Genomic DNA, 72,089 nt, shown 5'->3' on the forward strand with positions numbered 1-72,089 from the left:
ACGTTTAGTGTCTATGTTTTGCGATCGCACCGCAAACTTACCGTTCGGAAAATATTCATTGACCTTGTTATTGAAGTCGCGAGCTATATTTGCTGGTTTCATCTCACGTATTTAATGCACTCCCGTCCAAAGTAGCGAACAGTAAACTGCCAGCCAGGGAACCTCGTTAGCAGGAATACTCCTCTTCCGTGCGCTCTTGTCGACTGACGTCGTGTGTTTCGATGTTTGTTTAGGTGTACCATCCTCATGCTACGGCGCAGTTACCTCGCATCGGACGGACGGACGGACAGATAATAATTGTCTGAAAATAAACTCTTCACCCGAGGGTAGACTTGAACCAAGGCCCTCTTGAACTGCAGCTGCTCACGCTAACCACGGGACCACGACGCTCCTAAGTTCACTTCATCCTTGATGTTGCCTATCTTGGAATACTCAGTTTGTATATTTTGCTATTTTTTTTCATAGTTCCACACAACTTCTTCCTGTTTTCTCGATTGATCTGCGTTCAGTTTTTCAAGGCCTACCCACTGTGCCAACTTATAACTAAATCTGAGGGGGGTGCGATGGGGAGGTTCCCTTGTAAGCTTTGACGAGGAAGTAACTTCTGTTAACGATCCGCCAACAGTACAAGCTGCTACCGAACGGCACCGTGAGGAAAAGGCAGGTAATTACCTGAAAGTAATTGAAGTCCACGAGGATTACACTAAATATGAAGTAACAGTAGATGTGAGTAAAGCTGATAATGAGGCCGTTTTGCCGAAAGAGGATATTGAGTTAAAATCAAAACCTGACGAAAATGCAGAGGAAAAACTTAGTGCCTGTCTCAGAAAAGCTTTTATGTTAGAACCTGAAAGCGATCCAGAATGGTCGGATTCTGACGATAGTTCAGATGACGAATATTTCGGTACTAGTAAAAATAATGGGGATACAGCTAATTGCGATATTGTACCTAATGATGACGAAGTTTCATAACAAAATCCAGATGCTGAGACTGAACAGAGAAAGAAAGAGCCACCTGACGACTCAGTATTTATTTTACAAAGGGTTCAAGTAAGCAAAGACTTTGAACTCCAGAAACCGAGAAAGCCACCAGATATAAAGGGTTCACAGGTCAGGAACGTATCTTGGGACAATGTCACAGTCGACTAAGATGCGTTGCGGAAAAAACAAGAAGGCGCATGATTTAGAGTCTGGGGCAGATTTATATCGGATTTTGAGAATGTCATGAACACATTACACCATGAATCTACTGGGTTCCCACCGGAAGAAATTTTGTTAGGCAGTAGAAGTAAAAGTTTAATTGAGGAAAAACTAGAGTTTCCACCTTGTACAAGCTTGGGGTTGAGTCAAAAGAAAGAATTAGTCAGAAAAAGGGCAAGGCAGAAAGCTGAATCTAGATCTAAAAGACATGATAAAAATCCGATAGTTTCAAAATTTAAAATTGGAGATTATGTTCTTTTAAAAACCCAGGAAAAATCTAGTGAACTGAACCACGAAATTTCCAAATTTAAATATATTTATAATGGACCGTATGTGATACAGAACATTCCACACGATAATGCTTACTACCTGATCTACCCAAAATCCAAAAAACCTTTAGGTGTAAGAAATGTTGTGGCCCTGAAACTGTATGTTCCTAGAAGTGAATGATCTAAGTACAATCAGAGACCAATTTGCAGTAAATATGCTGTATGTTATGCTGAAACTAATTTATGCCAAATGTAACAAATCTTTGTAAACATATGTAGACCAATATCAGTGTACTAATGTAATTATGTGAGTTTCAGATTACTAAATGTACTATAAATGTAAAGAGGTATGGAGAAAAGGGCTGAAGAGAAAGGATAAATGCTGTCAGCCAGATAAAAGATGGGCAGTATATGAGTCATAATATAAAGGACTGCCAAACACCAATGAGGGCAAATAAATAGTCAAAGGAGAATTGTAAGTGTGGTACAGGAGATGTGATAATATGATGTGAAAGGGACTGCCCAAATCTGAATAATAGGCAGCAAAAATGTGTAGTAATTTTATAAATATTATTGTGTGTTTATTAGTAAATAAGGAAATGAACTGCCATTCAATGCAAGCAGCAACAAATTGTTTTGTAGTGTATATAGATATTTGCATTTGCTTTCGTAGATAAGTGTTTGTGTTCCAAATTTTGGTTTTATTTGTCTGAGAAATTTAACAATGATGAGTAATTTTCTACTTAAATAATGTTGTGATAGGAGGTTGGACTGTGCCAAAGGCACTTAAGCAAACGATAGGTAAATATTCTTGATATGTTAAAAATTATAGACTTATGTAAAGTGAGTGAAAAGAAGTTTGTGGTATAAAAAAAAAACTTTTGATGGGACAATCACACAAAGATTCAGAACCACTGCATAAATATAAAAGCTCAGTGTTCCCATCAAATTTGCACTTAGTGAATTTTACTGGAAACAGGGCCATGTGTAACAACAACAACACTATGCTATTGTATTTATAATAAATTTTTTCTTCTGAATTTCGATAAATTAGTATAATCGATGTTCTGATTTCATTTCTTTTTTGTTTCATGCCATTATGTTAAAGAAACTGTAAACAATTTTCGATGTGAATTTTAATGTTTATGTCAAATTTCAAGTAATGTTGTAATCGAAGGGAAGTGGAACTAATGTTGAAACTATTGTAAGATGTGAAAGTTGTAATTGTACGCCTGGTCCATACGTAGGCAATGTATTAGGATAAGTAGAATGCAAAACCTTTGGTGAATACCCTGTCTGTAGGGGAGCAGGAAAAGGTGGAGGCAGGCGAGCGCGGGAAAATGCACACGGGCGCTGCACGTCACAACGGGCTCAGCAGCCGAGGTAGTCGGAGTTGGGCGTCGGTCTGAGAAACACGTACTGGATCGAGGAGGCTCTCCTGGAAAACGTGACTTCGTTGAGCCTCGGATGCGCTGTTTCCGACGCCTATACAGCTTGGCTATATTGCATAGGCACTAAATGAAAAAGCATTGCGACACTATGAAGAAGTAAAGTGCCGATATTTCATGAGCCATTGCTGTAATTGCATGGGTGCTTGGTGCCTCGCTATCTCGCCGCCTGCCGACCGCCGCATCGATACGAACAGGTTGAAACTTTTAGTACTGTATTCGTGTGGACCAGTGTTACTTTTGCTACATACTGTTCAATAACAACTTAAATTTTACCAGAACTGTCCTATCAATTAGTTATCCTCACAATTAACCTAGACAGGGTCCTTTCCACATGTTGTGCAATCCGAGTGTCCCTAGATGAAGATTTAAAGTTTATGTTAATAATAATTACCTGCAGCCTTATCTATGTTAGAATGATGTTTAAAGAACTTTGTTGTTAATGAATACATAGGTAAATAACATAGGTCTGACAAAGTCGGAAGTTAATGTTGAAATTGGTTTAGTAATGAAGATTAATTAATTTGAGACAAAAATAATAGTAGTTAATTGAGCAGGAAATAAGGCAAAAAGAGTAGTAACGCATATATTGGAAATCTTGAATGCTTAATGCTCTCAATAATCAAACTTTCACTACAGTGATCATAACAGTTTCAGGGTCCCCCCCCCCCCCCCCATTTTTCTTTCTTTTCTATTCACTTGAATTCTGAAGACTACTGAACTGAAGCTAAAGCTAAAGTTAAGATAAAACCAAAATTTATTAGTGTTTTACCTTTCTTAAAATTGACATTGTATGTGTGTTTCGAAAGTGCATTTCTAGGGTAACCTATGCCCGATTTCAATCAGATCAACATACAGTACGAAGTTTGTAGTAATCATTATAGTGTATTGTTGTGTATTTATGGCGTGTCCATATTAGTACAGGAAGTGAAATTATTAGTTCATTAGATTTTCTGGTCCTAAAATTTACCATATAATGCAGTGTTACGACGTGTTGTTGTGCTTGAACGTACTTCCTCTTGTACAGGGAAGAAACTCAGTTAATGCCTAATTAGGCTGGCGACCATACTATTAACAATTGGTAGCATTTGCCGTGTTGTTTCTTGTGCGTCCTAACGTGTAGTTACACTTCAGACTTGCTTGACGTATCATTGTGGTTACTGAGTGAGTGTAAGTCCGATTTTGCTTCTATTCAGGTACACGTGGTCAACATATTTACTAAAATCCTTTCTTATAAGGTGAAGCCCGTCAACTTATCATAGTACAGGCTTTAAAGAGTTAACGTACTCCCGAGCGTAGTCGTTACAAGCAGATGGCAGTTATAAGAGTCGAGGGACACGTAAAGGAAGCAGTGGTTGAGAATGGAGTGGGACAGGGTTGTAGCCTATCCCCGATGTTATTCAATCTGTATATTGAGCAAGCAGTAAAGGAAACAAAAGAAAAATTTGGAGTAGGAATTAAAATCCACGGAGAAGAAATAAAAACTTTGAGGTTCGCCGATGACATTGTAATTCTGTCAGAGACAGCAAAGGACCTGGTAGAGCAGTTGAACGGACTGGACAGTGTCTTGAAAGGACAATATAAGATGAACATCAACAAAAGCAAAACGAGGATAATGGAATGTAGTCGAATTAAGTCGTGTGATGCTCAGGGAATTAGATTAGGATATGAGACACTTAAAGTAGTAAAGGAGTTTTGCTATTTGGGGAGAAAAATAACTGATGATGGTCGAAGTAGAGAGAATATAAAATGTAGACTGGCAATGGCAAGGAAAGAGTTTCTTAAGAAGAAAAATTTGTTAACATCGAGTATAGATTTAAATGTCAGGAAGTCGTTACTGAAAGTATTTGTATGGATTGTAGCCATGTATGGAAGTGAAACGTGGACGATAAATAGTTTAGACAAGATGAGAATAGAAGCTTTCGAAATGTGATGCTACAGAAGAATGCTGAAGATTAGATGGGTAGATCACATAACTAATGAGGAGGTATTAATTTGGGAGAAGAGAAATTTATGGCACAACTTGATTAGAAGAAGGGATCGGTTGGTAGGACGTATTCTGAGGCATAAAGGGATCACCAATTCAGTATTGGAGGGCAGCGTGGAGGGTAAAAACCGTAGAGGGGGACCAAGAGATGAATGAATACACTAAGCAAATTCAGGAGGATGTAGGGTGCAGTAGGTGCTGGGAGATGAAGAAGCTTGCACAGGATAGAGTAGCATGGAGAGCTGAATGAAACCAGTCTCAGGGCTGAAGACCACAACAAAAACAACAACAACTGACATCGAAAGTGGACAAATTTGTTGGTTCTCTTAATGACAGGATGCTTCCGTAAACAAGGGAGCCGAAGCGTTCAGTGGTTCAAGACCACCGAATCAAAGGTTTATACCTTATACAGGACAAGGGGAAAACACCTTCCTCCAAGTTACAACGTGGGCTAAAGTGTGTGTTGAGTGATCGTGAAAAACGGTCATTGACGAGGGTTGTGGCGAAAATAAGCGGGCGATAGCTGCAAAAGTCACTGCAGGACTAAATGAAATATTTGTCAGTACTGTCAGCATCAAAACAACACGAATGGAGCTCCATAAGTAGCGAATTGGAGGGCGACCTGGAATTCAGAAACCACTCATCAGTGATGCAAATGCCCGAAACAGAAAAGTATGTTGCCGAAGCCGTAAAACGTAGACTACGGAGCTATGGAAGAATGCCATTCGGTTGGATGTGTTTTGTTTCACACTTATTCCAACTTCTGACAGAGTTTACGTCCCAAGAGTGAAAAATGGCGGGGGTTCTATGTTGATTTGGGTAGCCGTATCGAGATATTCCATAGCCTCGTGGTTACTTTGCATGGCCGGATGACTACCTGGGATAATGTGACAATTTTGACTGATCAAGTCCATTCCATGGTACAATGTTTTCTCTCCAATGGTGATAATGTTTCCCATGACGGGAGCCCTTGCCCACAAAGCTCGTATTGTCCAAAAATGGTTTTGTGAGCACGAGGATGAATTTTCACATCTCCTCTGGCCACTACAATCACCAGACCTCAATAATATTGAGCCTTTGTGGTCTAATTTCGTAAGATGGGGGCGTGTTCATTATCCACCTCCATAAAATTTGGCTGAAATTGCTGCTATTTAGTAGAAAGAATGGTATAAGATGCCCCTGAAAACCACACAGGACCTAAATTCATCGGTTACGAGACGACAGGAAGCTGCTTCGAATGCCAGCGGTGTTCCTGCACCTAAGTTCCCGTCCTGTGAACTGAAGCAGCTGACATAAGCGCAGTCGTGCTTGGGTAGTTCAGTTGGTAGAGCACTTGCCTGCGAAAGGCAAAGGTCTCGAGTTCGAGTCTCGGTCCGGCACACAGTTTTAATCTGCCAGTAAGTTTCATATCAGCGCACACTCCGCTGCAGAGTGAAAATCTCATTCTGGAATTATCCCCCAGGCTGTGGCTAAGCCATGTATCCGCAATATCCTTTCTTCCAGAAGTGCTAGATCTGCAAGGTTCGCAGAAGAGCTTCTGTGAAGTTTGTAAGGTAGGAGACGAGGTACTGGCAGAATTGAAGCTGTGAGGGCCGATCGTGAGTCGTGCTTGGGTAGCTCAGTTGGTAGAGAACTTTCCCGCAAAAGGCAAAGGTCCCGAGTTCGAGTCTCAGTCCGGCACACAGTTTTAATCTGCCAGAAAGTTTCATATCAGCGCACACGCCGCTGCAGAGTGAAAATCTCATTCTATAAGCGGAGTTGTTTTTCCGTGACTGAAGTGTAACAGTGTTGCAGCCAATAGTAGGAAATTCTTTCACCCAGAGCACCAATTGTCAGTCGTGGACCTTACCGCAGGTTTACCAGTTCACTCTCCATCTTGGTCATTTGGATGGGAATTATTAAAGTCTCCACATCGTTGTCTAAACCTTCCTTTCGAGCATTGTTGCAGATTCGTGAACTATGGAAATCTGTGTGAGGCTCTGAGCACTATGGGATTTAACATCTGAGGTCATCAGTCCCCTAGAACTTAGAACTACTTAAACCTAACTAACCTAAGGACATCATAAACAGCCATGCCCGAGGCTGGATTGGAACCTGCGACCGTAGCGGTCTCGCAGTTCCAGACTGAAGCGCCTAGAACCGCACGGCCACACCGGACGGCCCTATGGAAACCTCGTGGTGAAATTTAGCAGTTGTAGCTCCTTTTACACACGAAATTCGAATTACAGCGTACACTTCGCAACTGGAGGAAGCTACATCTACATCTATACTCCGCAACAGAATTTACTGTGTGCGGTGAATGGTCCTTTGGGCACCACTGTCTCTTTCCCCTATTCCGTTCCAATGGAAACTGGTGCGCGAGAAGAAAGATTGTTGGAAAGCCCCTGTGTGACGATCGAGTCACACGAAAAGACCTTCGTGGTCTTTTCGTGAGATACCCGTAGGAAGAAGCAATACGTTGTGTGACTCTTTCAGGAACGTATACCATCGAAATTTTAACAGTAAACCCTCCAGTGATTCACCGCGCCTCTCCTGTAGTGTCTGGCACTGTAGTTGAATGAGCATCTCTATGACTAAATGAGCATCTCAGTGACAAAACGTGCGGCTCTTCTTTGGATATTCTCTGTTTCCTCTATCAATCCTATCTGGTAAGGTTCACAGGCAGACGAGCAACAGTCGAGTACTGCTCGATTTAAGCCACCTCCTCCGCGTGTGGACTGCACTTGCCAAGAAATTCCTGTGTTCAGTATTATATAGTCGGTTCACCTTATTTGCTCACACGGTCACTCAAGATAATTAATGCATTTCAGTGCTCTTATTCATTGCTCGGCAGTCGAGTAATCACGCAGTAATGCCTGATCGCGTCTGTGTGTACTTAATACGTTATATATTTTTATGCTGTGGTCAACTGCCAATCCACGTGCCAAGGGTGGATCCTCAGCAGGTCTCCAGTGTGTTTTCGCTACAGTTTCCTAGCGTTGCGACTACTCCTATGCAACATAGTCGTCCTCTAACAACCTCATGAAACTTTATGACGTTCTCAAATAGGTCATTTGTACTTACTGAGAAATCTAACACTCTTTTGAGGTACCATCGAATTTACTTTTATTTCTGAAGATATCACACCTTTAAGTATGACGCTCTTTGTTGTGTTTGCCAGGAACTCTTCAACCCTCACTATAGTCAACGTATTCGTGTCGTGAGAGTCAGCAACTACACTGATACTTTCAGTCTCAGCTGCACATTAGATTACATGTTTCGATCACTCAGGATCATCTTCAGATTTACGTAGTTGCGTCAGCAACCCGTCCTATCTGCTCAGAACTACATATGCATTGTCAACTATAATCAGGATGAAATCGTTACCTTACGCAGTGCCATTAACTTGGGTATTTTAGTATAAGAATGCTGCCCTTCCAACGCATCCTTAACTTGCAGAAAAATAAATAAATTCAGTCAGAAAGGAAAAACAACTGAAATGAAGTATTGTTTTCCTCACGCTTACTATTTAACATAAAAGATATGAATACTTAGAAACTGAAAAATGATCAAAAATGAAAAACAAACACGAAACAAATGACGGTAACAGATGGTATTCACGGCTGGTCAAGTTAACATGACGCCTCCCACAAAATAATAACAACAGTGTGTCACTAATGTATGAACGTCTAGCTGGATGTTTAATAGAAGATATATTGGCTGAAATACCAGTGCCGCAGGTCAGACGGACTCGCTGCAGGGAAGAATACGCTCCTCAAAAAAAGATCTCTAATATGCATGGGCGACAGAAGTTGCTCATCAATGTACTGCTCAGACAGTGATGCGGAATCTACTCAAACGAGCGCTACTCCTGAGACCACGACCAGTGCAACCTTGCAACAAGGCGAATGGAGAATCACTGCTGGACTCCCCCGTCTAACCGGCACTGTAATCTCCGGCGGATATCCGTCGAATGCCTCGAAAAATGTTCTCTTTCGTCCCTTACCTGCATCATCGCTGCACGTAGAGCGTCGCCAGAGATTGTCGTTTCCAGTCGACAAGACACTCGCGCAATTATCACCAGAACTCCCTCCTAGACAAGGCATTTCCCAGTGGGAAAGCTTGCTATCGAAATTATGCACACCCCCACAACGGATTCTAGCGTCAACGGCGGTTCTGCAGCCGTGCCGCAATATCATTCAGAGCACGCGGTGATCGTACAGCGTCAGAAACGTTGTGGTAGTCCTTTGGCTCCTACGCTACGCTGGCGCTAGAGGAATATCTCTCCCGCGGCAAACAGTGCTCTTAAGCAGGCGTCAGACTATAGCACGTGACATTCTCAATTCGTAAAGGGACCAGCGCCGTCTCAGCCGGAGCGCATAGCGTAAGGCAAGGCACCGTACAATGCCCTGTGGCGTGCCGGTCGCTCATCTGGCCTCCTAGGGATCAGAATACATCAAAGGCGAGGATGCGGCTTGTGTCCACAATGAGGCACGGTCCTCGCTTTTGTGACAGGCCAGGCAAGCCTGCGTGTCTCCCGAGAACTGCTAATCCTGTAAGTAGGATGTTTAGGTTTTTATATTGGTACGCCACGTAGCGCTCTATATGAAAATCACTAGTTGTGCTGTGTGCAGTCTGTAGTTGGGTGGCATTGTTGTAATATTCGCTATTGTAGTGTTGGGCAGTTGGTTGTTAACAGCGCGTAGCGTTGCGCAGTTGGAGGTGAGCCGCCAGCAGTGTTGGATGTGGGGAGAGAGATGGCGGAGTTTTGAGAGCGGATGATCTGGACTTGCGTCCATCAGAGACAGTAAATTTGTAATACTGGATATCATGAAATGATATATATATATATATATATATATATATATATATATATATATATATATATATATATATATATATAATGACTTTTGAACACTATTAAGGTAGATACATTGTTTCAGGCACCAGTGCATTATTATTACAATTAATGCAACAAATGGGACAAAAGCTTCAAAAGATAGACACAGAGGAACAAAATCTTTAAAAGTTAGACACAATGGAACAAAATCAGAGGCAAACACAGCAAAAGTTAGACGCAATGGAACAAAATCAAAAACAGTCACAGCAACAGCTTCAAAAGTTAGACACCATGCTTGAACAAACACGTGAAGGTTTAATTGCTGAGTTACTTAAAATCGAATATAAATGTCAAAAAGTCTGTAATGACGTAAAAACACAAATTTGTGAGCATTTTCAACCTATTTTTTCGCGTCATGAAAATGCATTACAGAATCACGAAGCAGCCATAAAAGAACTGCAAACTATTGTTCTTGAAAATCACGACACCTTGCAAGCTAAAATTGACTCAGTTGCATCTACTGATTCGGTTACGCAACTTGCAAAAACTCAGGAAAACTTAAAGGACACAGTAGATACGATTTCAACACAAATGGACGCTCTGAAACTTGGTTCAGAAAAACACACTGAAGAAATCAGTTCACTATCGGAGAAAGTAGCCAAACTTTCGGATCAGTTCACTAACTTATCTACGAAGGTAGATGATACTCTGAATGACACAAGACCGGTAGTCTTTAATGACACAGAAGAGTATGAACAAATTAGAAAATTCAAACAAAATCAGAATGAAGTCAATACACAGTACAAAAGAGAAATCCAGGAAGTAAAAGATCATTTGGCACAAGTAATACAAGAATTACATATTTCAGAGGACACTCGTGCTCCAAGACGGGAAGAGGGACTTAGAAATACGGAAAAGCTACAAAATAATAACACATGGCATTTCGGAAAGTATGAAAGAAATTGGCAAGGTGCACCGAATTTTGAGATGGAACCGCCCACACGACGTAACAATGACCGATATGCGAGTTGGCGACACGATGATTTTGACTATAAGCTGTTCATTACTACACGTAAATCCAAAACATTTAAGAATTCTGGCAATGACATTCATCCACAAGCAGGCTCCATCAATTCTCTCATTGTTTTCCTCCCAACTGGTCATTGGAGCACAGATTAGAATTTATGTGTGGCTACTTAGAGAATGAACCAGCTGTAAGAATGCAATCGGTCATTCACGATTGTCACAGTGAAGGAGAATTTTATCATGCCTTCCTCTCAGCGTATTGGTTTCAAGCTACACAAGACCGAGTAAAACATAGCATCATAATGATGAAACATTTCGCACAATCTGAATTTTCCAGTCTTGTGAAATATTTTGAAGACATGTTGTACAAGAATCAGTACCTGTCAAACCCATACAGCCCCTCATAACTCATCCGTATTTGCTTAATCAAATTGCCTGAACATTTATGACACATTATTTTGGCGGGACGTTGCAAAGACGACATTGAAGCTTTTCAGGGACTGTTAAAAGAATTGGAAATTGACACTGACAATCGCGGAACGCGAAAACAGGAGCACAACAATTACAGGTCACATCTGTCACAATTCCGCAATGACAGAAACAGTAGCTGGACACGACAAGGCTATTCTTACAATGTAAATCGTGATCAAAACAGACTCCACCGGTATGACAACCGTTGGCACAGTAGTAAGAATTACAGGGAAAGATCACCTCTCCGCGGTAATGACTATCACTGAGACAATCAGAGAAACAGACAATATGGGAACCAAAATAATTATTATCGAGGGAGACAGAATAAATTCAGACGCAACGGTCCACCATGCAGTTACGATTCTGGGAGAAATTCTCCACCACATGACCGACAAAAAAGGTACTATGTAAACTACCGACAAAACGACAGTCCTGAATTTCATCAGAACTGGCGGTTTCATCAGAACTGGCGGGATTCAAACAGGGTAGGGCCCTCTCGACAAGGTGAATTTGTAGAAGTTAGGTCTCCTAATCCTAATAACGACGCGCTCCAACAAAGAGACAGACAAGGACTCGCACCGCAGGCAGCTACGTGCGCCGGCTGGCTCAGAGAAAAATAACATGGACGCTAAGCTTGAGAAAAATTCCAGTATTCTTTACCGACGAATACCGCATGATAATTTCGTTCAAGTTGAAACTCTGAGTACTATGAAGAGTAAAGGATTGCACCACATTTCACATGTAAATCCGTTTATTGAGAGATAATCTGTTTTTTTAACTTAGTCTTTGCTATAAAATTTTTCACTTCAAGTTACTAGTACCCTTTGTCACACTTAGAAACTGTTAACATGCAACTATGTTTTAAAGTTAACTATCCAGTCTAGAACCTAGGGAACATATTTAGACAGTAATTACGAATTCATTGTTATAGTGAACAGACAACACAGTGTTATTGTGTGTGTAAATTCTTGCTTGTTAGTTGCACGATTACGTAACGACTATAAGGCTTACATACTTAGAACACATACCAGTACTGCTAATGAGATTTTACTGCAACATTTTGCTTTACTTGAAAATACATTATGGATTTAAAGTACTTTCTGTGAGATACCAGATGACACAGTGGTTAGTTTATTTGACAGCTACATGACTATATGACGACGCTACTAATGTGTGACACAATTTACATTGTTGCTTTTGCGGTTTATCTGTTTTATATCTGTACAGTTTTTCCGAATTCTTCTGGAAAGGAAAACATGTTTTAGTAGTAACTTTTGTGGTATAGCTACAATGAGACAGCCTTTTCTGTAGCACCACAATACGTTACAGTACAGTACTTACTTCATCACAGCAATAAGCATAACAACTATGATATCTATACACATAGCAATTCACTTTGTTTATTATGAGGTAAGTACATTGACCTCTACAGAACTTTGCTTACGGACGACGATAATTACGACACTTGGCACATTTTTTACCTTTAAGTAATGACAGAGATTGTCTTACAACAAGACGTACAGTTTAGCGCTACAGTACACGTATTTGAGTGATTGATTTTGTACTTAAAAAAATTTATGTTTAAAGATTTTTGAATTACAATGATACAAAGGCTTTCTGTGATACATTTCATTCCATTGCTGTAATCTGTAACACCTGAGGGTATAATTACATTAATCCTAAGGGGGGCACACGCTTACTTTGTGTACCACGTGTCTGGCAAGCACAAGGAGCCCTAGCTAATATGGTATTTGCTTATACAACTTTACTCATCGGTACCATATTTCTCCAACACATAATTACACAGCTATCTGATCATTTAACTGAGAGACACAAACACTTTTTTTTACTACATCAGTGACAGATGTTTATGCAATTACACAGTTGGATAATTTCACACTTATGAAATGGTATTTTGTCTGTACTTCGTGAACTGTTCATATTTTTTTGGAACCATTGTGATACTATGAGAGCTTTGAATGATGTATTTGATATGGGATCATGATTTTGAAAGTATGTTTGAGGTAGATGACACTATTGAAATGAGCAGAGAAATTTTTTTTGGTTTTGACATTACTGCAGAAAGCTACGACGTTTTTCAGATTTGACTGAGGTGTTATGATGTTGAGGTATGTTTATGATCAATAAGCTGATTCTATATGAGGAATTTGATTATGCCACATATTTATAATGATGAAATATTGAAGAATGTCGACGAATATGTATATGTGTAATAAGGTAAAGAATAATGAGTAGTGGTTAGGGAATCTGATTTGTGAAAAAGGATGTTGGAAACCAAGAATCGTACTTTAAGAGTGATGAAATGTGTGTAAATGCGGAATGTATCACAATGTTGGCTAAAATTTTTGGACACTGTTATATTTATAGGATTTTGTTTCTACACATTTGTAACGCAAATTTTCGACCTGTCAAAATTTTTGTATGAGACTGTCACTGTAGCAGAAACTGCTGTCGTAAATATTTCGGTAAGAAAGCTAAGTGAATGTGACGTAATGCGTTGTGGGAGTCCAGCTGTACCAGCCGTCTGGAGAAACAGCCATTAGGTGAAAAAAACAAGAGGCCATTATCCTCGCTATTGACATTTCTTTGTAGAAAGCATTGCAAATACGACACGCTCAAACTTCAAAACATATGATTACACTGTGGAGCTCTTAATTTATGATATTTTCTAAAATGCCTAATGAAACGATGAGAAACATTTTACATCTATTGTCTTTCTATTTGAGAGAGTGCTCATTTTGTTTAATATCTAGTTTCTAGATGCACTGCAGCATTGGTTAAAATAAAATTTAATAGATGTACTAATATACTAAAATGTAGACTGTCACGGCCAGAAATATCATGTCCATTATAATTATCCGGGCTGTTATGCCGTGGTCGGTTGATGAAATTTGTCTCAATTCCCAACGTTTCGTCTCCGACTGCGGGAGACATCTTCAAGGGGGTCCGTAGGTCGATGGAAGGTCCAACACACCCACTGGCTCGCTACTGACTGCCGCTAAATTCCGTGTCCGCGCGCTCCCGCGCCCCGGTGTGACGTCACGTGTTTTGAAAACGTCAGTGCAATTCGCCGCTGTCCGTCGCTGTCGATCGCCGTTGCCATCACCCAGTAGCGGACGGGTGGTACACATCTTCTTTAACACCGGCATCCATATACCGTTTAATTTCACGCCCTCCTCCTTTCGGTTGAAATTATTTGGGTGTTTAGCGATTTCGATTGCCTCCCTGTAGAGCCTTTCATAGTATCCGCTTGTGGCCGCTAGTACTTGCGAAACGAATATTGTGGTACCCTGGCTGGAAAGCATGCTCTGCAACAGCTGATCGTTCTGTTTCTCCTCTTCTACAATTTCCCTTGTGCTCTTCCAAACGTTAAGAAACAGTTCTTTTAGTTGTACCCACTCCCGCAGTCGGAGACGAAACGTTGGGAATTGAGACAAAATTCATCAACCGACCACGGAATAACAGGCCGGATAATTATAATGATCGGGAAAGGCACAACGCATTTTCAAACGGACTGAGGAGGCCTTACTACGAGAGCGCATTCAGCAGACCCGACAGGACTTGGCAAGCCCAAACTGTAAGTTAATGTCTCTCCATATTACGATCAGTAATAAACTGTGCAGCAGTGGCTGGGATGAAATTGATAGACTACTGCATGATACCATGGGGAAGCGTATGTTGACAACGTCTAGTAGACAGAAGAAGAAGTTTGATAATTTGCTATCTAATCAGACTGTTCGGCATTTAGACGTTTCCAGGACCGTTATCAATTTGTCCAAACGTTCGTTATCTGACGATGAGACATCTGTGCTTGCCAAGGGAGGAAATTTTGCTATTAGTCCGCGTTTTGTGCCCACGGAATAAATTATAGCCAGTGTAGAAGCAGGAATTCGCAGTGTGGATTCTGTAACAGCTGAAGAAATCCGTATAGAAACAGTGAGAATATTAGCCAATGCAAAACCGCCGAAAAGTAATATAACTGTGGGTGAGAGAACAGCTTTAAAACTCCTGAATGACGACGATAGTATTTTGGTTCTCCCAGCTGACAAAGGAAGCGCAACGGTGGGTATGGATGTGGCCGACTATCAGAGTAAAATTACTGATCTATTGGATCCGCAAGCATATAGGAAGCTGAATAAGGACCCCACTAACAACGTTCTCAGAACTGTGTCGCGGTTAATAAAAAAGTCCTCCATTGAAGAGAGTGTACAGAAAGATCTCTGCAACTCGGTTGCGCTACCACCGAGGCTTTATGGATTGCCCAAAATTCATAAAGAAAATGTGCCGTTAAGACCGATACTAAGTGCCATTGGCTCTCCCACCTACTCGTTAGCCAAGTTTTTGACTACGCTGTTGAAACCACATGTGGACCGTTCGGACTCTTATATAAAGAATTCGACACATTTCATCAGCAGATTGAATGGCATAGTGGTCCAGCCGGAGGACATATTAGTCAGCTTCGATGTGGTATCGCTGTTTACCATGGTTCCACTTAATGATGTATTGGAACAGCTGGATGAAATTTTTTCTGCCGATATTTTAGAACTGTTTAAGTGTTCTTTGACGACCACATACTTCAAGTGGAAGGAACAGTTTTATGAGCAAACGGATGGCGTGGCTATGGGAAGCCCCCTAAGTCCCGTAATTGCAAACTTCTTTATGGAGAAATTCGAAGAACAGGCCTTAGGTACTGCCAGCAAAAAACCAAATGTATGGTTTCGATACGTGGATGACACGTTTGTGCTGTGGAGACATGGTAGGGAGGAACTAAGCCGGTTCCACGAACATCTACACAGCATAAACTCGAGAATTCAGTTTACAATGGAGGAGGAGGTAGACGGCAAATTACATTTCCTCGAAGTGCTTGTTTTTAGAAACGAAAATGGTAGTTTGGGCCACTCAGTATACCGCAAACCCACGCTCACGGACCGTTATTTGCACCGGGATTCGAACCACCACCCACAACAGAAGCGGGGTTTTATCATGACGTTAGCGGACAGAGCTAGAAATATTTGTGAACCTGAGTTGCTCGACGCTGAGATGGAACATCTCCACAATGCACTAATGAAGAAGGGATATTCGTCCTCCGAAATAAAACGTGCGTTGAGGCAGCCACGCAGAAATCATACTGACGTACAGGCTACTGCAAAATCTAAGGTTTTCCTGCCGTTTGTTAAAAATGTAACGGAAAGAATAGGGAAGATCTTGACGAAGCGGAATATTACCGTAATTTAAAAGCCCACCAGGAAGATACAGGAATACCTTAAGCCTGCCAAGGACGCTCGCAAACCTTTGGAAAAAGCTGGAGTGTATAGGATCCCATGCAGTTGTGGTGATGTTTATGTGGGTACAACTAGAAGAACTGTTTCTAAACGTTTGGAAGAACACAAGAGAAACTGTAGAAGAGGAGAAACGGAACGATCAGCTGTTGCGGAGCATGCTTTCCAGCCAGGGAACCACAATATTCGTTTCGAGGAGACGCAAGTACTAGCGGCCACAAGCGGATACTATGAAAGGCTCTACAGGGAGGCAATCGAAATCGCTAAACACCCAAATAATTTCAACCGAAAGAGGAGGGCGTGAAATTAAACGGTATATGGATGCCGGTGTTAAAGAAGATTTGTACCACCCGTCCACTACTGGGTGATGGCAACGGCGATCGACGGCGACGGACAGCGGCCAATTGCACTGACGTTTTCAAAACACGTGACGTCACACCGCTGCGCGGGAGCGCGCGGACACGGAATTTAGCGGCAGTCAGTAGCGAGCCAGTGGGTGTGTTGGACCTTCCATCGACCTACGGATCCCCTTGAAGATGTCTCCCGCAGTCGGAGACGAAACGTTGGGAATTGAGACAAAATTCATCAACCGACCACGGCATAACAGCCCGGATAATTATAATGGACATGTACTAATATAGTTATTTTATGCCTACAGATCCAGTAAATAATAATTTTATGACCTACTTCCAAGAAAACAAGGGAACATAAATAGACATTTCCCTTCACAGGAATTGCATAAATAATTTTTTTACAATTTGGTAACTTGTCTGCTAGAGTAAGTTCTCGTGATGCATCACTCTAGTGTTAATATGTGACATAGGTATTAAACATGGCGATTTTTACTGTAATATTTTTTCTGCTTGAGCTGTGTAATGTTTAGGTATAAGTTATTGCATTTGCTGCTGCTGCTTGCCAAGCACAGTGCTTTTAAATTTCACTTTGTATTGCTCTGTTAAGCCAGTTTTACTACTGATTTATTTTTCTTTTTGCTGCACTTTGGCTTTGCTAATTTATATATATTGCTGCTTGCTTTGCCAATTTGCATTTTTTTGTCATTGCTGTTTGTGTTAATTGTTTTGTGCTGCTGCATTGCCTTATCCCTTAGTTCAGCATCTGAGCTTAGTAGATTTAAGTTAGCTTAAGATGGGGTAGGCTATATAAGAGAATGAGTTGTGATGAATTGGAAGAAATGCATTGAAAAGCTAAAAAAAAGTGAAATAAGAGGAAAACATCTATGATATGAAGTTTTGGGTTGAACTGCAGTACCAAATGTCACACTAAAAAAAACCCTGTCCTGTCCTTTTGTGTTATTCTACTATGTGTCTATGTACCTTGTGTATTTGAGTTCTTCCTGTCTTTATGTGTTTATCTGATAAGACTTATGTTGTAGAATTTTTCTAATACTCAGCTACATTCACTGTGATGAGGAATACTGTTATCCTCAAATATAAATTGCATTTATAAAATGTTATTTACTTTGTAAAGGTGTTTAGACATTATTTATTCTGTTTTGTTTTAATGCTCACGTGTGAAGTTCATGTTTCGAAAACTATTCTCATTATTTTATATATTTAGTTATGTCATAATTCCTGTAACACTGATGTATATGTTTATATCTATTCTTTTGTAAAGCCTGTATTACTACAAATGTTATCTGTATTATTATGTTTCAATGATGTTTTCTGTATCTTTGTAATTATATTCTCATGTTATAAAATTGTAATTGACACCAGTTCATCAAATTAAGTAACTTGTAAGCATTCATTTCAGTGTACACATTTCTGTTGGTAATACTATATGCACAACATGTGAGAAGTTGGGACTGTTAGTGTTTGCACGTGTGTTAATAATTCAGCAAGGGACTAGTTAACAGCATTGCTGGTTCTAAGGACAATTCCTAAAACTTTGTGAGTGCACAAGTGGTGGTTTATGTACTTGCTATATAGTACAAGACACTTCGATTGTGATTGTGCACCTGCACAGTCGCAACAGATGGCTGCTGACCGTCTCTACAAGGACTGAAGTGGGTCTGCGCCTTTGATGACCCACCAATACCATTATTTCTACAAGGACTGCAGTGGGTTTGCACCTCTGGTGGCCAAGCAATACCGTAATCTCTAACAGGACTACAGTGGGTCTGCTCTGTGATGACGTACCTACCAAAATTCATCAAAACTTCGACTGACTCTGCTGTGGGTTTGCTCTGTTGTGGACCGTTACCTGTCTGCATGTCAAGAGTCAGCACTGTCTTTGCATTGGAAGGACAACACTACTTCTTGAAGACTGCATGGAAATCCACTAATTCCATGTGCATTTTCTTTTACTGCTCAGACTTTGAGAAAAACACTGCAATTTTACTGTGATGAATGATAAGGACTGTCTTTATGGACTGTGAGAAAATCTTTGCTTTTGACCAACAGTGTATCAATAAGTGTGTGCATTTGATATCTTTGTTATTGTAATTATGAAAAATTTTATCAAATCATTATTGGCCACTGCCCAAAACAATTTGTAAAATTTTTTTTGGGGTGCATGGGGACTATGTAAGTGGGCTGTTTAGGTTTATATATTGGTAACGCCACGTAGCGCTCTATATGAAAATCACTGGCTGTGCTGTGTGCAGTCTGTGACTGTGTGGCATTGCTGTAATATTCGCTATCGTAGTGTTGGGCAGTTGGTTGTTAACAGCGCGTAGCGTTGCGCAGTTGGAGGTGAGCCGCCAGCAGTGCTGAATGTGGGGAGAGAGATGGCGGAGTTTTGAGAGCGGATGATCTGGACTTGCGTCCATCAGAGACAGTAAATTTGTAATACTGGATATCATGAACATATATATATATATATATATATATATATATATATATATATATATATACACTCCTGGAAATGGAAAAAAGAACACATTGACACCGGTGTGTCAGACCCACCATACTTGCTCCGGACACTGCGAGAGGGCTGTACAAGCAATGATCACACGCACGGCACAGCGGACACACCAGGAACCGCGGTGTTGGCCGTCGAATGGCGCTAGCTGCGCAGCATTTGTGCACCGCCGCCGTCAGTGTCAGCCAGTTTGCCGTGGCATACGGAGCTCCATCGCAGTCTTTAACACTGGTAGCATGCCGCGACAGCGTGGACGTGAACCGTATGTGCAGTTGACGGACTTTGAGCGAGGGCGTATAGTGGGCATGCGGGAGGCCGGGTGGACTTACCGCCGAATTGCTCAACACGTGGGGCGTGAGGTCTCCACAGTACATCGATGTTGTCGCCAGTGGTCGGCGGAAGGTGCACGTGCCCGTCGACCTGGGACCGGACCGCAGCGACGCACGGATGCACGCCAAGACCGTAGGATCCTACGCAGTGCCGTAGGGGACCGCACCGCCACTTCCCAGCAAATTAGGGACACTGTTGCTCCTGGGGTATCGGCGAGGACCATTCGCAACCGTCTCCATGAAGCTGGGCTACGGTCCCGCACACCGTTAGGCCGTCTTCCGCTCACGCCCCAACATCGTGCAGCCCGCCTCCAGTGGTGTCGCGACAGGCGTGAATGGAGGGACGAATGGAGACGTGTCGTCTTCAGCGATGAGAGTCGCTTCTGCCTTGGTGCCAATGATGGTCGTATGCGTGTTTGGCGCCGTGCAGGTGAGCGCCACAATCAGGACTGCATACGACCGAGGCACACAGGGCCAACACCCGGCATCATGATGTGGGGAGCGATCTCCTACACTGGCCGTACACCACTGGTGATCGTCGAGGGGACACTGAATAGTGCACGGTACATCCAAACCGTCATCGAACCCATCGTTCTACCATTCCTAGACCGGCATGGGAACTTGCTGTTCCAATAGGACAATGCACGTCCGCATGTATCCCGTGCCACCCAACGTGCTCTAGAAGGTGTAAGTCAACTTCCCTGGCCAGCAAGATCTCCGGACCCGTCCCCCATTGAGCATGTTTGGGACTGGATGAAGCGTCGTCTCGCGCGGTCTGCACGTCCAGCACGAACGCTGGTCCAACTGAGGCGCCAGGTGGAAATGGCATGGCAAGCCGTTCCACAGGACTACATCCAGCATCTCTACGATCGTCTCCATGGGAGAATAGCAGCCTGCATTGCTGCGAAAGGTGGATATACACTGTACTAGTGCCGACATTGTGCATGCTCTGTTGCCTGTGTCTATGTGCCTGTGGTTCTGTCAGTGTGATCATGTGATGTATCTGACCCCAGGAATGTGTCAATAAAGTTTCCCCTTCCTGGGACAATGAATTCAATGAATTCACGGTGTTCTGATTTCAATTTCCAGGAGTATATATATATATATATATATATATATATATATATATATATATATATATATATATATATAATGACTTTTGAACACTATTAAGGTAAATACATTGTTTGTTCTTTGTCAAAATCTTTCATTTGCTAACTATGCCTATCAGTAGTTAGTCCCTTCAGTAGTTGGAATCTTTTATTTAGCTGGCAGTAGTGGCTCTCGCTGTATTGCAGTAGTTCGAGTAACGAAGATTTTTGTGAGGTAAGTGATTCATGAAAGGTATAGGTTATTGTTAGTCAGGGCCATTCTTTTGTAGGGATTTTTGAAAGTCAGATTGCTTTGCGCTAAAGATATTGTGTGTCAGTTTAGTGTTGATCAGAATAAGTAAAGAGAGTAATGTCTGAGTACGTTCAGTTTTGCTCAGCTGTTTGAAAAGCAAATAATGTAAGAGGTTTATCAGCACAATCATTTCATTAATTTTTCTAAGGGGACGTTTCAATCCCTCCTCAGCATTGACCTCGGCAGTGGGTCCAGTCGCACACCGTGCCGTACTCACCGATACGAGAAAAGATACACCTATAATTATCGTCAACTATTAATCCTAGCGGCAAACAAACTCTGTCGTTCCATGTTATACATTCATTTAGCTGCCCAGGTGGGTCACTATATAACTGGAATGGCTATAATGCCTCTGTATTGATTATGTATGTATTGTATTGTATGAAAGAAAGCGACCCCAAAGCCTTGGCCACGTTTTATTACCCTCCACTGGTAGACTTTTTTTCGCTTAGGGAGTGTCATACCTAGGTTATTGTAGTGAGACATGGAAAAGACAACAAAAATTAACAGACATGAAAGTGTTCTTGATCATTCCGACAAATAAGGGGAAATGGGGGGAATCCTTTGCCAACCATCTGATTCTACTAATATCCAAATATCCGCCAAAACAGAGACGTATGCAAGGATATCAACCCAGTCGTCACTTACACGCTTATTTTCTGAACACAAGGGCTGAATGCCTTATAGGAAGCTGCAGATGACCACCTGGTCACAGTAACTAACCCTAACACAAATTTTAAGACAGTCAAAATCTACACAAGTGTACAAACGTGTCCAGCAAGACAACACTCACTCTTATTGAAGTCAAAGTTATAATTTTTGTAGTGCAATCGAACGTATTTTGTTTAAAGAAAACCCTGTCTCTTGTCTCACAAGCTGCGACATCGTCGCGAAAAAACACAGTGACCTGTAAATGTAATAAGTTTCCTTTAATTTACGTCTATGGTCACAATCTTTTTTGTTTAACAAATTACCGGTTTCGGTCTTTGATGACCATCATCAGATCTGTTTCATAAAAACAAAGTCATAATGTACTGCAGCCATAGTGGCATCGTCAAATGTTAAATGCGGAATAAGCACCAGCATCGTCAAATACATATAAATCACATCACATGCACGAGTCATTTTTACTGACAACATGATTCGTGCATGTGATGTGATTTATATGTATTTGACAATGCTGGTGCTTATTCCGCATTTAACATTTGACGATGCCACTATGGCTGCAGTACATTATGACTTTGTTTTTATGAAACAGATCTGATGATCGTCATTAAAGACCGAAACCGGTAATCTGTTAAACAAAAAAGATTGTGACCATAGACGTAAATTAAAGGAAACTGTCTCTTGTGACAATGATCTCCCTGAAGAATCCGAAAGAGTAAGAAAATTTATTTTTGACGTAAGGTCATTTCATAAGAAATTCTTTTCACAAAAGCAGTTTCTCTAACTACACTCATTCCACAGTCATACACATAAAAATACCTTTTCATAATGTAATGAACAACGAGTTACCAAAAACTGCGGAAAATATGGAAAATTACATGTTAACGTGCAACATTTTGTGATAAACCAGCTAAATCAAGCACAAATTTTATGCAAAACACATGTTATTTGTAACTGCGCCAATTAAAAACAAAACAATACTTTTAAGTACGTGAGGATAATTCATCTTGTATCGAAGTGAATTTGAAGTTTATCATGTGAATAAAGAATAACATTGGAATATAAATAAATGCGTAAATGTCGTATTTCGGTGAGGACAAAATGGTATGTGAACACGAGCTGTGATAATAAACGTAAACAATTACATCAAGATGGTGTGTGAATGCTTAGAATTATTGCGAGAAAATAGTGTCAGGTGTATTGTGATACAGGGAAATCAACAATAATATACAACAAATGGAAAAACATAGACAATATGTCAACAGACTGTAACAGTCGATACAATGAACACGATTTACACGAGAGACAAGGTTACATAATAATTAAAACAGACTATCCTAGGGAAGTTCCTATAAGTGACCGTTGTGCCACAAACAAAATTCAGAACACAGCCCTAGGCATGAAGAATCAATGTTACTATCATCTGAGGTTATTCATTCACACGATACACGATTATTTGGCGCTTCACTCGTTTCCAGTTGTCCAGAGACGTAGTGTGGAAATAGAGCGCGGATCTCACGGGCAGACGGTTATCAGCGGTTATACCCCAGAGCGTGGTGCAGGCGTGAGCGGTGTTGGAAGTCCTTCCATCAGTCGTGGGAAGTGGCTCAACTGGACTCTGTACTTCCGTCGTCGACTTGGCACCGCGGCAGAACGATCAATTGCTTAAACTCGAAGTGTAAGAAGGTAACGTTGTGGGTTCCTTCATTGTCCCTGCAGTGGTGCTTTAGTGAAGTACAGGCCTAATCAGAGCCAAGACTCGTCACTGCTTCACACTCATTAGCGTAGTGACAGGATTTGCGTGTGGCAAGGAACCTTAGGATGATGCAGTCACTCTCCTGTCGACTCTTGTCGCATATAAACAAGTCGGATAGCTGTTTCAGAAGGCGTTTAGAACGTGAAACACTGATTGAGTTCTACTGTAAGATTCAACTAGTTACAGCGAAGACACTGTTCAAAAATAACAAGAGGAGGAGGTACGCTTGGTAAAGACCCGGGGATACGGAACGATTTCATCGGAATTACGGAATCGTCAGACTGGTCCCGAAAACAGATGATGAATTGTAAGGCGTACCCAGCAGCAGATAAAGACTCTGATCACAATTTAGTAATGATGAAAGGTGGACTTTGTCAGAATCGTCTTGAAGAATCGACGTGAAAAGAAGTGGTATAGTGAAGTACTGATGAGTTATGAGATGCGTTTAAAGCTCTGTGGTGACGCAGATAGTGCGTAAATGATTAAAAAAAATGAAAAAAATAGCGGAAAAGGTAATGGAAACTTCTAAAAACACTAAACACGCAAAAGTTGCTCAGAGAAGTATAGGTGCAAAGAAGGGTAACGCGAGGAAATCTTGGGTAATAGAACAATTACTTTAACTGATCGCCGAAAGGAGGAAGTACAAAAACGTTCAAGAAAGTGTAACACCATGGCTCTAATGCTGTACGGATTTATTTTGCCTTTTGCTTTGGTTTAATGTTACATCGTTGAGATTCTGTAAATGTGTTTGATTGAATAGATAACACAAAATTGTATACTCTTTTCTTTGTTTAAAACTTTGATGTCATGGTTTGATTCTATGTAAAGTAGTATATCTTCATTTAAATTCTTTGTCTCGATTGGAGGGAGACAAAAGTTACTGTATACATTTGGAATTTCGGTGAATAATTTTTTTGTAGAAATACTAATATGTGCAAATGTTCTGTTTTATTTAATGTGTTTGGTTGCTGTTATGTAAACTGATGATCCTCACTTAGGGTTCTTAGTTATCTGTATGTAAAAGGTGTAGTGGTTCCCCTCGGGAACGGAACTGAGTAGCGCGCGCAAATTGTGGCTGGCCTATGTATAAAAGGTGGAACCAAGAGTCAGTCGGGGACGAGCTACCAAACTGTGTACTGTCATGTTAAAGTTGTATATGGTGTTGGTTCCGAGAGAGGCTTTTTCTGTCACTTTCCAATGCCTTGGATGGATGGATAAATAGGTGGAACGATTCTGGAATTGATATCCATCATCGCCACCAAGAAGGGACAAAGTCCGGCAATTCTGCTTGCAAATCCACCTACCAACATACAGTTGCCACCACATTGCGCAGTCACTGTAACGGAATGCTATAATGATGTACAGTGAAGGATCTGCTTACTGGATGTGCTACTGTGCTCAAATACAAGGTAACTTATAATTGAATTCATGTTCCTACCTTGATTTTTCCCTACCACAACACCTTTCAGGTTCCTCTCCATTTAAACTATGATTACCGAGTGTCCTAGTTTGTGGAAAAAATGAAAGCCTCAGAACATTAAATAATGTTGTTTGATCTTTGGCAAGAAGGGAGTATTTAGATTTATTGTGGATTTAATGAAATTGTGGGAGGTAGTAAATTTAGTCTTGTGAAAGCCTCCCAGGGATGGAAACAGTCTAATTTAAAGTTTTATGGAGTTTAAAAGTCTCCTATTTAATCATTTACTTGCAAGTAGAAGACTGTGGTTATGAAGACAATTTGCAGTTTCTTTTAAAAATTAAAGTTCTTATAATTGAGGCTTATAAAGTTTTGCTTAGTTAATAATCATAGTGCTATCTGTAGTAAATTTTAAAAGGTGAGTCAGTTTCTTGCAAATTTGTCAACATTGTGTTTCACTGTAGTAAAAGTGGAAAACTGCAATAGTAGAAACTTATATGTTCATGATTGCCAAGTGTTTGTCTCTCTTGTGTATTGGAAGTGCATATTAATAGTATAACAGGATCCACAGTTGTCTATTGTGCTAATTCTAGGTAACAATTAACGGGAAGACCACTATTTATGAAAATCATAATTTCTTTATTCAAAAGATAGTGAGAAGCAACCTGTTAGTGGATTCCAATTAACTTTCATTTTAAATAGTAAAGTATTTAGCTGAGAGAGTCTTAACCTATGTCCAATTAATGATTGTGCAGTGAATGGTAATAATAACGTTATAAAGACCATTCAGTATGAATAAACACTGAAAGTAATAGTGTGTTTCGTTATCTGTTATATTTATGCAAATAGTTTTGTGCTGCTCTAGCTGTTTGTTCCAACCTTAACGTTAACATATGCAGGTGTCAGAGTTCACTGCACTCGCGTGTGGCCCAGTCCAGGTTGTGTTTGTCCGTTAAAGTTACGCATACCTACTTTCTTAAACGAGAACGTTAATCTTTCTCTTGCCTAATTAGGCTGGCGACCGTTTTCCTTATTCTTTAAACAGTGTAGCTAGGCAAAAATATTGTTTGTTACTGTTCAAATATTTGCGTAATTCTGACTTTGATTTCCGATAAACCACATCCGTTAGGTACAACACGGTCAACATAACAAAATTCCTCTCAGAGGGTAATACTGCTCTGTTGCTTTATACCGTAATTGCTTTAACAAGATAGTTTTATTTCACGATCTGCCTACAACTTTAAGGTTATGGTACAGCAGTAGCAGACGGTAGTGTTATAAAAGGACAGGAATACAGTATGATTAGTCACTGATAATAAAATACATTGGAAGTGCAGGGAAGTCAAGGCGAAACTACTACAAGAAAAATATGAAAAACTCGAAAAAAATACTCGTCGCATGGATTGAGTCAGAATATAGAAAGTCAAAACAAACTTCGGTTAAATTAAAAGAAAGGGAGTCAGCATAAGCGTACAATTGGAATTTCGCTGTTAAGCACAGAGGACAGATAGGATATTCCTTCGGAATTTCTAAAATCGTTGGTGGAAGCTACAATATAATGACTACTCAAGTTCGTGTGTGAAATCTATGAGACTAGAAATATGCCATGAGAGTTTCGGAAGAATACCTCCCCCATAATCCCGAAGACAGCAAGGGCAGATAACTGCGAGAATTATCGTACAATCAGCTTAACACCTTACACATCCTAGGTGCTGGCGAGAATAATATACAGGACAATTAGAGAATAGAAAAGACAACTGAGGACCTGTTAGGCAGAGATCAGTTTGGCTTTCGGAAAGGTCAAGCTATTAGATAGGCAGTTATGACGTTGCAATTGATAAAGGAAGACTTAAGAAAAACCAAAAGAAAGCTTTATCGACCTAGAGAAGGTGTTCGACAATGTAAAATGGTGCAAGGCGTTAGAAATCGTGAGAAAAAAAAGAGTAAGCTGTAGGGAAAGTCGGATAAGATCATTATGTACAAGAACCAAGAAGGTACAATAGGAATAGAAAAGAGTTCTCTGATTAAAAATGTTTAAGACAGGGATGCACTCTTTTGTCCTTACTGTTTAAGCTATACCGTGAAGAACTAATGTCGGAAGTAACAGGAAGTTTCCAGAGTGGGACTGTAATTTAGGGTGAAAAGATACCAGAGATAAGATTCGCTGATTACATTCTGTCCTCAGTGAAAGTGAAAAGAATTACAGGACGTCTTGAATAGGATGAATATACTACTGAATACAGAATATGGTCTGAAAGTAAACTGAAGAAAGACAGAAGTAATGAGAAGTAGCAGAAATAAAATAAGGGATAATTATGGATACAGTTAATACTAAAACTGATGATCACAAACTAGAGGAAGTAAAATAACTCTGCTACCTTGAATCAAAATAACAAATGACGCATGAGGCAACGGCGACATAAAAGCACAGTAGCACAGACACTGAGAGTATTTCTGGGCAAAAGAAGTCTACTACTATCAAACATAGGTCTTAATTTGAGGAAGAAATTTCTGAAATTATTTGTTTTGAGCACGGAATTGTGGGGTGGGAAAACCGAAGACAATCGAAGCGTTTGAGTTGTACTGTGGAGGGATGTTGAAAATTAAATGTACTCATAAGAAATGAGGAGGTTCTCCCCAGAAATGGGGACGAGAGGAGGTTATGAGAAACACTGACAAGAAGATGAGATGGGATGACAGGGCATGTGTTAACACATTGAGGAATAGCTTCCATGGTGCTTGCGGGAGCTGTAGAGGGTAAAAACTGTAGAGGAAGACAGAGATTGGAATATATCCAGCAAATAATTGAAGACTTGGGTTACAAGTACCATTCTGGGATGAAGAAGTTGGGACAAGTTAGGAATTCGTGGTGGACCGCGTCAAACCAATCACTGACTCAAAAACGAAAAAAAAAATCCGGCTTGTGTAATTGCATTAAACCTTATTCGTTTTTGGTGATGGAAATCTAATTCACGGAAACAAGATTCTCTGTGTACACAGCGATCTAATTGGTGGCGAAATTCCGCGTCGCAGTTTGCCTGCGCTCAGGTGGTAGGTATCCGGTAGCGGGAGGGGGTGGGGGGTGATGGTGGTGGGGGAAGGGGGTGGAGCCTGGGCTGGCCTACCAGGCCCGTCCGGAATAATTGATGCCCTAATTATCGCTGTTGATTGCCGCTTGCTTTGTTCGCGTCTGCTTGGCGTGTTTCACGTTCGCCTGCGTCTTGATTGCTTCATCTCTGGTAGCGTCGCATCCTTGAAGTGGAGATGAGGACTCGGCAGCTTGTTCTGTACAAGTCAGTGATGAAGTGTCGGTTGATGATGGACACAGTACCTACACCGGCAACTTCCTTTATGTAGCGCAAGACTTGGAATCTATGACGAAATTGGTGTCAGGTTCTTTTAGTGTAACTTTTTATCTTTGGTTAGTGGGAATCAGTGCTCTTCTAAAAATGAAGTATCTCTATTGGATACAGAGACGTATATGATTGGCGCTGGAAGTGCTGAACTGTGACATCTAAGGGACAGTTTTCGTTAATACTGATGAAAACCGTTTGGGTAATATTCTTGAATCAAAATTTTTTGTAAAAGAAATGTTATGATAAACGAAATAGGAGCTACATGAGGAAGAGAGGCTAAAATTATATGGACATTTAAAAAGAATGGAAGAAACATGGATTACAAAGAAAACTTTTAATTACGTTAATAAACTGAAAAGAAAAACAGTAGGATGGCTAGAAGCAGTGAAGAAAGATGAAAACAAAATAGGTGCTCCAGAAGAAATAATACGCGACAGGAATCGCTTCAGGCTATTGATAGAAAACGCAACCTATGAAGAAGATAAGCCAAAATCTCGACCAAAGAGAGTATGGATAGATGATCAGAGATGAGCGGTTGGAGAGAAAATGAAGTCATGGAAAGAAGGAAGAAAAAGAAACACATAAAATAAACCAATACCTTTCCTCTTCTGGTTTGTCAAATTTCATCCGATTTCGACATTCGTGTCATTCATTGTCGTATAGAGAACAAACGAAATCAACATCTTCTCTAACTCTTTGTTTTTGAATATATCTGTGATATAAGAATTGAGTATAAAACAAACACATAGAAAGTTTCTGTTTAGGATGCCGTAAAACAAAGAATGAAATTCGAATGAACAAAATGACCCAATGACACGTAGAATAGATCGATATGCTGCCTGCTGCAAGAACTGTACGTGGCAGTGGCTATAGTTATCGCTATGTGAGTCTAATGAATTCTACTCTACACCGATACCTGTCCATGTTTGCCCTCCATGTGAGGTTTTGAGACACAACGTCTTGAAAGAAACAATGCCATGAACCAAGCAAACTTATGAGCTCCAGCTTACGCACCGTGCTCCGTGTTAAACGGAAGAAAACGTACGTAGGTTCTTGTAGGAGTACCTCGTTAACTCTGTTTTCTTCCTCACTCCACTCTCTATGAAACGCTGAGAGGTACAAGGGTTGCCAGCAGTGGCGGATACCTTACGTTCCTCAAGCGGCTCGGTACACACTGCGGTAGCAGCGTCATTTTCACGGAGCTCGTAAAATCTTTTATGTGGCCGGCAGTTTCACATGCCCGTTTTACGAGTCGGCCAAGCAGCAGCTCCAGCCTCGGAAATTCAATTATCTGGCGCCTGTTGTCGCGCGCCTCGCTGCTTATGACGCGGCCACTTTTAGTTAACATTTCGGCAGGCTCGCTTTGTCTTTCATTAGTCAGCTTCTTCTGCATTTGAGGGTGTTCTTACGCCTTCCAGCGTCAGTAGAAGAGATAGTCTTGCCGTTAACAATCAGAAGTTTGTTTTAGGTCGATCGTTAATCGTTTCATATTCTTCTGCTAAGAGCCCAATAGAGGGTTGACAGCAGCAGAGACAGCCAGAAGAATTTGCGCCCTGCGTGGGGATAATGACACTGGACAGAGCACGGCAAGAAAATGGTTTTGTCGTTTTAAGGAGAATCGTTTCGACATTAGTGACTCTCCAGGTTGAGGAAGATATTCGGGGTTTGCTTAAGATCGTTGAAACACCTAAATCCACGATGATCCACGTCAGCGTGCAAGGGGACTTGCAAATGTGATGAAGTGTGATCAGTCCGCCAACGGGAGACATTCGCATGCAACGGGGAAGTTTCAAAAATCATATGTATGGTTACCGCATCCTCTAGGTGAAAGTCACGATACTCAGCGATTGGCCATATGTACATCTCTGCTTGCTCGTAGTCAGTTGGCTCGTAAACAGTGCCAATGATTCCTATCCCGTATCGTTACTTGTGAAGAGAAATGGTGTCTTTATGCTAACATAAGGAAAAGGAGGGATTGGTTTAGCCCAAACAAAGAAGCAACCCCGAGTACAAATACCTGCACGCATCCACGAAAGATAATGTCATGCTTGTGGTCGAACAGCGACGGTATGGTGAACTAAAAATTTCTTCCCTGAGATGTAACCATCACTACTGACATTTGCTTCAACAACTGAGACTTCCTGCATTCCAAGAACAACGGCCAAGAAGTCTGCGTGAAGTGATTTTACTCCGCAATAACGCCCAACCGCATTCTGCTAGATTGACAGAAACCACTGTACAGGAGTTGGGTTGGGAAGTCATTCCGCACCAACCTTGTTCACCTGGATCTTGCGCCCCCAGGTTTTCTCATTTTCCACTCTCTATCGAACAGACTTCGTAGAACTTCCTTTGAGAATGAAAATGCGCTCGAAACATGGCTCTTCACCTCGAAACCACGTGATTTCTACAGTAGGGGAATCTTTAAGGTGCGTCCACACTACTCGTGCCCGCCGGACTTGTGCTCGTCATACTCGTCAGTCAGGAGACTTGTCAAACTTGTCTGACTTGCGCTCGTGCTGCTTCTGCCTTCGTCCACACTACTTCAGTCGCTTGCCAGGCTTTGGCTCGTGAGGATCCGCATCGTACTCGCAGCCGTGACCAGTGCCAGTTTCCTAATTTAAAAATGGACGAAGTGGTTATAGCAAGTGTCAGCTCCCTTGTGACGCGCCTTTTAGCTGAGGAAGAATATACACTAAGACGCTCAAAAGACCCAAGAAAACGCAGGTGGTGGATGACCACAGTTGTCAGAAGAAGAAGAAAATATAGTGGGAGTGATTTGATGGATGACTTGAATGTTGGAAACACATTTCAAGAGATTTTGCCGTATGTTCGCATCAGATTTTAAATATCTGATAAATAGCTTGGACCGAAAATATCAAAGGCTGACAGCAAATTTCGGAAAGCTATACCAGTTACTGAGCGGTTGGCACTTACGCTCAGATACCTAGCATTGGCGATTCCTACACCAGCCTCAGTTTTTTATTTAAAGTCTCCAAGCAAGTGATATCAAACATTGTTCCTGAAGTATGTGCAGCTCTTACTGGCACAGTGAAGGAGTTTGAAAAGGTAAGTTTATAAATTATACAAAGTTTGTTATTAACGCAATTTTATTAATCAGTTCATATGGAAAGAAATAAAAACATTTAGATTTAAAGCATGAGAAACAATTAAACGCAAAGATTATTACTTTTAATTATTATAAATCAAGCAGATCCAGAAAATGTGGAGAGCCTTGTTCGGCGCTGTCAGAAGTAGAAGTAGAAGTAGATGTCTGTTGGAAGTTGCTTTGCATCTCCTCATCGGCATGAACATGTTGAGTTGAAGGAATAGGCAAATCCGACGAGCAACTTTGGTCGCTGTTAGGTGAACTTGGTCTAGAATGTGCGAAACAGCCGCTTCCTGCTCTGAAAATCGTCTCGAATAATTCTTTTTTAACGAAAACACGTGTTCTTTTGTCCACGGACTGTAGAACGTTCACTATGTACTCTCCATAGATGTCAAACTCGTCTCTAGTTTTAGATAAAGCAGTTTGTAGTGCATTATATGCCTCTCCTTTGCGAGGATCTTCGGCCGTTTTTCTCTGATTTTTTCTAGGTGAAGGAAATACCTTCGTGCGTTTGCTCGGTGTGGGTGGTAGTCTGTGGCCTTGCGTTGTTTAATGATCGACATCTTAAGTACTAATTTCTTCGCAAGTGCTCGCTGTAACTTCGTTTGTATCCTTGCCCGCAACTGTTCCTCCAAGTCCTCCTTAAATTCCTCCTAAAATAACCGACGACAATAGATTGATATAAACAATAACAAAGCAAGTAAAATAAAAAGTAAAGGAATGGACGCAGGAATAGGGGGACGTATAATAATAATTTTAAAAAATTGGGAACAATGTCAAGTTGATAAGTGAAATGCAGAATATTCGTTATAATGATTAACTACACAATATTACGCAATATTATTGATTTTAATTATTATTAATGTTCATAATTATTACAATATCCATTATTGTCAATGCTATTAATAATTATTTATATTATTAGCATTTATTAGTTTCTATTTACTTTTTTGTAGATGCCACAGACACAACAAGAGTGGATGCTTGCAGCGGAGGAATATGAGAGAAAATGGAACTTTCCTCATTGCCTCGTTGCAATGGATGCAAACATTGCGCAGTCCAAAGCCCAGTTAATTCTGGAAGCAATTTTTGCAATTACAATACGTTTTTCAGTATTGTTCTTTTTGGTCTAGTGGATGCTGGCTATTGTTTTTTGTATATTGATGTCGGGTGTCAAGGTAGAATTTCAGACGGTGGCGTTTTTCTAAATATATCTCTTTTTAAGAATATGGGTTTCTCCGGACGATCGTACCTCCCAGATGGATACAAAAAAGTACCCTATGTCATTGTCGCACACGACGAGTTTCCCCTCAACAATACTATCATGAAGCCGTGTAATGGACAACAACCTCGGAGGTCAATGAAAAGAATTTTTAACTACACATTTTAGAGAGCACTGCAGATTGTGGAAAGTGCGTTCGGAATACTTTCTTCCGTATTCCGGATACTAAGAAAATCTATATTCTACAGCTTGAGAAAGCCTAAAGTCTTATTATGAATTATGTATACCTCCATAATTTTTTGCGAAAAAGTTCTGCTGCCAGACAAATTTATACTACTGTAGGAGCAGTGGATCATGAGGAGAGCGGGCATTTAAAGCCAGGAACTTAGAGAAATGAGATCACTCCTGCTACAACGTTTACACGATTAGCGAACATTTCACAACGTTCAACGCAGACTGCCCAAGATATTAGAGACGAATTCACCGCTTATTTCATTTCCAAAGAGGGAAGATTGACAAGGCAAGATGATTACCAGTAATTATTAAAGAATGTTTTTCATCTACTAGCTTCGTACATACTAGTGACTGCCTGACTGCACACATTTCAACTACCTATATATGTGAAGTTTTATCTTCATTAATTCCTATTTTTATTTCCTCAAATAACATAATATACAAATAAAATACATATAAATGTACATGTGCTTAAATATATTGTGCTAGAAAAATAAATATTATTCATTATTATTTATTTATTAGTAGCTGAGTACCCAGCGTTGCCTCAGTATGTATTCCAGTCCTGTTAATCCATTTCCTTCTTTCCCCTCTGTGACTTTCAGAGCTCATTTTGTCATAAATCCATAGTTTTATCATAATTAGAACTTACTTAATTTTTAAATTTGAAAACTATAAGCAGTTACTAGGCATACTCTAATAGAAATAGTGTTAAGCTATAATAAAGAGGACAAAAATATCTTATGATATGATTTGGTTAATAGTATATAAGGGAATGACATCAAAACATTTAAAAATAACAAATGAGCAAGATCCGAAATGTAAGCTGAGAAAGACAAAAAGTTAAGTAGCAGTGGAGACGAAACCCAAAAGGGACAAAACCCCATTAAGTTTGTTGATAGGTTTTTTACACATTTCCAAGAATAAATAGTTTTTACTTACATCTGTGTTGATTGCCTTCCGCAGCTGATATTTGCAGTGCAGCAATTCAAAAGCTTTGAAAGCGATCCAGTCTGGAGCGTTCACTTCCTTAACCCCAGCGCCAGACTTCCCAGGTTCATTTTTCTTCTGGTGTACTTTCCTGTAAGTGGCTAATAAGCTGATCATTTTTTTTTAATTCGGCCACATCCACGCGGAGTTCTGTCGCGGTGGAATCCCACGCTTCACTTTTTTTTTTAATTTTATTTTGTAATGGGAGTTTGTTGCATCCCACAGCACAGGATATTGTTCATAAGTATTTAACGACAAAAATCGTCGGTCCACTCCATTTTAAAAGAAAAACCGATGCACACAACGCAATAACAGCAAGACCCAACTGTACAAGTGCAGCGAGCCAACTGGTAAAAGTTTGTTGCCGCCCACACCACACGCGCAGCTCACCGCGCATCCCTTTGATGTACCGACAACAGCCTGGGCCAGACAGGCCATATGCTCGGGCTCTTAACAAGCCTGTTTTGGGGTGAGCCCTCGGAGCCGTACAAGTACACAAGCCCCACGAGTAGTGTAGACGCACCTTAACATACCCCAGTGTTAGCAGACTAGCAGATAGTGAAGGTGGATATCTTACTGATGACTAAAGTCTCTGTCATTCTCTGCCATGCGTATCTGTTGTGTTTATTAAACTTATGGAAAAGGGCTACGAACGTATTCACCAACCCAGTACTTCGTTGAACTCCTCATAAATATACGTTTATTGTTACGCGTTTTACAGTGAAACTTTGTGAGTAGTACTTACAACAAATTGATGTGGCAGTAGCGATTTTTTTCACAGAAGACAGACTTGATGCGTTTCTCCAAACTAGACAATCCATCAAGTCTCTTCATCTTTTCGTAACTACTGTATCGTTTATGTATATGAACATGTTTACTGTAGTCAGTATAGTGTCCCTTTTGAAATATTCGAGCCGATATATTTGAAGTAAATAATAAAAGGACTCTGAATAATATTACATGGACATAAGCTACAAATTAATTATGAAAATGTTTAAAGGGTACAGTACCGCCCGACACTGAAAATATGTACAACATTCTTCGTTATTCTTGTCAGAACAACATATTTTTTGTAATAATAACTCAATTTCACTTAATACACCGAAGCCGGATACCAGTGTAGGAAAGAAGGATAATTTATTTATTTAATTTATCACATGTGCACTCCCACAAAATAAATCCCTACATCCAGTTTGGTGAGATCTGTGATATGAATGAATATATGGTCGTCTGCTAACCGCAGATAGTGAATGTGGAATATATGAGCATCTTTGAGACGGTCCTTTGGTCACCTTTGGTGGAGCCAAAGAGATGAAATTTACCTGAGCTTTGAGCGCCTGAAATATGGCTGCCCAATACGATAACATGGTGCGCCCCCACCTCGACGGAGGTGCGAGCTGACCTGAAGAACGGCCATGTTTCAGCACTCTGGCGCTAGATCTTGTGTTGGTAAGACCTGTCTTAGGTGTGCTCCGTAAATACAAAAGAGTGGAGACATGGTATACACGTGAAATACTTAAGAGTAGTTTGGAATAATTATTTCTCTGTTTCAGGAACTTTTAGGGGGAGAATTAAATGACAGGCAGGTAATATTAAGGGGATCGTAGTAATCTTCGGAAGTGACCAACGGTCACAATGAAACCACGTGTAGAAATAAGTTGAAATACTTCCGAGGGCTAAAGTTAAGCTCAATTACTGGCGTGTTTACTATAAGTTGGAGATATTTAAGAAATGGCGTACTCAGGACGAGTACTTCCACGTGGTGAGTACTGTGTGAGTCTCAATCTGTGTATGAGACAAAGGATAAAGAGAAGTACTCGTCCATGGTATCAGTTGAGGACTCGCATGTGTGACTAATATGTTCTTAATATTACTTTGCGTGTTATGTTTCTGTGTGACGGTTGATTCAAACTATAATACTCTGAGAGTGAAACAAGGTGAGTCAGCCGTCTATCCAGCAACGCCATTTGGCTTGCATTGCACAGGAAGACGTGCATATATCCTCCAGAGTTCATAGTAGGAAAGAAAAGTTGCGAAGTGGGGCAGTGTCGTGTGAAGCTGGGATGAATACTAATTGAAGTGGGAAAACTGAATGTGATGTGATTATAACGTTGTGACTATTCCTTGTGTTGTATTCCAAGTTGCCATTGTGGTGTATTTCATGTAATTTAAGTATATGTGGTTTGCATAGGAGAGTAGTGTGGTGTCACCGCCAGACACCACACTTGCTAGGTGGTAGCTTAAATCGGCCGCGGTCCATTTAGTACATGTCGGACCCGCGTGTCGCCACTGTGTGATCGCAGACCGAGCGCCACCACAAGGCAGGTCTCGAGATATGGAATAGCACTCGCCCAGTTGTACGACGACTTTGCTAGCGACTACACTGACGAAGCCTTTCTCTCATTTGCCGAGAGATAGTTAGAATAGCCTTCAGCTAAGTCCATGGCTACGACCTAGCAAGGCGCCATTAGCCTTACATAGTTTGATAGTTATCGTATGAAATGTCTCATCAAGAACGTTGTAAACCAATGACGGATTAAAAGTTAAGTATTCCCAAAGCAACGTACTTTTCTTTATAGCAATTCATTGAGCGTCCTGTTTCAGACTTCAAGATATTCTGCGTGAGCTTATAGCGTGCCTATCGGCCCCCTCAAAATAACACTGTGTCGGCACTTCTGTCGACACAACAAGTAGCAAGATAGATTCAGAGGCAGCGGGTTATGCATGTACCGCTCGGTCTGGAGGAAATTTTCGTGATTGGCCGCCATTACGCGGCATATTTAAATTTATTTTTTTGTGTGACATATCAGCACAGCCGGAGCAGGAAGAATCATTTCAATTTATTCAATTAACTAAAGTGCAAAGCTTCACTAATTTTATTTAGATAAAAAATGCATACTTTCAAAGACACGATTTATTCTAGGTCAGTGAACTTAGCCTGCATTACATTCTGCCGAAAGCATTTGAAATAATTTGTAGGCAGCCTGGCGCTCATTTGAAACATAATTTAATATTTAACTTTGGCCACCTACAAATCAATATATACAGGGTGGTCCATTGATCGTGACCGGGCCAAATATCTCACGAAATAAGCGTCAAACGAAAAAACTACAAAGAACGAAACTTGTCTAGCTTGAAGGGAAAAACCAGATGGCGCTATGGTTGGCCCTCTAGATGGCGCTGCCATAGGTCAAACGGATAACAACTGCGTTTTTTAAAATAGGAACCCCCATTTTTATTGCATATTCGTGTAATACGTAAAGAAATATGAATTTAGTTGGACGACTTTTTTCGCTTTGTGATAGATGGCGCTGTAATAGTCACAAACATGTGGCTCACAATTTTAGACGAACAGTTGGTAACAGGTGGGCTTTTTAAATTAAAATACAGAACGTAGGTACGTTTCGACATTTTATTTCGGTTGTTTCAATGTGATACACGTACCTTTGTGAACTTATAATTTCTGAGAACGCATGCTGTTATAGCGTGATTACCTGTAAATACCACATTAATGCAATAAATGCTCAAAATGATGTCCGTCAACCCCAATGCATTTGGCAATACGTGTAACGACATTCCTCTCAACAGCGAGTAGTTCGCCTTCCGTAATGTTCGCACATGCATTCACAATGCGCTGACGCATGTTGTCAGACGTTGTCGGTGGATCACGATAGCAAATATACTTCAACTTTCCCCACAGAAAGAAATCCGGGGACGTCAGATCCGGTGAACGTGAGGGCCATGGTATGATGCTTCGACGACCAATCCACCTGTCATGAAATATGCTATTCAATACCGCTTCAACCGCACGCGAGCTATGTGTCGGACATCCATCATGTTGGAAGTAAATCGCCATTCTGTCATTCAGTGAAACATCTTGTAGTAACATCGGTAGAATATTACGTAGGAAATCAACATAAATTGCAACATTTAGATTGCCATCGATAAAATGGGGGCCAATTATCCTTCCTCCCATAACGCCGCACCATGCATTAACCCGCCAAGGTCGCTGATGTTCCACTTGTCGCAGCCATCGTGGATTTTCCGTTGCCCAATACTGCATATTATGCCGGTTTACGTTACCGCTGTTGGTGAATGACGCTCCGTCGCTAAATAGAAGGCTTGCAAAAAATCGTCCCGTAATTTCTCTTGTGCCCAGTGGCAGAACTGTACACGACGTACAAAGTCGTCACCATGCAATTCCTGGTGCATAAAAATACGGTACGGATGCAAGCGATGTTGATGTAGCATTCTCAACACCGACGATTTTGAGATTCACGATTCTCGCGCAATTTGTCTGTTACTGATGTGCGGATTAAAGGCGACAGCAGCTAAAACACCTACTTGGGCATCATCATTTGTTGCAGGTCGTGGTTGACGTTTCACATGTGGCTGAACACTTCCTGTTTCCTTAAATAATGTAACTATCGGGCGAACGGTCCGGACACTTGGATGATGTCGTCCAGGATACCGAGCAGCATACATAGCTCACGACCGTTGGGCATTTTGATCACAATAGCCATACATCAACACGATATCGACCTTTTCCGCAATTGGTAAACGGTCGGTTTTAACACAGGTAATGTATCACGAAGCAATACCGTCCGCACTGGCGAAATGTTACGTGATGCCACGTACTTATACATATGTGACTATTACAGCTCCATCTGCCACAAAGCGAAAAAAGTGGTCCAACTAAAACATTCATATTTCTTTACGTACTACACGAATGTGCAATAAAAATGGGGGTTCGTATTTAAAAAAACGCACTTGATATCCATTTGACCTATGGCAGCGCCATCTAGCGGACCAACCATAGCGCCATCTGGTTTCCTCCTTCAAGCTAGACGAGTTTCGTTCTTTGTAGTTTTTTCGTTTGATGCTTATTTCGTGAGATGTTTGGCCCAGTTACTAACAATGGACCACCCTGTATATATTCCTTATGATGTCTCAGGATGTGTCCTATGAATCAGTATTTTGTTTTAGTCATGTCTTGTCATACGGCTCTCTTTTCCACAAATCGATTCAGAACCTCTTCATTAATTAGTTGACTTTCCTACCTAGCCTTGGTCAGTCCACGTCAGAGAAGCTCTTATTATGAGGGCTACCCACAAAGTACTTTACGTTTTCGTTTGTGTCCGTTAGGGGCAGGGCTAGCGCGGCCATCTTGGTGTCATGGCATTCCGCCGCTCAGTCGGCATCCTGCCGTGCTAGTGAGAGGTTCGTGCTGTACTCCGTTGAGTTACTGTGACAGTTTGAAATGTCAGCATTAATTGAAAATGCCGCGAAGTGTGAAGTGCGTACTGTAATAAGGTTTCTGACTGCAAAAAACTGTACACCGATAGAAATCTATCGGCAGCTTTGTGAAGTGTATGGGGACAATATAATCACTGAAGGTGGAGTGCTTCAATGGGTCATAAAATTTAAAAATGGCCGAACTAACGTTCACACGAAGAGCATAGTGACTGCCGAACTTGTCGAAAAAGTCGATGCCGCGGTCCGTGAAAACCGTAATTTCACAATAACGGAACTCTCTATTAGTTTTCCACAAATTTCCCGAAGTTCGTTGCACGAAATCATTACCGAAAAGCTTGGTTACCACAAGTTTTGTGCAAGATGGATACCAAAAATCTTGACAGAGATTCACAAAAATCAGCGAATGGCTGCAGCGTTAACGTTTTTGGACGCTTACGAGAAAGATGGCGACTCATTACTCGATCGCATCGTTACTGGTGACGAAACATGGGTTAAGCATGTGAACTGCGAGACAAAATTGCAGTCAGTGCAGTGGGGGCACACAAATTCCCCCCAAAAACCCAAGAAATGCATGCAGACAATGTCGGCAAGGAAGGTGATGGCGTCTGTCTTTTAGGACAGAAAAGGTGTGATTTTTGTGGATTTCCTGGAAAGAGGCACTACAATAAACTCTCAAAGGTATTGCCAAACTCTGCACAACCTCAGAAGAGCAATACAAAACAAACGCAGGGAAAAGTTGGGCTCAAAGATCTTGCTGATTCGCGACAATGCCCGGGATCCACACGGCAAATGCCACTCGTGAAGTTCTCGAATCTTTTTAAGTGGGAGTTGTTTCCTCATCCGCTGTACAGTCCCGACCTGGCACCGAGCGATTTCCACTTATTCCCAGCAATGAAGAAGTGGTTGGCTATGCAGCGTTTTGATGACGACGCACAGAAGAAGAGGTAACCACGTGGATGAAGGCGCAGGCGGCCGAATTTTACGACGAAGGAATTTCCAAGCTCGTCCATCGGTACGATAAGTGCCTTAATTTAAATGGCAATTATGTAGAAAATCAGTATTTAAGTGTGGCTTTCATCTGTATATAATAAAAAAAATTTCCAATACTTTATTTATTTTTAATTCCAAGACGTAATGTACTTTGTGGATGTAGTTATTGTTGTTGTGGTCTTCAGTCCTGAGACTGGTTTGATGCAGCTCTCCATGCTACCCTATCCTGTGCAAGCTTCTTCATCTCCCAGTACTAACTGCAACCCACATCCTTCTGAATCTGCTTAGTGTATTCATCTCTTGGTCTCCCTCTACGATTTTTACCCTTCACGCTGCCCTCCAGTGCTAAATTTGTGATCCCTTGATGCCTCAGAACATGTCCTACTAACCGGTCCCTTCTTTTTGTCCAGTTGTGCCACAAACTCCTCTTCTCCCCAATTCTATTCAATAAATCCTCAATAGTTATGTGATCTACCCATCTAATCTTCAGCATTCTTCTGTAGCACCACATTTCGAAAGCTTCTGTTCTCTTCTTGTCTGAACTATTTATTGCCATGTTTCACTTCCATACATGGCTACACTCCATACAAATACTTTCAGAAACGACATCCTGGCACTTAAATCTATACTCGATGTTAACAAATTTCTCTTCTTCAGAAACGCTTTCCTTGCCATTGCCAGTCTACATTTTATATCTTCTCTACTTCGACCATCATCAGTTATTTTGCTCCCCAAATAGCAAAACTCCTTTACTACTTTAAGTGTCTCATTTCTTAATCTAATTCCCGCAGCATCACCTGACTTAATTCGACCACATTCCATTATCCTCGTTTTGCTTTTGTTGATGTTCATCTTATATCCTCCTTTCAAGACACTGTCCATTTCGTTCAACTGCTCTTCCAAGTCCTTTGCTGTCTCTGATAGAATTGCAATGTCATCGGCGAACCTCAAAGTTTTTATTTCTTCTCCATGGATTTTAATACCAACTCCGAATTTTTCTTTTGTTTCCTTTACCGCTTGCTCAATATACAGATTGAATAACATCGAGGAGAGGCTACAACCCTGTCTTACTCCCTTCCCAACCACTGCCTCCCTTTCATGCCCCTCGACTCTTATAACTGCCATGTGGTTTCTGTACAAATTGTAAATGGCCTTTCGCTCCCTGTATTTTACGCCTGCCATCTTTAGAATTTGAAAGAGAGTATTCCAGTCAATATTGTCAAAAGCTTTCTCTAAGTCTACAAATGCTAGAAACGTAGGTTTTCCTTTCCTTAATCTTTCTTCTAAGATAAGTCGTAAGGTCAGTATTGCCCCACGTGTTCCAACATTTCTACGGAATCCAAACTGATCTTCCCCGAGGTCGGCTTCCACCAGATTTTCCATTCGTCTGTAAAGAATTCGCGTTAGTATTTTGCAGCTGTGACTTATTAAACTGATAGTTCGGTAATTTTCACATCTGTCAACACCTGCTTTCTTTGGGATTGGAATTATTATATTCTTCTTGAAGTCTGAGAGTATTTCGCCTGTTTCATACATCTTGCTCACCAGATGGTAGAGTATTGTCAGCACTGGCTCTCCCAAGGCCTTTAGTAGTTGTAATGCAATGTTGTCTACTCCCGGGGCCTTGTTTCGACTCAGGTCTTTCAGTGCTCTGTCAAACTCTTCACGCAGTATCGTATCTCCCATTTCGTCTTCCTCTACATCCTCTTCCATTTCCATAATATTGTCCTCAAGTACATCGCCCTTGTATAGACCCTCTATATACTCCTTCCACCTTTCTGCTTTCCCTTCTTTGCTTAGAACTGGGTTTCCATCTGAGCTCTTGATATTCATACAAGTGGTTCTCCTTTCTCCGAAGGTCTCTTTAATTTTCCTGTAGGCAGTATCTATCTCATCCTAGTCAGATAAGCCTCTACATCCTTACATTTGTCCTCTAGCCATCCCTGCTTAGCCATTTTGCACTTCCTGTCGATCTCATTTTTGAGACGTTTGTATTCGTTTTTGCCTGTTTCACTTACTGCATTTTTATATTTTCTCCTTTCATCAATTAAATTCAATATTTCTTCTGTTACCCAAGGAGTTCTACTAGCCCTCGTCTTTTTACCTACATGATCCTCTGCTGCCTTCACTACTTCATCCCTCAGAGCTACCCATTCTTCTTCTACTGTACTTCTTTCCCCCTTTCAATTGTTCCCTTATGCTCTCCCTGAAACTCTGTACAACCTCTGGTTCTTTCAGTTTATACAGGTCCCATCTCCTTAAATTCCCACCTTTTTGCAGTTTCTTCAGTTTTATTCTACATTTCATAACCAATAGATTGTGGTCAGAGTCCACATCTGCCCCTGGAAATGTCTTACAATGTCTTACTTTGTGGATAGCCCTCGTATATTCGTCTCTTTACTGGCTATACTCCACGTTGAAACAGGACGGGACGTATCCGTGTGTCGGAATTCAGTTCTCCCGGGTGCGGCGTTTGAAATACGCACGTGCGCGCTGCACCGAGGGGGAGGGCGGCAAGACAGCTGTCGCCGGCCACGGGCACCTCCCGCTCTGTCGGAAGCTGTGATGCACGCTCGCCAACCACAAGGGGTGTCCGCGTGGTCTTGAAAAAAGCTCGTCAGACCCGGTAATGACGTCAGTAAGCCATTTACGGTTTTGAAATAAGAAAGTATTGTTCACGTTTGCACAAATACGGAGAAAAGCATCTCTATACAGGTGGCCACGAGATGGCATTGGGAAGAAGATGGCTGGCCGGAGTGGCGGAGCGGTTCTAGGCGCTACAATCTGGAACCACGCGACCGTTACAGTCGCAGGTTCGAATCCTGCCTCGGTCATCGATGTGTGTGATGTCCTTAGGTTAGTTAGGTCTAAGTAGTTCTAAGTTCTAGGGGACTGATGACCTCAGAAGTTAAGTCCCATAGTGCTCACAGCCATTTGAACTATTTTTTTATATTTATTTATTTATTTATTTTTGGGGCGAGGGGGAAGAAGAAGCCGATACGATTCCAGTGATAGACATGTATGTCCACGGACATTGTGGAGAGATACAGCATGGAGAAGATCTGATTTACTTTAATTCACTAAATAATCTGTAACTTACAAGCTATTAATCGCCACAAATTGTAGCAATCATCAATGTATGTCGACGGAACTACTGTAAGCAGGCTGTTTAGGTTTTTCTTTTGGTAACGCCACGTAGTGCTCTGTATGAAAAGCGCTGATTGCGCTGTGTGCAGTCTGTGGCTGGTTGGACACATTGTTGGAATATTCGCTTGTGTAGTGTTGGGCAGTTGGATGTAAACAGCGTGTAGCGTTGCGCAGTTGGAGGCGAGCCGCCAGCACTGGTGGATGTGGGGAGAGAGATGGCGGAGTTTTGAGAGCGGATGATATGGATGTGTGTCCATATGAAAGAGTAAATTTGTAAGACTGGATGTCATGAACACACACACACACACACACACACACACACACACACATATATATATATATATATATATATATAAGGTAAATACATTGTTCGCTCTCTATCAAAATCTTTCATTTGCTAACTATGCCTATCAATAGTTAGTGCCTACAGTAGTTAGAATCTTTTATTTAGCTGGCAGCATTGGCGCTCGCTGTATTGCAGTAGTTAGAGTAACGAAGATTTTGGTGAGCTAAGTGATTCATGAAAGGTGTAGGTTATTGTTAGTCAGGGCCATTGTTTTTTAGGGATTATTTGAAGTTAGATTGCGTTGCGCTAAAATATTGTGTGTCAGTTTAATGATGATCAGAATAAGTAAAGAGAAAATTGAGTGAGTACGTTGAATTTTGCTCAGCTGTTTGAAAATCAAATAACGTAAGAGTTTTTCTAGCACAGTGTTTTTTCACATACAAAGGGGACGTTTCTTTATATAATATTATTATTGAATTTGCCGAAGACATTTAATTGGATCACCAAACCTTTTGGTCGAAGACAGACACATTCAGAGGAGCAGGAATATACCGACAAGCCAGAACATTATGACCACACGGTACAACAGAAGTTCTGTTTGGCATGGATTTTTCAAGTCCTTGACAGGATTCCAGAAGTATATGGCAGCAGAGGGCACCGCACAAGTCAAGAAATTCCCGCAAATTACGGATGGTGTTTTACGGCCACTCAAATCACGCCCGATAAGTGTTCAAGTGGGTATCGATCAGGCACATTTACAAGCCAAGAAATCAATGTGAGTTCACTATTATGCTCCTCTAACCACTGCAGCACGATTTTGACCCTGCAACACAGACAGGTATCCTTCTGGAAGATCATCGCCTTAGGGGGAGACTTCAAGCATGAAGCGATGCAGGTGGTCCGCAATAATGTTCACGCAATTCACCGCTGTCAAGATGGCTTCGATTACCCCCAGAGATCCCATGGAAGCCCAACTAATTGTACCCCACAGCATAATTCTGTCCTCAACGGCCTGCTTCTGTGGCGCGGTGCATGTTTCGTGCAGCCATTCCACTTGGATGACGGCGTATAAGGACGCAAACATCGACCTGGTGTAACTAGAAATGCGACTCATTCGACAGGCGGCATGTTTCTATTGGTCCACGGTGGAAGCTCAGTGGTGCTGTGCCCACTGCAGTCATAAGTGGCGATGTCGCTAGGCCAACACAGGAACACACAGGGGTCGTTTGGTGTGGAGCTCCATGTCCAACAATGGCCTTTGAACGGTGTGCTCCGAAACACTTGAGCCTGCACAATCATTGTGCTGTGTCGTAGGATCTGCCACAGATCACTGCCTATCCTGGATTACACAATCGGTATGCTCCGACCTCTAGGTTTTATGATGAGACATGATCGTCCAGCACCATAGGCCTGCTCGTTACTTCAGCATTCTTAAACCACTTTCCACAGGAGCTCACGACAGTAGTAAGCCAACAGGCGGCCACCTTCGCTGTTTCAGAGATTCTCGCTTCCAGCCGCAACGCCCTAACAATGTGCCCTTTGCCAAAACCGTTGACATCAATGGATTTCCGCAATTCCCGCTCATGTCTTCGCTATAATTAGTGCGCATTAGACTCTCTTTCGCTTTTATTCTTTCCTTACTGCATCACATTCCCGCAGCACCATCACGAGGCGATGGGTGATGATCATAATGTTTTGGCTCATTGGTGTTGACTGAGATGACTGAAGTGTACATACACAGATGGCGGCAGTATCGCGTGCACAAAGTACCATATGACTGTGCACTTGCATTTATACTCAGGTGATACACGTCAATACCTTTCCGACGTGACTAAGGCCTCTCGACGGGAATTAGCAGACTTTGAATGCAGAATGGTAGCTGGAGCTACAAGCATGCAACATTCCGTTTCGGAAATCGTTAGAGAATTGAATATTCCCAGATCCATCGTGTCAAGAGTGTGCTGAAAATACCAAATTTCAGGTATTACCCCATCACCACGGACAGTGGCCGATGGCCTTCACTTAATGAATTCCAGGATTCGAAACCAGAACAGCTGTTAGCATGAGTGACATAAAAGTAGATATCTTAGGTGTTGCGAAAAAACTCATATCACTTAAGAAAGGCAAGTCTTGCAGTCCAGATGGTATACCAATCAGGTTCTTTTCAGAGTATGCAGCCACAATAGCGCCTTTCTTACCAATCATATACAACCGCTCACTTGACGAAAGGTCTGTTCCTAAAGACTTGAAAGTAGCACAGGTCACATCAATGTTCAAGAAAGCAAATAGGAGTAACCCATTCAATTATAGACCCATATAACTGACCTCAGTTTGCAGTAGGATTTTGGAGCATATACTGGACTCGAACGTTATGAATCACCTTGAAGAAAATGACTTAATATACATAACAAACACGGATTCAGAAAATATCGTTCTTGTGCAGCACTTTATTCCCATGAAGAAATGAGTGCTGTCCACAAGAGATCTCAGATCGATTCCATATTCCCAGATTTCCAGAAGGCTTTTGATACCGTTCCTCGCAAACGACTATTAATCAAACTGAGTACCACGGAGTATCGTCTCAGTTGTGTGACTGGATTCTTGATTTCCTCTTAGAAAGGTCACAGTTCGTAGTGATAGACGGTAAATCATCGAGTAACAGAAGTGATATCTGGCGTTCCGCAAGGTAGTGTCATAGGCCCTCTGCTGTTCCTGATTTATACAAATGATCTAGGTGATAATCTGAGCAGCCCCCTTAGACTGTTTGCAGTTGATACTCTAACTTACCGTCTAGTAAAATCATCATACTATCAATTCCAATTACAAAATAATCTAGATAGAATTTCTGTATGGTGCGAAAAGTGGCAGTTGGCACTAAACAGAGAAAAGTGCGATGTCATCCTCGTGGGTACTAAAAGAAATCCGATAAGTTTTGGGTATACGATAAATCGAACAAATCTAAGGGCTGTCAATTCGACTAAATACCTAGGAAATGCAATTACGAGGAACTTAAATTGGAAAGACCACGTAGGTAATATTGTGGGGAAGGTGAAACAAAGACTGCACTTTGTTAGAAGAACACTTAGAATATGCGACAAACCCACTAAAGAGACAGCCTACATTACACTTGTCCGTCCTCTGCTGGAATATTGCTGCGCGGTGTTGGATCCTTTCCAGATAGGATTCACGGAGAACATCGAAAAAGTGCCAAGAAGGATAGCTCGTTTCGTGTTATCGCGCAATAGGGGTGAGAGTGTCACTGATATGATACGCGAGTTGGTGTGGCAGTCACTCAAGCAAAGGCGGTTTTCTTTGCGGCGAGATTTGCGAAATTTCAGTCACCAACTTTCTCTTCCGATTGCGAAAATATTTTTTTGACACCCACCTACGTAGGAAGAAATGATTATCATAATAAAATAAGAGAAATCAGAGCTCGAACGGAAAGATTTAGGTGTTCCTTTTTCCCACGTGCCATTCTAGAGTGGAATGGTAGAGAAGTAGTATGAAGATGGTTTGATGAACCCTCTGCCAGGCACTTAAGTGTGAATTGCAGAGTAACCATGTAGATGTAGATGTAGGTGACCAAGAGCAGCGGCCTTTGCGTACAGTTTTCAGTGCTAACAAACATGCAGTCATGCGTGAAATAACCGCAGAAATCAATACGAGACGTATGAGGAACGTATTCGTTAGGACAACGGGGCGAAATTTTTACCTTAACTGGCTACGGCAGTAGACGACTAACGCTAGGGATTTGCTAACAGCATGGCTTCGCCTGAAGGCCTCTCCTGAGCTCTTGGACCCTACACTATTGGAAAACGGTGGCCTTGTCAAATGAGTCCCAATTTCAGTTGGTAAGAGCTGATGGTAGGGTTCGATTGTGTAAGGAGCCTACGAATCTATGCATTCAGGTTGTCAACAAGGCAGTGCGCAAACTGGCGCTGGCTCCATAACGGTGTCGGCAGTCTTCACATGGAAATGATTGGGTCGTGTGGTCCAACCGAACCGATCATTCGCTGGAAATGCCTATGTTCGGCTGCTTGGAGACCATTTGTAGCCATTCGTGGACTTCACGTTCCCAAACAACGATGACATGCCACCGGGCCACAAATGTTCGAGACTCGTTTGAAGAACATGCTGGACGGTTTGGGCGAATGAGTTGGCCACCTAGATCGCACGACATGAATTTCATCTAACACTTGTGTGACATAACCGAGAGGTCAGTTAGGGCGCAAACTCCTGCACCGGCAACACCTTTTCAGTTGTGGACACCAACAGAGGCAGCATTGCTCAATATTTCTGTAGGGGACTTCCAAGGTCCTCGTGAGTCGATGCACGTCGAGTTGCTCCACTACGCTGGGCAAAAAGAGAGCCGACACGATATTTGAAGGTATCTTGTGACTTCGTCACCTCAGTGTAGGTTGCCAGGCCTTATTACAAGCCACCCACACTACTCAGATTTTAAGACGTATCATTTTTGTTGTCAGTATTATTGTTTACAGTTAAATTTGAACTCTTTTGCTGATAAGTTGACTTTGATCAGACACACACAAAATACGGCAACGGTAATGGAAACAGGAATCAATTTGCTATTAAAATTAGACATTGGTCATGTTAGTACGGTAACTGTTAAAGATACTGGGAAGATAAGCCGTTATCACCATTGCAAATTGAAAGTTGTAAATGCTTAAAGTTATGTGCGGACAAACTGTGGTTCATAAAGTTTATTGTAAGATGCCAATGGCGCATCCAGATTTTTGTTTAAATTAATGAATAAACAGTTGTGTAAGAGACCAGTGATCACATAAGGTCACCAAGTGATGTCAGTGCACGCATTGTTTGGGAGTAGGGAGCCCCAAGCAAGGAGCGGGTGGACCGAAAATATGTAAACTCGGTGGCCATATTGTTTGAGGCCTGTCGGCATTAGGCAGGTTTGGAGGGCCGATCTAGTTGGGCGGTTTTGGAGGTAGTCGAAAGTTTATAGGTGACGATCTGGCCACACGAGAGTCGGCTACAGAAATATTTTGACGTTGGGTGTGATTTAAAATTATTAGGTAGCTGTTGGAATTATGACTATATCTGAGTCAGTGTGCAGGAGGACTTGTGATTGTCAATGAGGGCTGTTTAGGACTTTGATTTATTAGGTACAGAGGTGGTTTCAGTCTCAGCTTAGCCTGAGGGGACTCTGATTATTTTCATAACGAACGGTACTTAAGACAGTGACTTAGTGTGTCGATTTGGTTGTTATTTAGTGGAGATAGTTTGAAGTTAGACTACACTACTATCTAGATTTGAACGTTGTATTGCGTTTTCGAGAGAAAATTTATTTATTTGTTCTGTATTGTGTTTGTTACCAGCTATAATGAGGACTCGAGCCGTTATTATCAGTGGACATAATTACTTTTGTGTTGATAACCAGAAGAGAGTTTAGTGCGAATTTAATGAACAATAGGGGTCGCGTCTTTGATTCATAATCAGTTGGGTTCGAATCCCTCCGCTGCTTAAATATTAATTAATAATCAACATTGGCGGCCGAAGACTTCCGGCATAACGAATCACCCTCATTCTGCCAACGGCCTTGTCAAAGAGGGCGGAAGAGCCGACAGAGGTTCAGGGCACTCTCTTGTCTTAGGGGTGGGAAACTGCCCCTAAAGGCGGAAGAATCACCAATGATCATCTGCATGAGGATGCAGAAGGAAATGGAAACCACTGCATTAAAGACACGTAACGTATATCCACAGGACATGTGGCCTGTAATTGAAGAAGTGTCATGATGGTCTCTCCATTGGCAAAAGATTCCGGAATAGTCCCCCATTCGGATCTCCGGGAAGGGACTGCCAAGGGGGAGGTTATTATGAAAAAAGATTGAATAATCAACGGAAGGATAACGTTCTACGAGTCGGGGTGCGGAAAGTCAGAAGCTTGAACGTGGTAGGGAAACTAGCAAATCTGAAAAGGGAAATGCAAATGCTCAATCTAGATATGGTAGGGGTCAGTGAAGTGAAATGGAAAGAAGACAAGGATTTCTGGTCAGATGAGTATAGGGTAATATCAACAGCAGCAGAAAATGGTATAACAGGTGTAGGATTCGTTATGAATAGGAAGGTAGGGCAGAGGGTGTGTTACTGTGAACAGTTCAGTGACCGGGTACTTCTAATCAGAATCGACAGCAGACCAACACCGACAACGATAGTTTAGGTATACATACCGACGTCGCAAGCTGAAGATGAAGAGACAGAGAAAGTGTATGAGGATATTGCAAGCGTAATACAGTATGTAAAGGAGGATGAAAATCTAATAGTCATGGGGGACTGGAATGCAGTCGTAGGGGAAGGAGTAGAAGAAAAGGTTACAGAAGAATATGGGCTTGTGACAAGGAATGAGAGAGGAGACAGACTAGCTGAGTTCTGTAACAAGTTTCAGCTAGTACCAGTGAATGGCCTGTTCAAGAAGCACAAGAGGAGGAGGTATACTTCGAAAAAGCCAGGTTATACGGGAAGATTTCAGTTAAATTACATCATGGTCGCCCGCATCTCGTGGTCGTGAGGTAGCGTTCTCGCTTCCCACGCCCGGGTTCCCGGGTTCGATTCCCGGCGGGGTCAGGGATTTTCTCTGCCTCGTGATGGCTGGGTGTTGTGTGATGTCCTTAGGTTAGTTAGGTTTAAGTAGTTCTAAGTTCTAGGGGACTGATGACCATAGATGTTAAGTCCCATAGTGCTCAGAGCCATTTGAACCACATCATGGTCGGTCAGAGATTCCGAAATCAGATACTGGATCGTAGGGAGTACCCAGGAACATATATAGACTCAGATCAGAGTATAGTATCGATGAAGTGTAGGCTGAAGTCTAAGACATTAGTCAGAAAGAATCAATACGCAAAGAAGTGGGATACGGAAGTACTAAAGAATGACGAGATACGCTTGAAGTTCTCCAAGGCTATAGAAACAGCAATAAGGAATAGCTCAGTAGGCAATACAGTTGAAGAGAAATGGATATCTCTGAAAAAGGCGATAACAGAAGTTGGGAAGGAAAACGTAGGTACAAAGAAGGTAACTGCGAAGAAATTATGGGTATCAGAAGAAACAATTCAGTTGACTGGTGAAAGGAGGAAGTACAGAAATGTTCTGGGAAACTCAGGAATACAGAAATACAAGTCACTGAGGGATGAAATAAATAGGAATTGCATGGAAGCTAAGACGAAATGACTGCAGGAAAAATGTGAAGACAGAAAAAGAAATGATTGTCGGAAGGACAGACTCAGCATACAGGAAAGTCAGACAACCTTCGGTGACATTAAAAGTAAGGGTGGTAACATTAAGAATGCAATAGAAATTCCACGGTTAAATGCAGAGGAGAGAGCGGATAGGTGGAAAGAATACATTGAAAGCCTCTAAGACGGGGAGTATTTGTCTGATGTGATAGAAGAAGAAACAGGAGTCGATTTAGAAGAGATAGCGGATCCAGTCTTAGAATCAGAATTTAAAAGAGCTTTGGAAGATTAAAGGTCAAATAAGGTCGAAGAGGTATCTAGATAACATTCCATCAGAATTTCTAAAATCATTGGGGAAGTAGCAACAAAACAACTGTTCACGTTAGTGTGTAGAATGTATGAGTCTGGCGACATACCCTCTGACTTTCGGTAAAGCATCATCCACACAATTTCGAAGACGGCAAAGGCTGACAAGTGCAAGAATTATCGCACAATCAGCTTAACACCCCATGTATCCAAGTTGCTTACAATAATAATAGACAGAAGGATGGAAAAGAAAATTGAGGATGCGCAAAATGACGATCAGTTCGGCTTTAGGAAAAATAAAGGCACGAGAGAGGCAATTTTGACGTTGCGGTTGAAAATGGAAGCAAGACTAAAGAAAAATCAAGACACGTTCATAAGTTTCTGTCGGCCTGGAACAAGCGTTCGGCAATGTAAAATGGTGACATTCGAAATTCTGAAAAAAGTAGGTGGTAAGGTATTGGGAGAGACGAGTCACATATAATACCTACAACACCCAAGAGGGAATAATAAGAGTGGACGACCAAGAAAGAAGTGCTCGTATTAAAAAGGGTGCAAGGCAAGGATGTAGCCTTTCTCCCCTACTGTTCAATCTGTACATCGAGGAAGCAATGACGAAAATAAAAGAGAAGTTCAGGAGTGGAATTAAAATTGAAGGCGAAATGATATCAATTATAGGATTCGCTAATGACTTTGCTGTCCTGAGTGAGAGTGAAGAAGAATTACATGATCTGCTGAACGATATGAACAATCTAATGAGTACACAGTATAGTTTGAGGGTAAATCGAAGAAAGACGAAGGTAATGAGAAGTAGTAGAAATGATAACAGCGAGAAACTTAACATTAGGATTGATGGTCACGAAGTAGATGAAGTTAAGGAATTTTGTTACCTAGGCAGTAAAATAATCAGTGATGGACGGAGCAAGGAGGACATCAAAAGCAGACTAGCTATGACAAAAAAGGCACTCCTGCCCAAGAGAAGTTTAGTAATATCAAATATCGGCCTTAATTTGAGGAAGAAATTTCTGAGAATGTACATCTGGAGTACAGCACTGTCTGGTAGTGAAACATGGATTGTGGGAAAACCGAAACAGAAGAGAATCGAAGCATTTGAGATGTGGTGCTATAGACAAATGTTGAAAATTAGGTGGACTGATAAGGTAAGGAATGAGGAAGTTCTACGCAGAATCGGAGAGGAAAGGACTATGTAGAAAACACTGATAAGGAGAAGGTTGTAGAGGGAGCTGTAGAGGGCAAAAACTGTAGAGGAAGACAGAGATTGGAATACATCCAGCAAATAATTGAGGACGTAGGTTGCAAGTGCTACTCTGAGATGAAGAGATTGGCACAGGAGAGGAATTCGTGGTGGGCCACATAAACCAGACAGACGACTGATGACTAGAAAAAAGACGAGAATTTATTGAAACTTAAATACCTAAGGATTGGATATGTTATTTAATTAGAGCACCCACATTCAACATGGTAGTTGAGTTCTGACTAGCTCGTCAGTAACTCTTTTATTAAAATTTTCATTTAAAGCGACACACCTTGGAAGACAGTCTGTCCCTAGACGAACGTTAGAGAGCCATATCACATACAGAGGTACTGGTGGCAATGTTTCACTTCCATACAAGGTAACACAAAGCTTTAACATATTTGTCTTCTTCAGAAAAACTGAGCCGCAACTTATCTCTGGAGCGGTCAGTGTGTCGGCTCTTTCTCGTGTATGCTCTTTGCGGCGATGCGATTGGCCGCGATCGCCTATTTAGGCTCGCACGGAACGATTCGAAAGAGAGTCGGTGCAGCAGCTAAACGCTGTGGAAGTTTCGCTGGTTATCGAGAGAGGGCAGTGACCTTGTGAGTCATCGTCGTTGCAATGCTGGTCGTGACATAGTCGTTGGTGAGCCGAGTACTGAAGCAAGGCTCGTGAGGGGACGACGTGGCGTGAGAATTCACGCTAATAGCGGAGCTGGGGCTTTGCTACGTCTGGAGGACAGTGTAGCGGTGCAGAGGCCTGAATACAACCGACTGCATCCTGAAACTTCCTGGAAGATTAAAACTGTGTGCCGCACCGAGACTCGAACTTGGGCCTTTGCCTTTGGTGGGCAAGTGCTCTACTATCTGAACTATCCAAGCACGACTCACGCCCCGTCTTCAGAGCTCCACTTCTGCCAGTAGCTCGTCTCCCACCTTCCAAACTTTACAGAAGCTCTCCTGCTAACCTTGCAGAACTAGTACTCCTGGAAGAAAGGATATTGCGGAGACATGGCTTAGCCACAGCCTTGGAAGGTAGGAGACGAGGTACTGGCACAAGTGAAGCTGTGAGGACGAGGCGTGAGTCGTGCTCGGATAGCTCAGAAGGTAGAGCACTTGCTCGCCAAAGGCAGAGGTCCCGAGTTCGAGTCTCGTTCGTGCACACAGTTTTAATCTGCTAGGAACACTCCGCTGAAGAGTGAAAATCTCATTCTCTTCTGCATCATATCACCGTGTCTGCCGCTGCCACCTTCAGCTGTGTTAATTCTGGGGGGTAAGCTGTTATCTCATCCAGGATCGTTCTTGCACGATTAACTGTTGGGTGGCCCTTCACGACTTCCGCGTTGAGCTGTGGTACCTCAAATGTGCTGTCGCTTTTTGTGTATGGGAGTTCCTTGCCCTGTAGGTATCGTTTTGCTTAAAAGTACTACCTGTCTCTACTGTGCAATTTACTGGATCTAACTTGTGAAAGCTGTGCAAATCGTTCGAACTGTATAGAGCTTTCGTACGAGAAATTCTGCTGGAATAATATTTGTTTATTTGAAGCCCAATGCCTGGCAAGTTCTATAAGCGCGACTGTGGTAAAGTCTGTTATGTTGTTTGAAGTATGTTGTATTGAATAGCAGCGTGTTTACTCTTAAGTGCGAGTTAGCCAAATTACTGGTAACGGTTGCTCTTGCAGTATTTGATTATGTACTGGTTACCTCTGTTCAACTGTGTGAGCAAGCAGCTCAAATTATGCAATACCGTCTTAGTTGTAATTCTGAAGGTGTAGTTTTATCTTAACCCCATAATTAACTGCGCTTTTACTGCTTTGCGCACTTATAGAGTACTTCAGTAAGCTTCCTACTTAAATAACTTGATGGTTAAAGTTGCAATGAAAATGTCTTACGTGCTTTAAAATATTGCAATTTGCTTTAAGAACTTCCTGCTTATTGACTGTTCGCCTGTCCTCATGAATGTATGTTAATATCCGATTTAACATCGTGAATGCAAAAGTTTGGCTGTCTTCACTATTGGCGTTAGACGGGCCATGTTTTAGTAATTTGTTTGGTGTGTTATAGAAGGAACTTGTTTTGTAAGCCGGCTTGGCTGCGCCTCGTGCGTTGCGGCGTGACCAGTATAACTCAGTAGGTCTAAAACCACGAAATACTGATAAGTTTGAGCAGTACTGTAACTGATGCATATATTCTATCTTTAAGAAATTTTTTTCTGATATAAAACTGTAAATAATATTTTTGGTGCTTTAAACTATTCAAAAGATTTCAAACCCTTTCGGAGTCGCCAGGCTTGTTAGTCCTGTCAATTAATTTTGTCTAAGGTATTTGTATTGAACAAGCAGAACATCTGTAAAGTCTTTCCTTCAAAGTTCTTATTTTTTTAAGGAAATCAGTATTTTGTATCTAAGTTTTCTCACAAGCAGAAGTATAAGTTTCAAGTTTTAAAAAAAATCTTTTATTGAAGGAAGTCATTTAACTTTGTCTTAAATTAAAATATGTATTCTTAAACATTACGCTTATTGCTTTACAACAATTTTCTGAATTTTTCACTTTGTGTTATTTGAACAAATAGGGGGCTGTAATATCATTGTGTCTCTATGCTGTTACCAGTGCTGATTGTTTCGATACCTGGTAAATAAAATTTGTTGTTGGGAATCCTCTATGGACTTAGTCGTTTCGCTCCCCGCATCCATGAGACCTGCAATGAACGTACCAAAGCTTTTCTTCCTCTTGTCAGTCTGAATTTTATATTTCTTTACTTATGTCACTGCCACTCAAATAGCTATACTGTTATATCGCTTTTAAAGCCTCATTTCCTAATCCGATTCTCCCAGCATCACTTGCTTTGACTGTTCTCCATTAACCTTGTTTTAGTTTTGTTTAAGATCATCTTGTAGTCTGGTTTGAAGATACTCAGTTCCGTTGAAATGATTTTCAAAATCCTTTTGCCGTCTCAGACAGAATTACAGTATCATTGGAGAAGTTGAACTTTTTGGTTTCCTGTTTTGTTTTCCTTTTTGGTTTCCCTTTACAAATTTCTCCTTGGTTTAATCTGTTACCTAAAATTTGTGCAAATTAAATAAGGGACAAACAGCAACTCGTCTTATTTTATTATCAACTATTACCTCCCTTTCATGTCCTCCCGCTGTTGAATACAATCTGATATCTGTGAAAGTCGTATATCTCATTTTGCTCCCTCTATTTATCATTGATGACTTCAGTATTTGAAATAGTGTATTGCAGTAAACGTACCAAAAGTTTTTCCTAAATCTCAAAAATGCTTCAAATGTATCATATAAGTTTCCCAGCGAATCGAGCGTTTCTATTACTCTCGGATGGCTAGCCGGGTGCTGTCGTCAACGTAACATGATATTTGGACAGCGTCAACTCGAGGTGATACCTATACAAGGAGCATCTTCGTTACAATGCGCCTCCTTTGTGCTCTTATCGCTCCCCAACCCATCCTAACCATCCGGCCGCACGGCGTGGCGAGTGGTGCGGTGGTGGGGAGCGGAGGTGCTGGTAGATGCGGCTGCCGAATGCTGGACGTGAACCGCCGTCCCTCAGAGCTCCTGCCGCTTCAGTCGGGCGCGCAAGTCACTCTCGGTCGACTTTGTGACTTCAGTTGGCTGAGCGCTGGGCCTCACGCTTTACTGAGAGTGAAGCCGCTCCCATCTACACTCCTGGAAATGGAAAAAAGAACACATTGACACCTGTGTGTCAGACCCACCATACTTGCTCCGGACACTGCGAGAGGGCTGTACAAGCAATGATCACACGCACGGCACAGCGGACACACCAGGAACCGCGGTGTTGGCCGTCGAATGGCGCTAGCTGCGCAGCATTTGTGCACCGCCGCCGTCAGTGTCAGCCAGTTTGCCGTGGCATACGGAGCTCCATCGCAGTCTTTAACACTGGTAGCATGCCGCGACAGCGTGGACGTGAACCGTATGTGCAGTTGACGGACTTTGAGCGAGGGCGTATAGTGGGCATGCGGGAGGCCGGGTGGACGTACCGCCGAATTGCTCAACACGTGGGGCGTGAGGTCTCCACAGTACATCGATGTTGTCGCCAGTGGTCGGCGGAAGGTGCACGTGCCCGTCGACCTGGGACCGGACCGCAGCGACGCACGGATGCACGCCAAGACCGTAGGATCCTACGCAGTGCCGTAGGGGACCGCACCGCCACTTCCCAGCAAATTAGGGGTATCGGCGAGGACCATTCGCAACCGTCTCCATGAAGCTGGGCTACGGTCCCGCACACCGTTAGGCCGTCTTCCGCTCACGCCCCAACATCGTGCAGCCCGCCTCCAGTGGTGTCGCGATAGGCGTGAACGGAGGGACGAATGGAGACGTGTCGTCTTCAGCGATGAGAGTCGCTTCTGCCTTGGTGCCAATGATGGTCGTATGCGTGTTTGGCGCCGTGCAGGTGAGCGCCACAATCAGGACTGCATACGACCAAGGCACACAGGGCCAACACCCGGCATCATGGTGTGGGGAGCGATCTCCTACACTGGCCGTACACCACTGGTGATCGTCGAGGGGACACTGAATAGTGCACGGTACATCCAAACCGTCTTCGAACCCATCGTTCTACCATTCCTAGACCGGCAAGGGAACTTGCTGTTCCAACAGGACAATGCACGTCCGCATGTATCCCGTGCCACCCAACGTGCTCTAGAAGGTGTAAGTCAACTACCCTGGCCAGCAAGATCTCCGGATCTGTCCTCCATTGAGCATGTTTGGGACTGGATGAAGCGTCGTCTCACGCGGTCTGCACGTCCAGCACGAACGCTGGTCCAACTGAGGCGCCAGGTGGAAATGGCAAGGCAAGCCGTTCCACAGGACTACATCCAGCATCTCTACGATCGTCTCCATGGGAGAATAGCAGCCTGCATTGCTGCGAAAGGTGGATATACACTGTACTAGTGCCGACATTGTGCATGCTCTGTTGCCTGTGTCTATGTGCCTGTGGTTCTGTCAGTGTGATCATGTGATGTATCTGACCCCAGGAACGTGTCAATAATGTTTCCCCTTCCTGGGACAATGAATTCACGGTGTTCTTATTTCAATTTCCAGGAGTGTATTAACCAGGATGTCGGCCACTCGTATCCGAACACCGACCTTTAGAACACAGTTCTAGCACTTCCGTTTGCTCATATTTCGTCGAGTCCCCTGCTATTATGCAATGTTACGATACGAAAGATTCTGTTGGCTGCTTGAGTTAGGTGTGTCTGCTGTCTCCTGGCACGTTTTTCGACAGTCCGCACACTCTGCCCGGAGTATGAGTCACCGCATTTGCCTGTTATACGTTAGACACCCTGTTTACGGAGCCCCACGTGATCCTTCAAAGAACCTAATAGTGCACGCGCTTTCGGAGGTGGACGGAAAACCTGTTTGATGTTACGTCGGGCCAAGATTCTACAGATTTGGTTCGCTACTTCGACGGCGTACGGCAGATACGCCGTTGCCTTGTCCTGCTCGTCTTGTTCTCTTTGCTCATTCTGTACCTTCTGGCTGAAGACACGTCGGATTTGTCTCCCACTGTAACAGATACAGTGGGAGAAAAATCCACGTGCTTTCAGCCAGAAGATACAAACTGAGCAAATAGAAGCTTTTGAAACGTGGTGCTACAGAAGAATTACGAAGATTATGTGGTTAGATTGAATGCCTAATGAGGAGTTACTGCGTCGAATTTGGCAAACAGTTTTTAAAACTTTTGGGAGGATACACCTCGGACTTGGTAGTATTATCGGTATACTGTACAGGGAAGTGTGAAGGAGGAGGGGTGGTTGTGGAAGCAGATAGTAAATAGATTCAGATGGCTGTAGGGTGTAGCAGAGTTATTCAGAGCTGAAGAGGCTTCCAGAGGATAGGCTCGCAAGGAGAGCTGCAGTAAACCAGACTGAACACCATCAGAACAGCTGAAATATGCATGGCAAAAAAGTTAATTAGATAAGTTTATGTTTTCGGTAGGTCATAGTTAAATTTTTATCAATACTTCTGATAATTCATTTCACACGTCTGATGTGTAGTGGGAACATCACCCCCATTTACTCTGTGTCGGAGTACACCAAGGTTCAGCATTGTCACCTCTACTGTTTATCCTGTGTGTGTGGACACTGACATACGATCTACCGTCACCCCACCCTTGGCCACTCCTATATGCTGAAGATGTTTTACTGGAAAGCGAACAACGTGAAGATCCCCAGGAAAAGACGCAGCAGTGGGATCAACGACTTGGTAAATTTGGCGACTGAATAGCAAGAAGACAGAATACATGGACCGTGGTATTCAAGCCGATGTGACCATTAAAGTCGGTGGAGAAGACCGGAAGGATGTGGAAAAATTCAAATATCCTGGCTCACTCGTATGCAGTCATGGTGAAAGTCTATCAGATATCTGGGTCAGTGTTAACACAGCCTGTATGAAACTTCGTCAGGTAATCGGCCTCCTATGTGATCCCCGTATGGCTTTCCGCCTTAAAGCAAAGGTTTATAGAACCCGGCTAACTGCGCGGTCTAACGCCCCGCTTCCTGAGCGGGAAGGCGTGCCGCTCCCTGGCACGATTAAAGTGCGCGTCATTTATGTTGGCGGCCGAGTTTAGGTTCGTTCTGCGCATCTGACGTCACAAAACACAGTCAGCCAATGAACAGAGAACGACGTTGCCAGATCTCGACTGCAGTGCAGAGCATGAACGAGTGTCATAAATGAAGTAATAGAACAAAAGCAATGTCTTGATAGCAGACTTTCTTTTATACTGCTTTTTCGCAATAAAGAACAGTGGTAATTGTTTATTTCCTATTGAACTTCGACGAAGCGTGAGTAATTCATAGTTATACCAACAGTGTTTGTCAGTATTTTGCGTGACGTGTTAGAGTCCTCATGGCACGCTGTATGTGGATGAGCCACGATAGCGTAACGGTTAAGGTGTTCAGCTTCAATGTGAAAGGTTATGAGTTCAAACCCTGTGCAGTTCTTAATATTTTCATTATCAAAAACAATATCGAAGTGCCTTTCTTCACGAATTATATTCGTTTGAATGCAATTTTTTGAAATTTCTAGTGCTTTGTCTCTTCATTAACCCTTTCACTGCTGCAGACGTGCTCTCCGCATTCCGCGCTGTGCGCGATTTTGTCATCACTGCACTGCTTGCCTGTGCAGACACATGGTGTTCCCACTGCTTCGACACGCGTATCATTCGATTTCACAAAAACTGTTTGGCCCAAAAATTTGATTTTTACACGTCTTCTTGACTGATACCTTCCCCCCATAAATGACTTAATTTTGTTTCGATGTTCAACGCAGTTATTATGCATCATTTAACGTAGTAAACCATTGCACACCGAGCGAGGTGGCGCAGTGGTTAGACACTGGACTCGCATTCGGGAGGACAACGGTTCAATCCCGCATCTGGCCATCCTGATTTAGGTTTTCCGTGATTTCCCTCAATCGCTCTAGGCAAATGCCGGGATGGTTCCTTTTAAAGGGCACGGCCGACTTCCTTCCCCGTCCTTCCCTAATCCGATGAGACCGATGACCTCGCTGTCTGGTCTCTTTCCCCCAAAACCAACCAACCAACCAACCAACCAAACCATTGCACGAAATTTTGAAGAGTTTGCAGAGGTAGAAGTCCATAGCGTATACTTTCCGTATGGTCGATTTTAGTTGCCACAATGTTGAGAATGAAATGTGGACAAGATACCTAAATTTCATATAAAATTTACTGTATAACAATATCTCATTTAATTTAAGTACCACATAGGTGTCGTATGTAATATTAAGAAATATTCCGTCTTTCGTGACTGTAATAAAAGTTTTATTTACACCGGACGCATTTGGCTTTATTTAAAGCACTTCAATCAATGAAAGGTATGGCACATACACAATGGTACTCATGTTCTCTTTCTTGTTTTTGTTCCACAGTCGCAGTTTTACCAATGGTACTGAAATATATTCCTCTTCTGCAACTGTAATAAGCGACTTATTTAGGCCAGACGCATTTTTCTCTTTTGAAGCATCTTCAGTGGACAGTATTTTGTCTCCTCCATTGCCAAGTCACCTTTCGTAGTTTTGTGCTGCGGTAACACAATATTCAACGTTTGTGTTGGCTGATCAGTGTTTTAGCAAATAAATGATGTTTGTGTATGCCACACACAAAAATTATATTTGACATAGCTCAGAGCACTTCACTGATAGACGGTATATTCAAGTCCTAATGTTTTTGTAAGTCCACAGTTTTGTTTAATGTATTCTGTTTACTTACTTTTGATTGATTGAAGTGCTTTAAAATAAAGCCAAACGTGCTCAGTGTAAATAAAACTTTTGTTACAGTCGCGAAAGACGGAATATTTCTCAATATTACATACGACACCTATGTGGTACTTAAATGAGATATTGTTATACAGTAAATTTTATATGAAATTTAGGTATCTTGTCCACATTTCATTCCCAACATTGTGGCAACTAAAATCGACCATACGGAAAGTATACTCTATGGACTTTTGCCTCTGCAAACTCTTCAAAATTTCGTGCAATGGTTAACTATATTTAATGCTGCATAATAACTGCGTTGAACATCGAAACAAAATTAAGTCATTTATGGGGGAAATGTATCAGTCAAGAAGATGTGTAAAAATCTAATTTTTGGGCCAAATAATTTTTGTGGAATCGAATGATAAGAGTGTCAAAGCAGTCGGAACACGATGTGTCTGCACAGGCGAGCAGTGCAGTGACAAAATCGCGCACAGCGCGGAATGCAGGGAGCACCTCTTCGTAGCAGCGAAAGGGTTAATGTGGCCGTGGTGGCTTTACTTCATGAACTGCGCGCTCTCCCCTAAGCGTAAGCTTGCGAACTATGCTATACTATGGCGCTGCTTCTGTTGGCGCGTGCGTCGTGTGCAAATGGCAACGCAGCAATCTCCCGCGTCTGGGCGGTCATGCGCGAGCCGCCAAGATGAAAGAACTGAACTATAGTGTCGAGGTCCGGGGTGCCGGCCAGCCTGTGGATGAGATTTTCCATCTGCCTCGGCTAATGGGGGTTGGTTCCTTTTATTCCGCCTGAGTTACACTATGTCAGTGATTGCATAGCACACGCTATCTCCACGTACGCGTACACCATAATTACTCTACCACTCAAACATTTTGGGTTACACTCGTCTGGTATGAGACGTTCCCGGGGGATGCCGAACCGCACAATAACCTGGGTTCGGAGTGGCGCGGTGGTGGGATGGAGGACTGCTGAGGCCTGTTGTGAGGTTGTGGACCACTGAGGACTTGGGCGAGGCGAAGCTCAAATGGCTCTGTGCACTATGCGACTTAACTTCTGAGTTCATCAGTCACCTAGAACTTAGAACTAATTAAACTTAACTAACCTAAGGACATCACACACATCCATGCCCGAGGCAGGATTCGAACCTGCGACCGTAGCGGTCGCTCGGTTCCAGACTGTAGCGCCTAGAACCGCACGGCCACTCCGGCCGGCGAGGCGAAGCCTCTCCGTCGTTTCTAGGTCCCCGGTTCAATAGACAATACACACACGCTCAGTCTCACTTTATGGGTCGGAGTGTTGGATAACGACAACGAAGCGTGAGCAGGCTCCGCGTGGTGGAAACGCGTATGCTCGGATGGTCCCTTGGGCTCACCCAATTTGACCACGCAACAAACGTCGACACTCGAGGGCGACCTGGAGTTACACCCATCTCAGACAAACTACTGGAAAACAGGTTAAGACGGTAAGGACACATCGTGCGCAGTCAAGCAGACTCGGTTACAAGAACAGCTATGCGCCTGACGTAAATGCCCGACGACCTCGTGGCAGACCCAAGACACGATGCATGAACCGTATAATGAAGGATATGGAATTCATGAATGACACGTCTGAAGATGCCACTGACAGTACCAAATGGAGGCAGACGTGTAACTAGAGGACCCTGCTAGGGCGGGACAAACGCCAGGAAAAAGACATATTATTTTTGTTTGGTGTCATTCTAGTACTGATTGTGGCGAAATTATCTCAGAAATAACTGTTCCAGAGTTTAACCTGTTCGACGCCCGAAGAACGATACGACAGAACGATTGTGAGTTGATTAGTTTGTTCCAGTGCGGAGTTCCGCTACGAGAAGACTTGATTAGGGTTGGGATATCGGATATCTATAAGTCTGTATCACTAAAATATTTTTAATCGATATTTGTACAGTTGATATACCAGTAACAACGTGATTTTGTGGCGATATAATTGGATAATATTACAATTATCAGCATATAACTCACGATGGAGAAAAATCTCTTTTCTTTTTACTAGTGAAATGTTTACCATACAGGTTATCTCAAGAGCAATCGTCAATACTCAGCGATATAATGCTAACGAGCATTCGAAGCAAAAAAGTGTAGTACAACTTGGAGCATACCGTTAGTGCTATGAGCACGTTTTCAGTAGAAGAGGTGTGTTTCACAGTACCGAAAATGAAGTGCTTATTGCTGTTAAGGCATGGACTTTGGACCCCATATTTACTGGAATTTTTTGTTTCCAATGGTAGTTCAAGTCATATGCGTGAATAGTGACCACTCCTCCTGGGACACCCGTGTGAGACTGATATCTACAGTTTACTTTAATGCTCTTAGAAAAAATTCTGACTGTTGCCATTTGTGTCTTTTCGTAGCCTCGTCCCAGTAGAAAGTAAGATTGATGGAAACGTTTGAGATTTCTCGAAACCTCTTTTGTTTGTGTTGTTTTCTGATCGTTGTGTGGTAATATTTTGATGCTGCAGTGTGAACACGAAATGCCCCTCAAAAGCGATGTGTTGAAACCTCTGGTAGCAGCACAGACTTGAAAGCTCATGTAAACCCCCAGCATCCGAAAACATTTGATCAAGGCCGGACGGTTACCGACTCGTCGAGAAAAAGGCGTCAAAATCTAACCGTGATAGTGTCGACAGACCTCTCAGTTCCTCTTCTAGCCTAGCAGTTGATATGGGTTCGCCAGCTGCTTGGTCAACTTGTAAGCAGAGGTACGACCGCTGTTTTGAAAAACGTTGCTTCATTTGCGAAAGGAGCTGAATGACGACAAAAAATAAATGAAGTGATTCATCTATTTACATGTAAAATTGTGACAGGTATATGTGGGTTTCCTTAAGTTTTTTGTTAATTCATAAAACCCATTCCTTATTTGTAAGTAACTCGTTACAATGTTACATAGCCCTTACAATCAAAAGGTTCGTAGATGTACAGAAAGTAAATATCCCACACTGAACCAACTATTAAGGACAGAAACAGTATATTAGGAGATAAATGTCACTTATTTTGCTATAGCTGTCTCGTTGTCTTCGGTGTCGGTTCTTGTTCATGCTTTCCAAGTAATAGGTCCAAGACTTTTCGTTTCAGTAAAAGGCTCTGGAATGTTGGTGCTTTTTGACATCTTCAGTATTTATTCATAAATTGTTCCTGACTCTCTCTAAGACACCACTGGTTAAGTAAATGCATTGTGCAACATTTCAACACTACACAAAGAACTTATAAGCTGCACTGACCAATCTCGACAGTAAACGAAACTATGACGGCGCGTCTAGCGCCTAAAATTTCCTTGAAGCATTACGTACTTAGCTTCCAGACCCTTCTAGACCAGGATGTGGTTCAAGGAAATTTTATTATGACTGTCTTAATTGAAATTAATTTTCAGGTATAAATTACATAATGTTTCCTAGAAATAATTATTTATATAAAGATTTATGAGCCTAATACTTAATAATGAAGGCTGCAAATTTTGGCAGTATAGAAACTGTCAGATTTGTCTTTTTATCACTGTCGAGTGAACTATCGATAGTAAAATTAGAAGAATTAAAAATGCAAACTCAAATTTTGTTTGCATGAAAACTAAAGAATAATAATATTAGTTTTACTGTGTAAGAGTGGGGGGTGGGGGGTTGTTTTATTTTATTCTAGAAATAAGAACAACTGTGTGAGGTGAAATGACAAGTTTAATGTCACACTATTTCTCGCAAAATTACAGCTTTCATACAGTTTTCAACTCGCCAACATAAAAACAGTGAAATGGATAGCGCATCTTGCCAACATCAAAAAGGGAAATAATTTTATACACAACAATGTTAAATATTAACTCTGTGAAAGAACATTAATACTAAGCACAATAGCCGGCCGAAGTGGCCGTGCGGTTAAAGGCGCTGCAGTCTGGAACCGCAAGACCGCTACGGTCGCAGGTTCGAATCCTGCCTCGGGCATGGATGTTTGTGATGTCCTTAGGTTAGTTAGGTTTAACTAGTTCTAAGTTCTAGGGGACTAATGACCTCAGCAGTTGAGTCCCATAGTGCTCAGAGCCATTTGAACCATTTTGAACTAAGCACAATATTATGAAAGTTAAATTGGAAGTTTCTTTACGTTAATCCTGAGCACAATAATATGAAAGTTTAATTAGACGTTTCTTTACAAAATTGCTCCTACACATAGATTATGATGTTGGTCAGTACTACGAAAATCGTCCGATTCCAGTTCAAAGTTCGGTACTATTTAGGATGACAATCAAGTTTAAAGTGGATGATTAGTCAAGTGACAAATTTGTGTGCAAGATCACCCAAGGCCGCTCGAGTTTACAGTTTACGCAAGCTGGTGAACCAACAAAGTTTACGCCTCTGCATGCGGTATTTATCTTAAGCTGCGACGTGCTGCTGTCTGTAAGGCCGCTCTCTCCCACTGAAATTCCTACAAAACTAATCTGGCCTCTGCTGAACTTTCCAGCAGAAACTTTCCTTACGTTTCTCGTTATGCGAGGAAACATGTACTGCGCCCTAGTCTTATTATGTGGCGATATACACACGCATGGGTGGAGCAACATGCATATTATAGTGCCCTCTCTGTTCTCGCAAGAACAATTAACTAATTTGGCTGGTTCGTTTCTCCATAGCTGGAGCTAGAGTGCAGCCGCTGTGAATGCAGTGTCCACACAAATTTCTTCTCTGTATCGTACAGAGCGTTAAGCGCTCCATTCTGCACTTGACGCCAGTTCAGAGAAGAGTCCTCCCGAAAAATTTCTCTCTTGTCCTACTCGTGGCAGAACTGCCTCCCTCCACTTGGGTTCCTTTTTCACGTCACGGTTTTTTTTCGACCAATAGGAGCGTTCCTCTTATTTTGTAGAAACACCCTCTACTAATCGCAACGTCCCTTCTATCAAACTACATCGAAACTTCAGTATTACTCTCCTTCCTAGTGTGTTTCCGCCAATCGTACGTTTTGTGCCCATTCTAGATGCCTAACGTACATTGACCTTTCCATGTGTAACACTCGCTGGATGAAAATGCGTCACTTGCTTTTGTTCATATCCCATTAGAATTCCAAAATGCAGTTTTCTAAAGCTTCTTCTCTGCCCTTGAGCAAATGCCTCGCTACAGGCGGTCCTCCAGCTTGAATCACCTGGCCCGTGGTCGCTGTCCTGCTTCCTGCCACCCCTTTAAATGGTTTCTGGCGTAACTCCTGCAGCGTGGCTTCACCACCCCATTGTGGAGCTGGCTTTTGAAAACTAAAAACGACTCGACTCGTGTTCCCTGTTCTACCGTCCGCTCAAAGACATGCATTGTATAGGAATGGTGTGTTAATTACCGTCGATTGACTGTCATCTCTTTTTGCATTATATATTGATAGACAAATGTTCTCATAACTGTCGGTTTACGTTAGGTGTCATCTTCACATTTTCATTGTGGTTTGTAAAGGTCTCATGTAAGGTGCAAATCTGACCATTTATTCTGTGAAATATATAATTTAAGTATAAAATTTATCTCAGGTCAGGCCTAAATTTATACGGAATCAAATAATGAAATCTAAGTTCGAGAAGTTCTGAGGAAGCAAGATTCATTACAACCTGAATCATAAATTATCAATAAAAAGAAAAAAAACACGAACAGTACAGTCCTTCAAGGCGCAACGACACTGATTGGCTGCCGTGTCATCCTCAGCCCTTAGGCGTCACCGGATGCAGATATGGATGGCCGTGTGGTCATCACACCGCTCTCCCAGCCGTTGTCAGTTTTCGGGACCGGAGCCACTGCTTCTCAATCAAGTATCTCCTCAGATGGCCTCACAAGGGCTGAGTGCACCCCGCTTGTCAACAGCACTCGGTAGATACAGATGGTGACCCACCCAAGTGCTATCCAAGCCCGACACCGCTTAACTTCGGTGATCTGACGGGAACTGTTGTTACCACTGTGGAAAGGCCGTGGTGAATCATAAATTATGAGTTCAATTTTAAAACTAGAATTTTGCAATTAGCATATCGAAAAATCTATATTCTTCATTCTATGAGATTTGGCCAGAAAGTAATGCACTGCATTTTTTTCTTCAAGAATTCTTTATTAAACATAATGAGATTAGTCACAAAAGAATGGTATTTTATCTACACATCCTACTTTTCTTCATAATTTCCTTCCCGTTCTATGGCCTTCCTGCAGCGTGAAACAAGGGTGTGTATGACCTGTCGTTACCAATCCTTGTCCTTTGTTGGACTGACAGATGCGTCTGTGCTCGCGAATGACATCAGCTCGCTGCAGCATGTCAGGTGTGACACAGCCGTATATGGTCTCCCCGACTGCTGCAAATCGAGGAGCTCCGCCAGACCGCTTTCTGATGACCTCACCCTCTGTGCCCAGCGACTGACTGTACCTCTGTCGACAGCAGATGCTCTACAGACTTTGGACAAGCGTTTGTGAATATTCCATTCCCACAGTTTCTTTCTCTGCAGTGAGAAATTCAATGACGGCAGGTTGCTTGTAAGGTACATAGTCTATAGATGCCATTTTGAAACTGTCCTGCTTCTACGATATCTGTCAGAAGAGACGGAAACTTGGCGCACTCAGTCAGGAGACTTCAAGTAATACATACGTAACGTTTCGTATTCGTAGAAAAAAATGCGGTGCATTACTTTCTGTGCAACCGTCGTGCTAATCTTTGTTATCGTTATCGTTATTAAGCATGTCGATATTTTCTTTTCGAAGTTCCGCCCCAACACTAGATTGGCTGGAAAGGCAACCAGTTTCTGTGTGGTATGTAAAACAGAAACAAAAGCTGGTGCTTCAGGTGATTGGGGTGGGGGTGAGGGGGTGGTTTGGGGAGGGGGAGGCTGCAGAAGCGTCCCTTTGCCAGCAGGTGGTGCAGCGCGCCAGCCGCTGCTCTCAGCTGCCACCCCCTGGCTGCCTACATCCAGAACTAGGGCACACAGCGTCAGTAGCGGCAGCAACAGCCGGCCTGGCCGCCACACGTGTCACAACCACGCCACGCCGCGCTACACCATCTAAACCACTGGAGAGGGAGTGTCGTCAAAATAAATAAAACAGTACATCGCGACGAATGGTACTACGAGAAGAAAACCACGCAGCTGATGATGATGATGATGATGTTTGGTTTGTGGGCCGCTCAACTGCGCGGTTGTCAGCGCCCATTCAAATTCCCAACCTTTTCTCAGCCCAACCTCGCCACTTTCATGAATGAAGATGAAATGATGAGGACAACACAAACACCCAGTCATCTCAAGGCAGGTGAAAACCACACAGCTATTGACACATTATACATTTTTTTGTCAGACGGACTATATCAAGTGAAAGAACACCTAGCCATCACAGAAATTTCAGAATAAGCTAGGAAAGGACTTAGATAACTTGAGTTGACATAAAACGAAAATCTATACATACCCCGTGGTGGTTGCAAGGGTATAGCACAGAAGACGGTCAGGAGTGTACTAACACAGAAGGTTGGCATACGATGGGAGACACTAGTGAGCGACCGTAAAACCGCGATATGTGGTAAACGCGGCTGATCTTTGAATATGGAAATTTGGGGAGCGTCCTAATAATGCATCCAAAGGCAGAATAACAAAAAAACTAGAGAAAATTGTTCTCTTTCAAGGAAAGGTATAACTTTTTTCAGCGATTTACCTTTCCTTGAATAAGCAGTTGTTACATTTAACTTTTTTTATTACTTTCTGTACTTAAAAAATCCCGCCTAGTTTTCCTTATGTCGCGGCTTCAGTCAGTAGCGCCTCTCTCCGTATGTCAAGTTTCCCTGTTAGTACACACTTGACCGCCTTCAGTGCTGTACTCTTGCAACCAGCACGGGGTTTGTACATATTCTCGTTTTATGTTACTTCAATTTGTCTAAGTCCTTTGCTACCTTATATCTTAAATTTCTGTCATGGTTAGGTGTACTTTCACTTAATATAGTCAGCCTGACATAAAAATTTACTGTGTCAGTAACCATGTCAGTATGTTGCGGTTTTAATTTAGTGTCCTCCATTTCATGAATTCCACACGGATATTCTTACCAGCGTGTTGCTCAATCAGCCTTGCGGTCTTGATATTTATTTATAATAGTGTAAAGTTGAGTGAAGGGGAAAGGGTGTGAGAAAGCTTCGGGTGGGGGTGGGGGGTTGATTCTTTAGCTCACTGGAGGCCCCAATTTTGATCCTTCCTTATTTATGCCTTTCGTTTTCACTCATAGTACTTATATACTGTTTTCTTCTAATAGTGTGCCACCGTAGCATTCGTGCCTGTGTCCTGTTTTATTTATTTTGACGACATCCCCTCTTCAGGGGTTTTATTTTTGACTACGAATGCTGGGGGCATCTTTGTGCGCTAATGTGGCACTGTGGTTTCAATTTTGAGTTTTTCTATCTTTTTCAATACTTCACTCAGGGTCTATAAAGATATTAAAAAAACATTTTTCTTAAAATTCTGGAACAAATTTAAAATTTTACAGGAAAATTTTTAAAAGATTCTTATAGTACTATAATTATACGCATTACACGGGATTTCTCCTACTTATGTATTTCACCTGAGGATGCCGTTTTAATGCAGTAAAACCGGTTGTTACAGTAAAGAAATCACCAATTACAGCTGTCTTGCGTTTAGTTTTACTTCTATTTATTATGAAGTTTAACGGCTGTGGCTGCTCGTTTTACAAAGTTCTATGATTACAAATGAGTAACGTATTGTCCAATTTTAAGCAAAAGAAAGTTTTTCGTGTTTCTCAATGTTTACAACGTCATCTCTCATGAAATGTGTGTCGTACAATGAAATAAGTTTACAGGCACGTTCAGTGGTATATGTGAGTAGTATGTGCAAACTGTGTTACAAATAGTGTTCGTAGTGCGGAAGTAACAAAGTGTCATAAACTTTTCAAGTTATGTATAAAGTTTGTTGGAAGTCGCTAGTGTTCTCATTCTCAAATACAGGTTGAACATAATTTTGGTATTTGTGTCAGTTTCGCTGCCTCAAGACATACACACAGTTTCTAACTGTAATGTTTGTCTTACTGCTGCGGCGAAATGGTGTTAAAATGTTCGCTAGCACTGAGTGAAGCAGGCTGCAAAATTAATGTCCACCTACCTCAGTATAGCGTTCGTTCACCATCCGTTGCTCTGCATTCGTAGGTACTATGCAGACGATGTTAAAAACAGCGTTGAAGAGAACCATCGTCCATACTTATGACTGCATAGTCCACGTAACTCAGGTAACAAAATAAACCTGAAAATCTCTAGTAATAACGGGCATAAGGGGACGCTTCATTCCTTCATTGAAAATGTCCTCTTATCGATACTAATGTTTTTTATTGTCTTTTAGCTATGGTGTCAACAAGCCCACATTTACGTCGTTAGCACATCCACTACTAGTTCATGCAGCTTATGTCACATGCAAGACATCCAGAAATGTGTTAAGTCCAACCCGAAATATTACGAGATTAATACAGTCAATACTCTGCTACGAAATGAGTTTCACACTCGATCCTTTTCAGTGGATTCTTCAAATGAAGATGCTCGCCAAAAAATGTTCTGTAAGTGCATACTGAACACGCCACGCTGACTTCTCTACAAAGGCCGATAGTTTTACACGCGGTTTTCTCTACAAAAAACACTCCAAAATCTCCCAGACTTCACAGAACTGTCCGTAAATGCATCTGCTTGCACGGAGATATAAATCGAACGCGAAGTAACAGTCACTTCTTCATTTTACAAATAACTTTTTCGGACACGTCTAACATGACCTTCTCGTCCGGCAGCTAGTCCACGACTGACTGAATGCCGTTGCTTTCAGGGCATATAACTCATTCCAATGCGCGGGAAAGACTTTACTCTCATTGGTTGATCAAAACGAACAGCCAATCAAATTAATCTTTCATGATCAAATTTGCTCTCAAACTGCTTTACTCCCATTAACATTCGCAGATGCATCTACGTCATTTTATGCTGCAAGTATTAACAAAATATTCCACCGAACCAAACGAAACGAAAACTAAGAGGAAACTATGCTTGAAGTATACTTTAGAACTGATTATCCTCTTACTACCTTTCTGTCTGCCTCATTACAAAAGCAAACGCTCATCGACATACGTCATCCGCCAGTTAGGGGGATTCACTGTTTTTTGATGACATGCAGGTGGCGTAACACTGGCTAGTTACGTAAGGTGTAATACAATGTAGAATTGAAATTTGACGTATGTCCCACATACACACTCACACTCACTCTCATCTACTCTTACCCTAACAAAAAATATGAACATTAACTTTCAAACTGTTATTTCCATTACGGATGTAAAATTAACGAAAGTTTAGAATTGAAAATCTTTATAAATTAAATCAGCACACAAAGAGTGCTGTTACTGTTTTCAAATAACAAAAGAAATATAAACTGTTATTATTACTATCTGAATTTATTTTCGTAAGTGTCGGTTAAGTACTTTTTTAATAGGTTTTTTTTATATCTCTGAAACTATTATAGGTAGCGGTATCAAATTTCGACACAAAACTCGTCTGAATAACAAAAGGTCATGTACCACATTTGGAATAAAACAGCTAATATTTAACATAGTGATTTAGTTTCATAGGTGAGGTGAATAAGTGATTTTAGTACGCACTGCAGTGAGCATTCTCACAGTCCGCTTTAGCAACAGGTGGAGCTATGACGCATACGGCAGGCCACATGTCGGCTTTTTTTTTTCTTTGTTGGATTTCAGTTCCTCCCCCCCCCCCCCCCTCTCAGGTGGGAATGGGGTGGATAGGCGAGCTGGCAGCAGCGTAATATGCTGCTTTACAGCCTACAGAAAAGTAAAAGAACATAATGAGGATATAAGCAAAAACAGGCGATAAAACGGTGACATTGTAAAAAACTGTAAAACGTCGAAAAGTTGTGGAATTTAAAACATAAAAGCACTGCGGTGATGATGCGGGTGAAGATACACAAGAACGAGACAGGCACAATTAAAAAACAAGGCGACAGTCTGGTTTCTGTTCGCACAAGATAAAAAACACAACTAGCGACAGTATGGTGGCTGTTCGCAACACTGACAGGGGATGCATGACACTGAACATTCACTTATAACAGCACTATACAGGTGACATGGCGGCAGAGGGGGGGGGGGGGTGGACCAGACCTAAACAGGGAAAAGGAGGGAGGAGAGAAAAGAAAAGAGGGGGAGCCGATTGAAGGAGGGAACATAGAAAAGGGTGGGGGAGTTGGGAGGATGTGAGAAGGAGTGGGAAAGGCATGGGAGGGGAGAGCAAAAAGACTCAGGGTAGAGAAGGGAGGCAGAGAGAGGGTAGGCGGGAAAAAACAGGATGAAAGGGGGGAAGAGGGAGCCTGGGGAAAGGACAGAGGAAGGGAGGGGGAGGTGGGGATCAGAGTTGATAGGAGGGATAGATGGAGGGAGAGAGGGCATCATCCAGGAGGGGGAGTCAACGGACGCCACCTTGGGAAAGGAGATGAAGGGTGTGAAG

At 42.0% G+C, this 72,089-nt stretch overlaps 1 pseudogene; it reads right to left on the minus strand.

The window, feature by feature from the left end:
• Window positions 1-31,527: 31,527 nt before the first annotated feature.
• Window positions 31,528-34,161, minus strand: LOC124616215 (annotated as a pseudogene).
• Between the last annotated feature and the right edge of the window lie 37,928 nt (window positions 34,162-72,089).

This window comes from Schistocerca americana, chromosome 5 (assembly GCF_021461395.2).
Source record: "Schistocerca americana isolate TAMUIC-IGC-003095 chromosome 5, iqSchAmer2.1, whole genome shotgun sequence".
In the NCBI taxonomy this organism is placed as follows: Eukaryota; Metazoa; Arthropoda; class Insecta; order Orthoptera; family Acrididae; genus Schistocerca; species Schistocerca americana.